The sequence below is a fragment of the Protomyctophum bolini genome (genome assembly GCF_963924005.1).
Source record: "Protomyctophum bolini genome assembly, chromosome: 21".
Lineage (NCBI taxonomy): Eukaryota > Metazoa > Chordata > Actinopteri > Myctophiformes > Myctophidae > Protomyctophum > Protomyctophum bolini.
In genome coordinates, this window is record NC_137882.1 from 4,455,884 (window position 1) to 4,527,972 (window position 72,089).

Sequence of the window (72,089 nt, forward strand, 5' to 3'; positions counted from 1 at the left end):
CCGACCGAGCTAAAGCGAGCGAGTTGCCACGCCGGACGTTGTGAAGTTCGATAGCGCCGTTCGAATTGCAACCCGATAGACAAATCATGTTCTGGTGATGAGAGCGTTTGCCCCGACTGCCACTCAATGTGGCTACTGGCCAATCACAGTGTGTCCTTGTAATGTGTGCAAGGGACTCTACACTGGCCAATCGAATCGCAGTGCATGTTTGCACAAGCCGTGTAGAGTTTTGAATGGCGTCCGCTCTGTCTCCTAAATGCGTAATTCACGGATTGGGGTTAATGCTGGCGGGTAAGGCATTGCAAACGATAGAGCCCGTAGTGTGTTCATTGTTTTCCTTTTCACCACTTCAACAGGACAAAGGATTTTGTGGAATTCTCACTGAAGTTGGCGGACCTTTCTAACCTCTATGGCCTCTTTAGAGACAAGTAATGCCTCTGGACTTTTCTCTGCTTTTAATTAGGGTTGTCCTGATCCGACAGGGTTGTGTCGTCATTTTGATCGTCAAATGATCAGAATCTGATCAGGAGAAAAAACAAAAGTGATCTATAGTATCAATATTACCGGTATATCCATATCATTAGACTGGATATTGTTTGTGATTTTGGATATTGTACTATTGTGGATATGGCAAGTGTTCTATAAAATTACAAATATCGGATCGGGGGGAAATCTGTATCGGCAAATACTCAAAATCAAATGATCGGAATTGGATTGCAAAAATATGTCATTGGGACATCACTACTTTTAATGGAAGCTAAAACATAATGTATACACAAAGTTAATTAGAATGTTTTACCCCCCCAGTGAAAGAAAGCTGAAATTATTTGCTTCCCTACAATTGCTGGGGAAGGACTTGCAGAAAATATCACATTTGCCAAGGTGAGTAAAATAGAATTACTAGGCCTAAAATCAATGTTGTATATAATCCGCTATAATATAATCCAACACTATCTCTCCTGTATTTCAGGGCGATCAAGGAGAGTGACCCCCTGGTGGACACTGTCCTCAATGGCAGGATTGGGTATCTGAAGGCAGGAAAAGGAGGTTCATAATTCATATAGTACTCTAGAGAACACTGTTTGTAGATATGACATTTTCTAGTTTGGGTCGCGGCCGGGCAAACGTCTAACTTCTCTTTTGGGCCTTGACCTGAAAAGTTTGGGAACCACTGGTCTATAACATTACAGAAAACAAAATACCCTGGTCCTCAACTGTCTTGTCTTAATACAAATAAATACTGTATGGTGTATACATTCCTCCAGATGTTCCAGTTACTATCCTGTTCTACGTCAGCCCTTCTGCCATTTTGAAATCTCCCAAATCCAGTAAGTTCACCAATGTTTAATCACATACTTCTACCTCGTAAATCTCACAATCTAAAGGCTCTCATTGAGGGCCTCTCTCACAAACTCAGACAAAGCAAGCATGATGATCCTGCACCGTTCTGTATCGAGTGATTTTTATATTTGAAAGAATGTCCGTAGTCTAGGACCACTCTGCCTGAAGTACAGTATAAAATGGATGGCCTTAATAAATCAGTTTGACAAGATGAAGAGCCTTGGCTCCAAACGTCGTCGTCATAAATAAACCTTTCGGAGCATAGGAGTGTGCAGGTTTCCCTTCACTTTTTGAACCCAGCACCTCCACGAAGTGATGTGCGTATTTTACTATAGTTTCTGGCCTTAATAAGGACATTGGTTCGGTTGTACTTGGAGATAATGATGACCCCTTGCATTTGTAGGCTACTAAAACAATGTTGTTTTTTGAAGGGATGCAGTACTTAGTTTAGACTAGTCATTGGTTAGACCAGTCATTAGTCCTATACAACTACAACCTATCTCAAACCCTCACCCTAAACCTATAACCTCCCACGGGGCAGCACACCTAAACCTAACCTTAACCCATGTCTAACCAATGACTAGTCTAAACTAAGTATGCACCCCTCTTTTTGAAGATGTTCCAGAGATGAGGGCGGTTGGCCATTCAGCCCAGGTTCTGGTCGGGCCCAGTGATGTCAGCCACACTCTACAGATGGCATCGGTGATGCCACAGCCACCTCAACTGGATCCTCAGGGGTAACAGTGGTTCTGTACAGTGGTGGTGGAAGGAGTACTTGAACGTTTTACTGAACTGGATCCTCAGGGGTAAAGGAAGGTGGTTCTCTACACTAGTAGTGGAAGGAGTACTTGAATGTTTTACTTAAGTAAATGTACCAGAATTTAAAATTTACTTGAGTAAAACTACTACTATTGGTATAAAAAATTACTTGGAAGTACCAAAAGTAGAAAAAATACTCATTTCGCAAGTAAAAAAAATATAAACGTTTTTAAAATGTCATATTTACTGTGTCATTGTGAGCTTGTCTATTTTAAAATGGCCGAAATGTAAGTGGTTATTGTACGTTTTGTAATAATCAAAATCTGTGTGGAGTTTGCATGTTCTCCCCGTGTCCCCTAAGGTAGGTACCCTCACAAAAACATGCAGTAATCCTTGTCACTAAACTGCCTCCCCCTGGCCAGCCGAACTGGTTGGAATAACGTGTTCCTTCCACGCGCTACGTCCAACCAGGGAAACTCCCCGCTGTCAGGTGTAAAGGAAACACAGTCCAGCCCTCGACTTGTACCAATTTCTTTATTTTGGCCCACTGTATTTGAGTTTGACATCCCTGCATTAGATTATTGACACATGGGTGAAAAATGGGTTACAAAATCGTAGGATAAAAAATATATTTAGAAATTCTAGGGAATCCATGTATTGCAGTATATACTTGTCTGTGTGTGTGTTTTGCAGTGTTCCAGTGATGTACCCTGTGACTGAGATCCCCCACGAGACACTGCCAGCCTGCTTCCTGCTCAAGCTTCAGCCACCACTTCCACTCTTCCTCTCCTTTGTAAACAATCTCCGCCAAATTACAGGTCTGGTAACCTTGCACTGTAGAAATGTCCACTAAAAACGTCTAAAAGAAAAGTGGATAATATGCAAGGTTTATTTTCTTTACAGATGTCCCCATGGTGTCTGGGAAAAGACTTTGCCCCGAAAATGTACATTCATGCTTTTTTCGGAATTGCACAGCAATGACCACATGTTGTTCTTTTGTATTGTTGGCCAATTGTTGAGCAATTCAGGGACATTTAGGTGCACAGACTCATTGGCGGCACTTTAACACATTTTGGGCTGGAACCCCTTTTGGTGTTTTAAACATGTTATAATTTAGCTATTGAAAAATAGCTATTTTTGAAAAATCATTAAAATGTGGCGCAAATCATTGAATATATATTTCAGAGCGAACATTTTTAACTAACATTTTTGCTTCTGGGGGGTCCCTGGAACTACATATTTTGAGATGGGGGGGTCCGTGGCCCAATAGAGATAATTCTAGGGGTCCTTGACATGAAAAAGGTTGAGCACCACTGACATAGAAACATAGGTTTTTCAGAAAAATGTTTTAGAAGCCTTTTTTTTTTTAATCGACCTCAGTCCAAAATGGGTTACCCTAGTCTGGCGAGCATCTTTGACTGCCTTTTTTCTTTCCTTTTCTTTTTGGGGGACAACATGACTGCCAGTTTTCTTCATGATATTGCACACTAATCTCTTTGCTGTGCTGGTATTCCACATAGAGGTTGACATACCAGAGGTTCACCTGCAGTGGGCGCCATTTCCCAAGATTCTGACCAGAGATTCATCCTGCACCAAGACTCGTGCAGAAACACTGGACAGCTCACAGGATGCGATCTTTAAAGTGGTACGCCATGCTTCGAGAATAATAGAGAGGATTCGGATGTATTGTTGAGCCACACACGGATGTTTAAACCCATTTAGACCTGAGGACGATTCTACAAAATGTCTTCTAAATCCTGACAGTTCTCTGAAAAAAACCTTATGTTTTTATGTCAGTGGTTCTCAAACATTTTCATGTCAAGGACCCTCCAAAAATATAATGTAATTGGCCGCTGACACCCATCTGACAATATGTTGTTCCAGGCCCCCCCCCCCCCCCCCCCAGAAGCAAAGATTTGAGTTAAAAAACATTTGCTCTGAAATAATATATATTCAAAGATTTGCGCCACATTTTCACGATTAAAAGAAAATGTACAGATCTACAAGCTCGTAGTGCGGCACTCGGTGCCGCGCTATGAGCTTGTAGATCTGCCATTTTTCAATAGCTAAAGTATAACATAATGCTTATAACACCAAAAGGGTTAATTGTGCATACTGTCTGATGAAAAAGGTGGTGGGGAAAAAAAGTGCATTATCTTTTTGTGTATATTATCCAGCATCTCCCCGGTGAAGCCGCACACAGCTATGTCCTCCCGGGCGGTGCCTGGGGGTCTGTTGACCTCAGAGGCACGGTGGTGGACAGCGTTCCCTTCACCCACCCCGGCCACGTCCCTGCCCTGCTGGAGGCCCTACGGCACCAGTGTGCCATCAACACCCTCCTGGCCAGCTGCATGACGTCACCGTGGGCGTGTTCTGGTGAGATGTCATTATGTTCTGATTATGGCTGTGTTCTGATCGGCTCACCCCAAAACACGCTCACTTTAAACACGCTCACCGAACCCTCGCATCCAGCAGTTCATGTATTGATTTAACGAGGTTAAAAGTTTAGGAATAAGGTTTGGTTTTGACACTGTTTTTACTGAGGTTACAGTATGTTTATGAATAAGATTTGGTCTTTATACTGTTTTTTTACTGAGGTTATGTTTAGGAATAAGGTTTGGTGTTGACACTGTTTTTACTGAGGTTATGTTTAGGAATAAGGTTAGGTTTAGGGCATACCGGTAGTTTTACTGAGGTTAAGGCTAGGAATAAAGTTAGATTTTGGCACAGTTTTACTGAGGTTTAAGTTTAGGCATAAGGTTAGGTTTTGGCATAGTTTGAATAGGTTATGTTTAGGAATATGTTTAGGTTTAGGCATATAGTTTTACTGAGGTTTAAGTTTAGGAATAAGGTTAGGTTTAGGCATAGTTTTTCTGAGGTTAGATATAAGGTTGGGGCATAATTCTTCTGAGGTTACGCTTAGGAATAAGGTTTGGTTCATGAGCTTGAATCTATTTTCAAAAGATGTTTAATAAAAACTCTTTGAAAACTTGTGAAATGGGACATTCTGCACAATATAGTTACTTTGGGTACTTTTATATATATATAATATATATATATATATATATATATATATATATATATATACAAATACTTTTATTCCGGATTCCGGATCTTTACTTGTAACAGAGTATTTGTACATTGCGGTATTGATACTTTTATTACTTAAGTAATACATTTGAGTACTTTTCCGAACGCTGGTATTCATCCTATGATGTGCTCCAACATGTCCTTAGATGTGGTGACGTGTGACCTGCTCTTTGAAGTCCTTCCAGAGTCTGACAGGAGTTTCTCCGTGACCTTCTACCAACCTGACCTGGACTCCCTCGTAGTGTGTGAGTGATGATCACCCTGTATAAGTGTATACAGGCTATATCTGCACATTTCTAAAGTGACAATTTAATACCAAATTGTCAAATATTATAGAAGAATCGGTCAGAAAAGAGAGTAAATTTATTGAAGTTAATTTACGGACCAGATTCTTGGACTTTACTACTAGTATATCTCTCTGCAGTGTTGGTGAACGTTGAGGACGGTCATCGTCTGACCTGCAGTGTGTTTGCAGCAGGCCTGCAGGACCCCTCTGTGAACGACTACATCTCCAGAGTTATGAGTCGGTATGTACATTGTACAGTATGTACAGTTACAGTATGGGCTTGAAACGTGTTTATTCTCCTGTCTCTTCTCCGTCATTTACCACTTCAGTCTGAGATGTATGACAGTTTGAAAGTGAACAATTTGGACGTTTTTGGAAAGTTGTCACCTATAAATGTATGGATTTATATTTGGGTAGAATATGCTCACGGGTTTAGTGATGGAGTGACAAACGTTGGGTTTAGTGTTGTAGGGTTAAACGGTTTCGTAGTTGTTTATGCGACGGTAGTGAGCAGTGCTTCTCAAACGTGTTCATGTCAAGGACCCCCAGATTGATGTGTATTTTGCTATACGGACCCCCATCTGAAAATGTTGTTGTTCCTGGGACCCCCAGAAGAGGATTTGTACCAAAAAAAAGGGATAATGTAAAAATGTCCAAACCCGTTGAAGATTTTCCAATGTTAAAAGATGGCACAGACGTACTACAAGCTCTTGCAGAACTGCTATTTTCGAACAGCCAACGCAAAAATCTATGTTTTTCCATTTGAATGGGTTATTATTATTATGTTATGATGATTACAGGTGATGTCTGTTTCAGGCGTGTTTCTTCCGTTTCTTAATTCCATTCACATTTATTTTTATTTTTATGATCAGTACTTTATTTTAGATTTTTTACAAACGCAGAAAACAGAAAATACAAACGCAAGCAACAACAGAATGCGTATGCATGGGCATGTGTATGAACACAGAAACATAATTTAAAACAAGGATAGACAAGATAAACAAATAAAAATAAAAATAAATCAAATTAAAAGTTTAAATTAGTTTACAGTATTTACATGACCAAACACGCATGACCAACCGTATCATAATGTGAGTAGTAATACAATAAACAATCAAGAGGGCATTGCCTGACCATGGATCACACCAAAGGACCTGCAACATGACTGAGGAACACGTTCCACTTCGAATCATATTCATCCAACTGATATTCATCTTAAAGGATAACCTCTCCAAAGCAGCCACAGTAATTCCATTCACATGTTGATGTCTTTGCAGCTGCATGTCCATCCCACTGACCATGACAGCGTTGTGTGGTAAGCTGGAGGAGATCGCCACTCGACGACCGCCTCCTCCTCCTCCTCCCGCCGTGTGTCCTCCGGCCGACCCAGAAGTGGAGGACGAGCGCCGTGCAGCAGCGCCCTCGCCCGTATTATACCATAACGTCAGCGGGGTTGTTGCCGAACAGCACCCTGCAGCCACCACCTCCTCCTCGCCTCCCGTATACCATAATGTCAGCGAGCACCCAGCCACCTCCTCCTCCTCGCCTCCCGTGTGCCACAACATCATCAACACATCTGTCGTTATCGCAGAGTTGGACGACGAGTTGGACGACATCGACGGCGAAGCGCAGCGAGCGACAGACGCCGGCCCGGCAGCTCCGCCTTCCGGCTCGCCCTGCTATCTCATGTCTGTGACCACGTCGTCTCAGCCTGTTGTTGTTGTTGTACCGCCGATCATCAATACAAGTCCTCCTGTCAACCCTTACACCTGTGTTCCCCTTCCTGTGGGAGTGTATTCACACTGGGGGCCGCAGTTGGGGCCACAGCTGGGGCCGCAGTTAGGGCCACAGTTAGGGCCGCAGTCACAGTGGGGGCCGCAGTTGGGGCCACAGTTAGGGCCACAGTTGGGGCCGCAGTGGGGGCCACAGTCACAGTGGGGGCCGCAGTTGCTCTGGAGGTAGAGGTAGGCCGATCGATTGGGGTATCGCACGGATAGGAAGCCTGATTTATACTTGGTTGCATGCTGGCGTTGAATGCCGTAAAGAGCAGATTATGCACACAAGCTCACAACGATCGCGCCACAAATATGACGTGCTGCTGTGAGCTTGTAGATCTGCCGTTCCCGAGCGCGTCGTCACCGCCTCCGGCATGCACGCAAGAATAAATCGGCTCTAGTTGTGACGTGTCCTTGAGCAAGACACTTGACTCCCAATAGAGTTCTGTAGTTCCCTTTTCCAGAAGTTGGCATTATCAATTTCCTGCTCCTGGTCAGTTTCTCCCATAGATATTTCTGTTCACGGCACTTTGGACAAAGCTAGTATATGCAGTTTAGAGTTTACCATACATACAGGATAGGAAACCACAGCACATGTTGTCAGAAGAGCCTTTAGTTCAAAGTGCATTATTTTATAAGCCTTTTAAATTGTTGCTAATCTTATTTGGAGTTGAATAAATAAATATATTGATGATTATGTATAGGATATTTCTGTTCATCCACCGGATCTGCACAATTGGCCTTTTGACATGCAATCTTTTCTTTTGCAGTTTGTCACTGGCCCAAAACGTCAGCCTTTTTTTGGCACAAGATTATAAGGCTCATTGTCTGCATTTAGATTCAGTTATGTGGTCTTTGCTGGCCTTTAAGGATTGCTGAGTAAGAGACACATCTTGGCATTTGAGCTGTAACACTAATATATACTGTACATTCTGACCTTTGATAGACCTAACGGTTAAGGAGAACTTTAATCCGGAATCTGTTTAGCAAAACTACTTTTCTTGTATTTGTTGTTGGTCCATTAAAATTGGGAAAGCATCTGTCATTTTAGCGGGTGGGGACCTCATGTCAAACAGTTACTTACAGCATTTAAAATGGCAAAAAGTATAAGATCGAGATCAAACCGCGTCGTTGCATATATACTGCATATATACTATAAAATATTTACTTTTTATGCTTTTCTGCATATAGTATGATCATGTATTGTAGCCATATGGGCATTCATTTAAGGAAGAACAAACATTTACAATATGGAGGATATTATAGGTTTTGATTGAAAACTTTGTCATAAATGTAAACCGCATGAGGTAACGGGTCCATTTGGTTCCAGTTGTACGCTCTCAGAGTTAAATTAACATTGATTTTACAATATAAATTGAGGTCCCAGAGATAGAAATACCATTAAATGGGGGGTCTGTAGACTAATGCATGTCAAACTGGGGGTCCTTGAAATTAAGCGGGTTGATGATCACAGCTAGAGCCGTAAAATTCTTCTCTCATGGGGGTCCCTGGCATATATTTTCAAATGGGGGTCCGTGGGCTAATTAGTGTCAATTTGGGGGTCCTTGACATGAAAAGGTTTGGGAACCACTGCCCTAAATGGGTTGATGCACTTCGTTCTCACACTCTCATCCATCCATACTATAAATTGGGGGATGCAGAACATACTCTTTGGTACATAATAACATTCCAGTGAGGCAGAAATGGTTCCTTGTAAACTAAAGGCCCTTTGAGGCCTTTTGAGGCTTGGCATTTGACCCTGTGGGTGCAGACTGCCAGCAGCCTGCTTGATTGGTACCAGGCGAGCCAATCAAACATTGTTAAAGATTAATGTATGTGCAGGAGGTTGCAAAAATTACATTAAAGTTTAAATGAGACATTTTTCTGGAATTACAGCTTTGACAGATCACCAACCCCCCTCCCCCCAAATATAATTCCTTGATTTTAGACTTTTCTTTTTATGCGTGATGTAATAGACTCTATTATTATAGAGTATAAAAAAGGCAGTTGATTTATTGGCAGTTGACTCTTAATGTTATTCGAAAGTATTATTGTGATCCGTTTGCACTTTGATCACAAAACAGAAGGACAGATTAGTTTGTAAGAAATATTTCCATGATCTGAAAAGCCGTGATACCGTCCCCATCTCTGTGTGACCCGGTCCCCATCCCTGTGTGACCCACTCCTACAGTAACTACAGTAAGTAGGTACATTTACTTAAGCACAATTTTGAGGTATTTGTACTTGAGTATTTCCAATCTTCCATACAAATATTGTACTTTTACTCCACTACATTCATTTGAAAACTTTGTAGATTTTGATTGTTACAATACATTGTACACCACTACTAAAGCCATTTGAAAATAGCCGATCTACAGGCTCATGAGCTTGTAGATCTGATATTTTCAAAAGATTTGTACTCATTTGAAAACTCAAATGGGACATTCTGTATTGAGTACTTTAAGTACATTAATTACATTTTTATGCCAACACATTTGTACTTTTATTTTGACTTTTACTATTTCTACATTGCAATATTGATACTTTTTAAAACGTGAATAATTTCTTTCCCACACATTTTTAACTTTAATTTCTGGGGTTCCTGATCCTGACACAACATTTTCAGATAGGGTTTTCTGGCCAAATATGGGGTGGTCCTTGACATGAAAAAAGTTGGGAGAACCGCTGATCTAGACATAACAGATATTGGAGTTTTCTTGCGTCGGGGGGGGTTCTTCATTATTGCCATTTTTGTGGGTGTTTAGAGTGCTTTTGAGATAGATTTTGGTAGTAGGCCTGTGCACTTAAATAACCAGAAATCCTGTCTGTCTCTTGGTCTGCGGTCTCTTTAAATCCAGACGCACTGACTGACTGGACGTCCGCTCTCTCTCTCTCTCTCTCTCTCTCTCTCTCTCGTCCCCCTGGTCGAGCTGTGATTGCACGCACTCAACCTGATCAACAGCTGCTTGCCATTTAAGGGCGTTTTTAAAGAAAGTTTTCACGAAACCCCTCGAATCCGGATTTTTGTGAAGAATGCTGCTGCCCAGTCTAGTCCATGGTCTAGTCTAGAGGATGCTGGGCAGCAAGCCTGCAGTTCTTCTGGAGGAAGCCGAAGTCTGGATTTTCGTGATGTGGAGAATTTCTCTCGACTTCAGCTCAACATCTGGATTAACTATTTGGAGTCAACGGTCGCGCAACAATACCGCATGAACTGCGGGTCTTTATCTCCCCGCGGTGCTAAAAGGACTGTCGCTTTATGGTCTGAAATCCGACTCCTTTTTGACAACCCGAATTATGTAGCATACAATAGATTATGTATTCTTTAAAATGGGTGCGAACAATGGAAAACAGTATGGAAGCGAGGGTAAGTTAACTTGTCATTTTTTGTTTCACGGAAAAACATCTGTTTTTCGTTTTCCTTAAAAGAAAAAAAAAAGAAAAAACAACGGGGGAAAAAGGAAAACCGATCCATCTTCAAAGAATGTATTTTTTTCCGAGAATAATATATCGACTGATGATATAGTCACGATTTATAATGCAACACCTAATTGTCCTGCATTCGCTGATACCTCACTGTCTACAGCCTATCGTCCAAAAACTGGACTATTAGTGTTCATATTTGGAGTTGCCATATGTAGCTACATTCAAGTCAATACCACGTCAGAATTTTCATTCTGGTTTACATTTAAACCTAAGTTATTGTTAGCTCTGGTCCATGGCTCGTTATTGTTAGGTCTGTAGCCAGTTGGCTAGATACGGTCAGTGATGCAGTATTGAAGTTGCTGTGTTCAATACGTACATTTCTTACTTTAATATTATCTGTGTAGTTTATTCATTTCTACAGTAATCATATATATATTTCTTCGCCAACCACAGTATACACCAAAATAACTATGGGCCACATATTTCTGTATAAATAGCCCTAAACACCAGAGCATATCTTTGAGATGACTTAACCATGCATGTCTACTAGCTGACTTTAGATTAAATGACAACAGCATTGTTTTTGACATGGCGGCCCAACGCTATTCTTATCTTGATGTGAGCTAAAGGCCAGAGGCTTGTTCACAATCCTTTCTCCACTTTTGGAACATTTGGATGCCATTTTGTGCTTTGTTGATCTTCAATGCAAACAGGGCTTTTTTCATGTAGCTTAGGTACTTCAGAAAGCAACAGACACTTTGAATTGAAACTAATTGCATGTGTGGGTCAATGCCATGCTAAGCTTGTATGTGCCATTCACTGGTTGCTCTGTATAGACTTAGTATCTGAGCTGTATATGGCTCTCTGTATCTAAGAACAATCTTCCCAGCCTGGACACAACTTAAGGACCCCTTAGGTGAGAGAGAGATGAAGCAGGGACCCCCACTAAAGGTGTGGCGGTGGCTCAGGGGTAGAGTGGCTGGATGGTAACTGCCAGGTTGCCAGTTCGAACCCTGTGGGCTCCCCGAGAGTCACTGTCGAAGTGTCCTTGAGCAAGACACTGAACCCCTAATTGCTCCTGATGTGCTGGTTGGTGCCTTGCATGGTTGGTTTCAGCTGCCATCGGTGTGTGAATGTGTGTGTGAATGGGTGAATGTAATGCACAATCTATGTGAAGCGCCTTGGATAAAGGGCAGGCGCTATATAAATGCACCATTTACCGCTTATATTAACGCTGCAAATGAAGCTTACTTCATAGAGCTTCATTGACTTGTTTGACAGCACTATCATGTTTTTTTTAACTTGTCTTTACTATTAGTATGTTGGCATGACACTGTAAACCACTTAATCCCTCAATAGGCTACTTCGTGAACTTGACCTTTGGCTCATTTGGACTGATCTCTCTTTCCTCTCTACACCAAACCTCTTTGCTGAAAATGGCTCACTAGGCTTGTAGATCAGTGATTTGTGCAGTAAAGTGAGGACGCCCAAAAAGCAGTCAAGGACCCCCTGTTGAAGACCCCTGCTATAGGGCAGTGGTTCCCACACTTTCATGTCAAGGACCACCAAATTGACACTAATTAGCCCGCGGACCCCCATTTGAAAAGACATGCCAGGGACCCCCATAAGAGAAGATTTTTATGTCTAGATTTTCAACCTGTTTAATTTCAAGGATCCCCCAGTTTCACATGCATTAGTCTACGGTCCCCCATTTAATGGCATTTCTATCACTGGGACCCCCAATTTATATTGTAAAATCAATGCTAATTTAACTCTGAGAGTGTACAAATGGAACGGGTCCATTTGGTTCCATTTGTACACATGAGTTACAGACCCATAAGGGTCCATTTTGTTCCAAATTATCATTTAGCCCCCTGGAACTCCCTCAAGTACCCTTGGGTGTCCCCAGACCCCACTTTGGGAACCCCTGATATATGTGGTGTCAAGCTTCTAATACTAGGAATACTAGGTTCTAGAAAAGTCCACTTATATCTATGAGTGCTTAAAATATCAATTATTATACAGTGTTATGCATTATAGTCATTCTAGAATATCCAGGATGATTTACAGTCTGGACTGTATATTTAATTGGCATTTATAACTCTCGTTTATACAAGCAATCTAAATGTAATGAAAAGCCAGGGATTTGTTCTCTCTCCACCATTGATAAATGAGGTAGGCTAGCTGAGTTGGATAGCTGCAGTCAGTGTGAGGTGAGCAGCTAAGAGATCTTCTCAAAGTGGGTGTCTGTCGTGGCACCCTATAGGGCTGTGGTTCCCAAACGTCATGTCAAGGACCCCCATTTGTACGGCAGGGCCTATAGGGAGATTAGGGACCCGCATAAGATTTCCACACATCTCTAGCAGTGATTCTCAGCCATTTTAATTTCAAGGACCCCCAGTGTGACATGCATTAGGCCTCGGACCCCCATTTAATGGCATTTCTATCTCTGGGACCCCCAATTTATATAGTAAAATCCCTGTAAATGTTACTCTGATTAAAAGAGTGTACAAATGGAACGGTTAGGGTTCATTTGGCTCCATTTGTACACTCTCCGAGTTACAGACCCATAAGGGTCCATTTGGTTAATTTAGCTGGGGACCCCCTGAAACTCCCTCAAGGACCCCTGGGGGTCCCCGGACCCCACTTTGAGAAGCAATGCTATAGGTTGCCTCAGAATACTTGCATTTCATCATGTCACTTCAGTTTATTACCACGTAGAATCTAAGTGGTAATCCACTGCACTTACTGTAGTAAAATGGAACGAGTTAAACTGTTCTTGGTGCGTTCTACAAAGCCAAAGTGAAGTAACTACGGGAAAAAAAGTCCAATATTGGGTTTAAAAGGTCATATAAACATGGTCATATAAGTTAATTACACTAATTGTATATCTGGTCTTGAGATGTTTAATATCCCCCAAAATCACGAAGGCTAACTCGACCTTTTGGAATACACAAATAAGTCAGTGTGCTCCAAAAACGTAGTTAATTCATTTCGCTTTGTAGTACACCAAGTCTGTTCGCCAAAAATAGCAGATCTACAAGCTCACAATGTGATGCGTTGTGAGCATGGTATGGTACTGTAGATTTGTTCCCCCCAGAATAGCGATACTGGGGTTTAAGTGGTTAAACGCCAAGAGGATAAAAGTTATTTTCAGTCTGTCCTCCTCATGGGAAACAGATCTCCTCTCCAGTTCTCCTCTCGACATAATACTGTATCTTTGGGGGGAAAGGGTTTACATAATTATTTACCTACCGTTAATATGACAAAAGGTGCAATAAAGTAACAATGTAAGTCAGCGGTGCTGTATGTATGGACGAAGAGGTTATTTACAGGGGAGAGCCGAGCCAAACATGTTTGAGAAACATCTGCAATAGAGAGATAGCAGATGACATCCTAATGGCCTCCACAGCACTGCTGTTTTTGGCAGCAAATTTAGATTTTAGTTGTTAGTCATAGTCTTTTTGAACCTGGAATGTTTTAGTGTTAGTCTAGTTTTAGTGGACTAAATATCATAAGATTTTAGTCGACTAAATCTACAGTTGATTTAGTCAACTGAAAGGTATTTTGGCGGGCCTTGATGCTGTCGTAATGACTGTTTTTTTACACTTGCTGAAAATAGCCAATTGCTATTTTCAGCATGCAACCAAGTGTAAAATGACTTGACCAACATTTTAGTCTGGTTTGTATTTGCTGACCAGCTCAGTGGCCTTGTGGTTAGAGTGTCCGCCCTGAGTCTGGGAGGTCGGGGTTCAATCCCCGGCCGGGTCATACCAAAGACTGGAAAAATGGGACCCAATGCCTCCCTGCTTGACACTCGGCATCAAGGGTTGGATTGGCAAAGTCCCTGCGACATACTGGCGTCATGTCCAGGGGGTGTACTTGTACATCAAGCTGCCTCACGCTACTAAAACAGGAGATAGACTCCTGCCCTATGGGCCTCATGGCTCGGCAAGGCTACTTGTATTTGCTGACGAAATTGTCAGTATATTTAGTCTTAGTTTTAGTCACCATAGCTTCGTTTTTATTTAGTTTCCATTTAGTTTTTGTCAGTGGAAAAAGGTAGTCGACGACTACCTTTTCCCCAAACTTCCCAAACACTGGGTCAGGACCCATTTGCGGGTCACGAACACATTTTATGGGTCCCTTTATTTTGAATCATATTTTGTCAGTAATTTTGTCATGTAACTCACAACGTGGCACGAAGCTACGCGTTGTGAACTTGTAGATCTGCTATTTTCACTGGTTTGGTTCCTCTGTAGACATACATTTTCTCTTTTGGGTCTGCGGCAAAATAGAGATAATTCTGGGGGTCCTTGACATGAAAAAGGTTGAGTACCACTGACATAGAAACACAGGGTTTTTCAGAAAACCGTCATGATTTAGATTTTAGAAGACATTCTGTAGAATCGTCTTCAGGTCTAAATGGGTTAAATGGGTTTATCACTCATGGTAGTAATGTTGTTCTCTAGATGACTTCCTGCCTATCAACCCGACATGAATCCAGCATCAGTTCTCCAATTTCTTGCTATGGATTTCTCACAGACATGGACTAATTGGACTGTCCTACTCTTAGATCACTGGGATTATTATTTTTTTTTTTCAAACTGAGTGGCCTCCTTTGTGGAATCATGAAATTGTCAGTCATTTGCACCTCAACGGTTAGCGTGCCCTTTTTATATTAAACATTGTGGGCTTTTAAACATCCATTTAAATATACCAATAAGTCTGTGGGCTTGAGGAATGTGATAATACGAGCGTTGGAGAACACCGGAAAAGTCATGGTCCGTTCATCACACACAGTTGAGTATGATGTCAGAGGGGAGGAATTCACACATTCTGCCCCAGAGAAACAGAGGAAAACAAACAGACTGTTTTGGGAGAATACAACTGTCATCACTGTTGGTTTTTGACAGCAAATCTTGATTTAGTTTTAGTCATAGACTTCTGAATTGAATCTCACTTATAGTTTTAGTCATGTTTTAGTCATCTGAAAGGTTTTAGGTTTAGTATAGTTTTAGTAGACTAAACCTACATACGATTTTAGTACAGTTGATTACTACATATACGATTTTAGTACAGTTGATTTGACAAAAATAGTATTTTGGCCGGCCTTGAGGCGTCGTAATGGCTGGTCTTACACTGAAAATGGCTGGTCTTACATGCTGAAAATAGCCGATCTACAAGCTCACAACACGTTTCTGTATCAGTGGTGCTCAATATTTCATGTCAAGAACCCCAAAACGTATATGTAATATCATAATATGCCTCCGCTCGCACCCCCATCTGAAAATATGTTGTTCCAGGGACCTCCAGAAGCAAAGATTTGAGTTAACATGTTCACTCTGTAATAATATATTAAAAGATTTGAGGCACATTTTCACGATTTTTCAAGAATAGCAGATCTACAAGTTCATAGCGCCGTTTCTGTCTCTGAGGTATGGCAATATTTGGTTGCCAGACAGGAGGAGACGGTGGACAGTCGCAACGTTCAGAAACGTACTTTGTGCTCTTATACCTCTATAAAATGACAGTGTACAGTACAGTACACATTGAGAAGCAACACAGCAGGCAATAATGTGTTATAATGTCTTCCTTTAATTATTTTCCAGAAGGGATTATTTTTACACTGGTCTCAATCATTCAGAAATAGTGTTTCCAATGCATTCCAGCAGAGTTTCAACGGGCAGTTTGACACAGAGTGTGACGAATCTGCCGGCTGGAATTGTAGGGTAGAGAAAATGACTCGACCATTCCTTTCATTTGTTACTAGGTAGTATTCAGTCAAGTCACACGTGTTCTGAACGCGGGAATCCGTTTTGGTGTTTTTAATCATTATGTTATACTTTAGCTATTGAAAAATAGCAGATCTACAAGCTCATAACGTGGCACCGAGTGCCGCACTACGAGCTTGTAGATATGCTATTTTAGAAAATTCCTGAAAATGTGCCTGAAATCTTTGAATAATATATTGTTACAGAGTGAACGTTTTTTAACTCAAATCTTTGCTTCTGGGGGAGGTCCATCATGGAGCAACATATTTTCAGATGGGGGTCGGCGGCCGATTACATATAATGTTTGGGGTCGTTTACATGAAATATTGAGCACCACTGATACAGAAACATGAGGTATTTCAGAAAACTGTCAGGATTTAGAAGACTGTCAGGATTTATTACTGCTCTGCATGCCAAATACCGAAATATGTAACGGCACAGTTTGAATCATATTATCAATTAGTGCATAGTAGTGGAGCTAACGCACTGCATCCTGACCAGTGTTGCCATGTCCGCTTATTATAAGCAAATTTGGGTTTAGGCTACTTGTCTGTAAAGTTGCTTGTACATATTGGTAGGGCTTGCAGGTTTTGAAATTATTATTTTAAACCAGTGGCTCTAAAATGTTTTGTGCCAGGGAGCCCTGTATGTTTGAATGTTTCAAAAATCTTCCAAATACTCCACATTTTATTTGATCATAGTTGTTTTTTAATAGCAGATCTACAAGCTCACAGTTGTGAGCTATGTAGATTTATACAATAAATAATGTGCTCATGACATGTGGCCTATAGCGGCTAGCCAATTCTTTTGGGCTTGTTTTCCTTGACCCCAGTTGCTTAATTTCTTATTTCTCTCACGAAATAAATGGCAACTCTGTTCCTACAACAGTGGTTAAGACAAGAGTTTCAACCCGGCTGTGATTGAACTGCAAAGTCCACCAGCAGCACATCTGTTTTCAAGTCCTCCTACTCAACGATTAATTACACATTGTTTCACAAATATGCAGCAAATCTCCTCCAACACTTATATAAGCAACAAGACAGGAAGCGGCATGAGGAACCCTTTTCACAAGGTTGTTTTCCATAGAATTATCACCGACAAACAAGTTGCAGACACTTCAACAACACGGCGTCAACAACACAAGATTCTTTTAATCTGATGAGCGTTTATAATCCTGGCATCAATTCTCTCTGTAATTTGCTTTTGTGAGGAATAACGCAATGCTGCATATCTTTGCCATGTTAGTGTTTACGCAAGCTTAAAGCCTTTATAGGGATCGAAGGCTAAGGTTTATGAAAGGAGGATCGGTCTTTGGAGTGGACGCCATCTGCAGCGGCGTGCTCCTCAAACCGTGACGTTGTGACTCATTTGTGAAGAGCGTGGTGGAAGCTGTAGCAGATGTGTTGGCTCGGTGATGTCACCACAACATGTCATGTCTGTCTTGAACACATCCCACACTACGAGCTGTTTGTTGCATGTGTGCTTGTGAGAGTGCATGCAATGGGCTCGGGTTGGGAAGGGAAAGGAAAGGAAAGGTACTATGTTTACCCTGCGGGGTAACTGGACTAAGCTCAAGAACTTGTTTACAGCCAGGCCCTGCTCATAGAACATTTCATGGTAGAGGTTCAATGCCTTGTCCAAGCTGGGCACTTAAGCGGTGGTGACTTTAACGTGCCGGTCCGGGGATACGAACTATAGCGACCTTTCCGATATCAAGACCGCTCCGCTCCGCAAACCGTTCGGCCACCGCTGCCCCACGAGTGTGCATGGGCTCGGGTTGAGTTGGGGCCGTACGTGGCGGTGTAAATGGGTTACTTATCTTATATATCCTTGAAATATGTGATGGTGGGTCGGTCAATTGGAACCTTTTGGAGCATATTTTGGGCTTTCGTGCGAGCGAGGTCTTAATGCACACCTGACTGATCACCTCAGAGAAGGGTGCGTATACGGTATAGGCACTGGGATATCAGACGTCTAGAATGGTGTTTTTCAAACCCTTTTCATAACGAGGTCCATTATTTATTCAGCCTTTTTGAGACACAGACCTGCACCATTTGATGGGATTTATAGCCTCTCAGACGCAAGACTTAGAATATTGTGTTGTGTTGTTGGATAAGATTTTGTCCACAACAGGCAAACGTTGATCAAAATAGCAATTATTCTACATTCTCTAATTGTGTAGACTTCTCGTACTGTACATAAGTAAGAAACGCAGAGGTTTAACGATAATTGAATTCTTAAATGAAAAATGAAACTTTAATTTTACACTCAAGACTGAAAGATCGAATTAAGGGTCCATTTAGTTACCAACTCTCCATCATTTAGCTGCATGGGACCACCTGGAACCTCCTTAACCCATTCTGAACGGGAACCCATTTTGCTGTTAGCATCATGTTATGCTTTAGCTATTGAAAAATAGCAGATCTACAAGCTCATAGCGCGCCACCGAGTGGCGCGCTACGAGCTTGTAGGTCTGCTATTTTTGAAAAATCGAAGAACGACTGACATTTTTATAATCTGATCTCAGGTCAGAATGGGTTAATCAGACCTGTGTGTGTCCAGTGGAAACCTCGTATGAATCTGATCTCAGGTCAGAATGGGTTAAGGATGACTGGTGGGCCCTGGATGACTGATTTAGGTCATTTTAGCTTTCAGGCGAGTAAAGTTTCTGCATGGGAAAAGCAAGGTGTCCTTAAGCACACTTGATCAGCTTAGAGTTGTTTGTGTAGGGCTGTAGGCACTAGGCAGGGATTAGGGATTAGACGTCTAGATTACAATAAAATGAGCCGCACGCAGACAGTCTACACTTGGTGAAGGACAACTTTTATTTAGTCATCGTTTCGTTAATTCTTCAGGCATCTGCTGACGGGTAACAACAAGAACTCGGGGTTCTACGACAGCTCTCACTCTTTCGTGCAGAGCTTAAGTTCGCTGAGGTGGTCGTGGTTTCGAGGTTATTGTTATGTGCGGTTATAGGGTTGGGCATAGTGGTAAAACGCTCTGCGAAAACAACTCATTGATAGGGATAATAAGGGATATTTGAATACATTATCTTTCTCATTACTGACAGTCTGTATACAATTTAATGGTAAATGATGCATTTTATATAGCACCTCCTTTATCCAAGGCACTTTACATAGATTGTGCATTACATTCACCGATGCCGGAGGAAACCATGATGCAAGGCACCAACCTGCACATCGGGAGCAATTAGGAGGTTCAGTGTCTTGCTCAAGGACACTTCGACACTAACTCTGGGGGGGGCCCACAGGGTTCGAACTGGCAACCTTGTGGTTGCCATACGGCCACTCTATACCCCTGAGCCACCGCCGCCCACTGCCAATTAGAAATAAATGTCAAGTAACTCAGTACGACATTCAATGACAGTTAGGATGCGAGCAATGTTTTAGCATCTCCATTGGCTTTGAGATCTATCGTGTATACAGTATAGCACCAATAAGATGAGATGAGATCTATCGTGTATACAGTATAGCACCAATAAGATGAGGTCTATCGTGTATACAGTATAGCACCAATAAGATGAGGTCTATCGTGTATACAGTATAGCACCAATAAGATGAGGTCTATCGTGTATACAGTATAGCACCAATAAGCGCCAGAGGTACTTTTCCTTTCAGCTGTATTTGCATCGACCATTTTTGTTTTCCTGCGAGCTGTCTGGGTCATTTTAGATGGTTGCCACTTGGTGTGTGTGTGTGTGTGTGTGTGTGTGTGTGTGTGTGTGTGTGTGTGTGTGTGTGTGTGTGTGTGTGTGCGCATGTGGGGGCGTGGATGTGTGGGAATACCTCTCAGTCTGGCTGGCTTCGGGTACGAGGCACATACTTTGTCTCAGGGAAGCCACAAAGCCGCCTTTATGATGTGACAGAGGAATGAAGCACAATAACCCAGTTTGGGCGGGAACCCCTTTTGGTGTTATAGCATTATGCTATGCTTTAGCTATTGAAAAATAGCAGACCTACAAGCTCATAGCGCGCCACCGAGTGGCGCGCTATGAGCTTGTAGGTCTGCTATTTTTTTTTAAATCGAAGGACTGACAGAAACATAGATTTTTCAGAAAACTCTCAGGATGTAGAAGACATTTTTTAGAATCTGATCTCAGGTCAGAATGGAAAACTGTCAGGATGTGTAGAAGACATTTCTAGAATCTGATCTCGGGTCAGAATGGGATAAACAACTCCTCGACAGGCAGCCTGCCGTCGTCACACAGGAGTCACAGGCGAGCCTATAACGGTCTCCCTGGCCGGCGTGGCTTTTTAGTATAAAGCGTCGCGGCGTTTAGCGAGGCAGCTTGTTGTAGCTTCCCCGGGGCGACGTCGTGGTCAGAGAGCACGTATCCCATAAAAACGGAGAGGTCTGCGATTCGGTCTCCATTATATTTATAAGAGCCAATGTTATCCCCGTCAACAGCCATGTCTCTCCCCGCTGAAATATATCCACAAGCGAAGCATCCCCGCTGTGATTCACTCACTGGAAGTCACTTTAGAGACGCCTGGAATGTCAAATTAACCCATTCTGACCTGAGATCAGATTCATACGAGGTTTCCACTGGACACACACACACACTGGTCTGATGAACCCATTCTGACCTGAGATCAGATTTAAAAAAATGTCAGTCGTTTTTTTTCGATTTTTCAAAAATAGCAGACCTACAAGCTCGTAGCGCGCCACTCGGTGGCGCGCTACGAGCTTGTAGATCTGCTATTTTTAAATAGCTAAAGCATAACGTAATGCTTAACACCAAAACGGGTTCCCGTTCAGAATGGGTTAAAACTCGGCTTGGAAAACCGACCGCATCCAGCTGAGATCACCGTCTCTCCTGTTCCTCTTGAGTTACACACAGTGGACTAAAAAATTGCACACATTTATCGTATCATCGGCATGAAGGAAAAGATGGCGCATCAATTTATAGGCAATAACAAGTCTCGACTCTAGCAGGCCCGGATGACCTGAGAGAAGTATGCTTCTGGTCAACAAATGCAGCCTGCAATCATCGATGAAATACAGTGATTACTTAACTCTGAGACGTACTGTATTATATTATCCTCTTACTGTATTCCCTATGAAAGTTCAAGGCCAGAGAGGATTCCGGGGAATGTTATTTTCTCGCGGATATCAAGGAAGGGACACACTTACTCATGCAAGCGAGCCAGATTGAGACTCATGCAGGCAAAAAACTCTTCATCCTGCAGAATCGAGGAACATACAAAGTCATGAAAGGAGAAAGGAATGAGGGCTTATATTGTATAATCTTTTCACGCAGCCATACCGTGCTAAAAATAATATTTTCACAAGCCAGGAGATCTGCTGCTGCTTGGTTTCAGGTACTTCATAGAGAAGTGGGTTCCCCACATTATTTCTAAATGTATGCACTTCATAACCTCTAAGAAAAATAAGAACATTTCTTTGTCAAAATAAATCAACAAGCTATAGAGAGTATGCACATGCATGCATTATTTCCCCATCCGGACACACCCCCCATATCTAGACTGAGTGTCAAAACATTGAGCAGCATGGATGGAGTGTTTGGAAGTTGTAAATCGTTGTAAATCACTCAACCGTCCTGCCGTACCACCTGTTTCTAAATGTCACATAATGCAGGAGGCAGCAAAATGTTGTGTTATATTGAAAACAAGCACTTCCAAACTCTGACACTTTGAAAAATAAAGACAAATGGGATGGGGAGACGGGGTCTCCCCATCCCACTTGTCCCACACAAGCGATACCAGATCCAAATTGTCCCTCAAATGAACAGTTTGGATCTGGTCACCCTATCTACAGACTGTCCCCTGTCCCTGTCAGCCAATCCCACATTCCAGTCCTTCTCTCAGTCCTTGTCTCACACCTGTCTCACACTCCCTCATCAGCCCAGCAGTGCCATGCCCCTTTCACACCTGAGAACATTTCCCCAATCAACCCACCTCCTATAAAGACTGGACTCAATGCACACACAAACTGTGGGAACATAAACCTTTGTCCCTGATGTGTCCTGTGATTCTCCTTTACCTTGGAAGTCCTTGTTCTGTAAGGTTTTGTGCATTTTCTTTGGACTTGTTGTTGTGTTTTGCCTTGTTTTGCCTTTTTGGATTTTTTGCTTTGTACTTTTGTAAAGTTTGGCCTTTTGGCTCCCCTGAGTTTGCTTGTGTTGTTAAGCTAAGCTGCTTTCTGCTAATAAATCCTTTAATTTGAACTTTCGTGCTCTCTGCCTCTGCATTTGGGTTCAGTCCTTATCCGCCACCGTGACACTCTGTGTTTCTGTCTATTTGTGTTGCAGGCCACGTACACTGTGTCGCTTCCCTTGGCCTGGTAGTACTGGCTGCATGCACAACAAGGCAAATTGTCCAGCAGTTTAGCCTCGAACACACACACACACACACGCACATGCATGTACATACGCACGCATACACACAAATGCACGTACGTACTTACGTACGCACGCATACACACACATGCATGTACGCACGCATGCACGCGCACGTACTGTAGGCCTACATGCACGCACACGCAGACATCTGTTTTCAGCTGGTGGCGATAATAACAAAAACCTTTTAGTAACGAAGGGGGAAAAAATACATATTTCAGGTCAACAGAAATGGGTGTGGTTATTGAAAGGTCAGTTCTCAGACTGTGTTGCAACTTGCAGGGTAATTGAACCCGACTCGTGTGGTGGAAATGTTGCTCTCTTATACGTCATGAATCAACCTCAGTCTTCGTCTCAAACTTGCTGTAGCGTACTCACTGCATTCCCTAAATTAGGGGTCTTCTTCAAAAAAAGAAATCAGGCCAATTAAGGACCCCTTGTAGTCAAGAGAGAGAGATTAAGCCGGGTTAAGATTAACCCACTACATGTTGTATAAAATTGTATAAAAATATGTTGGTTAAAGTTCTCCAAAAAAATGTTTTTATGCTCTGTGATGTGACGCACTTTGGTTCGACCTCGGTCGTTGTAAATGTACTATACAAATAAAGTTTGATTTGATTTGATGACACAAGGATTTGGTCAAGATTTTGGTCCAAAAGGCCCAAAAGAGAAATTAGACCCACACAATGGAAAATAGCAGATATACAAGCTCACAACATGTCGCTTTGTGCCACGTTTGCGAGCTTGTAGATCAGCTATTCCCCTTGTTGAAGACCCCCCCTCTGCCCCTATAAACGTGGGTCTGTCTCCATCTCCTCCTCTTCTAGGTAAAGGGAGTTCCAGCATCTCGTCTGACATCAGCTCGTCTACAGATCACACGCCGACCAAAGCTCCAAAGAATGCGACTACCACCACCGAAGGTAAGGAGGCATCTGGTGCTCATTAGGCTCTCTAGCCCTCAGACCACCCCCTCCACAACCCCCTCCTCCCTCCCTCCCATCATGCACTTCTCTCTCTTCTGCTGCTGCCTATTTTAGGACAGACCTGTGTGTTCTCCTGTGGGACGAGAGACCGTAAAGTGAAAACAAACTGGCTCCGACCATCGGAACCATCAGAACCGATGGAAAGGCCAAAAGGGTTTCATTGTTGCTGCTTATTGTCTAACAAAACACTTTTGGGCTTCTTCAGTCACTGCGGAAGAATGCTTGTCCAAACAATGATGATATTGCGGGTCCTCTGCGTGTGTGTGTGTGTGTGTGTGTGAGAGACTGTGTGTTCGTGTTAAAGAGACAGACAGACGGAGGAGTTGGTGATGTGGGAAGCAGTGAAAATGAAAGAGAATGGTTCAACCGCGAGTGCTAATTCATACGTTGTCGTACGACCGTGTTGGCCGGTGAAAAACAATTCTGCGACTGAAACAAACGAATATCTGTTGCTTTCTGTTGCCTGAGTAACAGAGCCACATATACTGCTGCTTCCAAGTCTCAATTTGGGTTTCAAACCATCTAGTCAGATGTTGTTGTTACTCAGTGGTGTGAAGTAACCAAGTACATTTAAACTCAAGTAAAATTTGGAGGTATTTCTTTGACTTGTATTTCCAAGTTCCAATACTTTTATACCACTACATCTCAGAGACAAATATTGTACTTTTACTCCACTATGTGTATTTGAAAACTTTAGTTACTATAGTTACTTTGTAGATTTTTATTATTATCATTGCAAAACATACATAAATAACTTCAACCATATATACAGTAGATTTGAATTACCGTACTTTTACTTGTAACAGAGTACACATCTACATTGCAGTATTGATACTTTTATTTTGAACCCAATTTGACATGAGATCAGATTCTAAAAAATGTCTGTTTGAAAATGACAGTTTTCTGAAAATGCGATGTTTCTGTATGTCAGTCGTTCTTCGATTTTTCAACAATAGCAGACCTACAAGCTCGTAGCGGTGGCGCGCTATGAGCTTGTAGATCTGCTATTTTTCAATGGCTTAAAGCATAACATAATGCATAACACCAAAATGGGTTAAGTAAAAAATGTGAGTACGTTTTTTCCCCACCACTGTCGTTACTTCCTCGCAGCGTTGCCTGTTTCTCCAGAGCTCTGGCAGAATGCGTCGCATGGGAGGCTGCTCCTCGTTGAGAGAGCATCCATGTTATGGATGTAAACTGCATGACTGACATATAATAGTTTTATAAAAGACTTTACAGCTGACAGATGTCCTCCGAGGCCTCGTGTACTGTCGACAGCTGTCTCCAATCAAGGGTCTGACGTCTGTTGTATTCTGCGATAACACTGTCAATCACCGGAGTTGATTAATCCATTCTGGGCGGGAACCCCTTTTGGTTGTTTCAAAGCATTATGTGTTATGCTTTAGCTGTTGAAAAATAGCAGATCTACAAGCTCGTAGTGTGGCACCGAGTGCCGCGCTACGAGCTCGTATAGGTCTGCTATTTTTTGAAAAATCTTAAAAATGTGGTGCAAATCTTTGAATATATATTCTTTCAGAGCGAACGTTTTTTAACTCAAATCTTTGCTTCTGAGGTGTTCCTGGAATAACATATTTTCAGATGGGGGTCCGTAGCCAATTACATATAATGTTTGGGGTCCTTGACATGATAGTAGTTTGAGAACCACTGATACAGAAACATGAGGTATATTTCAGAAAACTGTCAGGATTTATAGAAGACATTTTTGTAGACTCGACGTCAGGTCAAAATGGGTTAATGTCGACGCGCAACCTGTCAAAGCGTCCCCCAAAGTGCTCCATCACAGAGATTGACAGACGGACGGAGTCCTATAAATAAAACACCTTTCATCTGAAGAAGGATAATAAATCGCTTCGGTTAGCGAGGGATAACTGGGTGAATATTTACCACTCCAGGTCAACACGTCAATACGTTTAGGTGTGGACGACGTCAAAGAACACGTCAGTTATCCATGAAGTATGTTCGCGTTTTCCTATAGATTGTACTTTCGTGTGGTTTACTGCAAAAATGTTGGCACTGGGATTTTCATTCTCCTTATATTATATGGCCTGCTGGAATCTTTTCTTCACTCCATATATGGAGCGTGTCTTGAGTGTACAGGGTTTGATGAGGTCAGATCAACATGGAATGTCAGGACAGTGCAGCTCCATATATGGAGATCTAAGGGTGGCAGCGGTGGCAGTGTCTTGAGTGTACAGGGTTTGATGAGGGCCTGTTGAGAACTCTAGTTTTCAAAGAAAAAAAACAGTTTGAAAAGTGTGTTGTGTGAGTGGAGATGCTCTCTGGCCCGGTGGCGTCTCAGGTTGTGTTCTGACTCTTGAGGTCCCGCCACACGAACAGAGGGTGAGCAGGATGGTGTTTTGCTGGGCAAACATCTCATTTCTCTTTTGAGTCGAAGACAGCTGTGTGTCTACCACACACACACACACACACAGCTGTGTGTCGACCTGACCAGTGATCCAAGTGACGAAGATATCATGACACTAATGGCAGCTGAAGCTTCCAGCTGCTGGCGTTCACACACACACACACACACACACACACACACACACGCGCACGAGCGCGTGCGCACACAAGCACACATGCACCTATACAATAGTTCTCAAAGGTTTTTGGCTCACCCCGGTAAAACGCAGTTTTCATCCGAGGCACCCCTGAATTATACATTGTTACTTCATAGAACCTTACATGTATGTCATATCACGGTACATAAATATATACATCTTTCGCTCTGAGATACAGTATGTGTCACGAGGAAAACTTGAGAGAATATCTGTTTCCATTAAGACAGATTGAATGAAAACAACTTTCTATTTGATGTTTAACCCCCAGCATCCCTATTCTGAGGGCAAACATATAGCCAAAAATTCTGTGGGTGCCACAGAATACTTTGATAATATTGTAAAACAAGCGCCCCCTCATATCGACTCCCAGGCTCCGCCAAAGAGAGTCTCCCATTTCAGGTCTGTGTCCACGAGAAAACTAATGGTAGCTCCAGGCTGTACCTCTAACTGTCACTCAGCTCTAGATGTCAAGGTGTTGTTCAGAAAACAGCTCCAGGCTGTAGCTCTAACTGTCACTCAGCTCTAGATGTCAAGGTGTTGTTCAGAAAACAGCTCCAGGCTGTAGCTCTAACTGTCACTCAGCTCTAGATGTCAAGGTGTTGTTCAGAAAACAGCTCCAGGCTGTACCTCTAACTGTCACTCAGCTGTAGATGTCTAGGTGTTGTTCAGAAAACAGCTCCAGGCTGTACCTCTAACTGTCACTCAGCTCTAGATGTCTAGGTGTTGTTCAGAAAACAGCTCCAGGCTGTACCTCTAACTGTCACTCAGCTCTAGACGTCAAGGTGTTGTTCAGAAAACAGCTCCAGGCTGTACCTCTAACTGTCACTCAGCTCTAGACGTCAAGGTGTTGTTCAGAAAACAGCTCCAGGCTGTAGCTCTAACTGTCACTCAGCTCTAGAATCTAAACGTCAAGGTGTTGCTGAGAGTACAGAAGGCAGCAGAGAGGAACGCTGGAGGCAGCGAGGCTCCTCCAATGACAGATTATACAAAACTGCTTTCTTTCTGTGTGAATAAGTGTGCTATTCACTATGAAGAAACTGTGTACTCTCAGCGGACTCACGTTTGGCTATAGTTACACTTCTTCGCCTTTAGGTTGGTGACGATCCACCAGTGATGAACAGAATCAAATGATCTGTTTTGTTTGTTGTTGTTTGTTAATGTATAGTATTGGCTTTACATTTGATATTTATTTAAATGTCAAAAGGGCAGGCACTATAAAAGGTGTAGGCTTTCACTGATTTGTGCCAAATGAAGGCATTGTTTTGAAATGCTTTTTAATGATTACTACTACTAACTGTGTGTAAGTTTCACCATCCACAGTCAGTCAACTGAATGAGGTTTAGAGAGATATCATGTCCCGTGTGTGATTGTAGACGCAGCAGAACATTGTTCTGCTTCCAGAACTCTGCAGCTCGGCAAAACAGGAGGAAATGCTGTGTCACTGACTGGGCCTCGGTTGAAACCCCCAAGAACCTGGGCTCCTGTACATACAGTATTTGGCTGAATGCTGACTCACTGGGCCTCGGTTAAAACCAAGGGATGGGATGAGGGTTAAGGGGTGGGCGCAAGATATATAGCCCATTATGTCTGCATAAAGTGAGTGTCAAATCGAGTGGTAAAGTGAGCTTTAACGTTGTTTTAATGCAATCTGATAGGACTTTTCTGTTTAGAATATGAATGGGCTGTCAAGGCCAGAAAGTAGGTTTTTTGTACTCTCTCTACAGACACGCAGACAGACAGACAGACAGACAGACAGACCTACAGACAGACAGACAGACAGACAGACAGACAGACAGACAGACAGACAGACAGACAGACTCACAGACTCACAGACTCACAGACAGACAGACAGACAGACAGACAGACAGAACGACAGACAGACAGACAGACAGACAGACAGACAGACAGACAGACAGACAGACAGACAGACAGAACGAACACACTGTGGACGGTGGCTCCGCAGCCATCATTTCCATCCTGTGTTTTAACCAAAGTTGTTATTTTTATTTTTTTTCTCCCAGCTAAGTGGGAGTAATTACATGGTCTGGAACCACTACGGCCACAGTAACCCCCCCCCTCGGCTTACACACACACACACACACAGTCACACACACACACACACAGTCACGCACACAGACGCTCATGCACACACACACGCACACAGTCACGCACACACAGTCACACACACGCACGCACACACACAGTCACGCACACAGACGCTCATGCACACACACACGCACACAGTCACACGCGCACACACACACACACAGTGTCGTGTGGTCCACTAAACTAATCAGGAAGCTGTCTGGCCGGCTGTTAGCGTGGATACATTAGAGGCATTAGTATGGATACGTTTAGAAGCCATCAGGCTTCATAGCTTCATGGTTTTATCAACTAATGCCTCTGTTTTTCAACAGCTAAAGTACAACATAATGCTTAAAACACCAAAAGGGGTTTCCACCCAGAATGGGTTAAAATCAGTTTTTGATTGATTGATTGCAGCGGCGAACTGGTCTTTTGACACAGCATGTTTTTTTGGGGGGTTTTTTGCAAATCACCACAGTAATTATCAGAACTTCTCAGTGAAAGTGGTGGTATTATTAATTAGGGCTTGTTTATTCGTATACTGTGCCTCGACCAGAGTGGGAAGGCAGCTAGAGTATCTGCTATCTGCATATACCGGCTGTGGTGGGCCTGAAACTTTGACCCAGTCCAGCCCTGATTGATTGAATACTTTATTATCATTTTATGCAAAAGAGGTACAGTTACACAATGCTGCTAAAAGGGATAACACAAAAAGGTCCATTGTGGTCCTGGGACGGGTCAGTCTGACCTAAATAACTGTCTGTTACAGACAATGTGGACAGAAAGTATTTTATCATTTTCTATTTGTCACTCACCAAGTGGTCTGACATAATATGTGGAAAACTGGAAACTGGACTAATTTCAGGGGTGGAGTGGGACTAGACATGTCTCCCATCTCACCCCTGAAATTAACCCATTCTGACCTGAGATCAGATTCTATAAAAATGTCTTCTACATCCTGACAGTTTTCTGAAAAAGCTATGTTTCTGTGTCAGTCGTTCTTGGATTTTTCAAAAATAGCAGACCTACAAGCTCGTAGCGCGCCACTCGGTGGCGCGCTATGAGCTTGTAGATCTGCTATTTTTCAATAGCTATAAAGCATAACATAATGCTAACACCAAAAGGGGCTCCCGCCCAAAATAGGTTAAAGCTATAGGAAGCTGTTGCTCGTTTGTCTTTTCTTTGTGAAGGAGTTGGAAACAAAGGAGTTTGCAGCTGCATGGCTCCTCCGCTGTCTTGTGATGAAGTCATCTGGTGTGTGGGTTTTTTACGCAATGTGGCTCTTTTCTTTTTTATTTGTTATTCAGAAGAAAGAGACTGTGGGCTATACTAGCCCTAGAGTCGGGCCTCGTATTAGCCTGGGAGACTTGAAAGATGAAACGCTCTGTACAACAAATCCTCCCTTAATGAGATGAAGCGCAGTGTGTCTCGCAGGCGTGTTATGGTCTCTCTGCTGAGTGGAAACCTAATACTGTATGTCCAAAACTGTTACTTTTCAGGATTCAAATTACAAAAATAGCCAAAGTACAGTAGCAGATCAACAAGCTTGAAACGTGTCACGACAGAACTTGTGGATCTGTTACTGTTGATGCTTCTGTGTGACGTTGTAGTCGATACGCTGTGGTATGATCAAGCACTGTAGGGTCGTTCATTTTAATATGAAAAAAAACAATCATTTTTCGTTTCTGCCCGACAGCAACGATGTGATCCCGTTGTGTGTCTCTACTCTGGGCATTGTTTGGGCACACCTCTACCAGAGACCACAGGGTGGCACACCTCTACCAGAGACCACAGGGTGGTATACACCTCTACCAGAGACCACAGGGTGGTACACCTCTATACCAGAGACCACAGGGTGCCTCAGGAATGCGTCTCAAATGTGGCAGAAAATGAGTGTGTGAACAAACCGACAACACCCTTAGAGGCTCGCTCGCTCGTCCATTGTTCTGATGCCTCCTCCGCATTATCACGTTTCAGATTCTAAGGCAGTGGCGTGCACAGATAGACACTAAGGGCTGCTAGAGCACCCCCTGCCCTTTTGGCCATGTGCACTTTGAAAAAAGAAAATAAAAACTTATTTTTTTTGTACAGTGTACAGTATGTGGATCATTATGTGACATTGACCAATTATTGATAAAAAAGCTTCTAATATATTATTTAGGCCCCAAAATCTATAAATCTCACACTATTAAACCATTTTGACCTCAGATTCTAAAAGTGTCTTCTACATCCTGACAGTCTTCTGAAAAAGCTATGTTTCTATGTCAGTGGTTCTTCGATTTTTCTAAAATAGCAGATCTACAAGCTCTGCTATTTTTCAATAGCTAAAGCATAATGCTAACGCCCAGAATGTGAAGGCAACCAGCCAGTTCCATGCGCTGCACACTCTAAATGTCTACTTTACTGGACTATTTCCATTTTTCTGTACTTTTACTTCTATACTTCCACTGCATCTCAGAGGCAAATATTGTGCTTTTAACTCCACTTTTTACAATTATTTCAACACTTTAGTTATAGTTACTACTATAGTTACTTTAGATTTAGATCATTATTACAAAACACACATTAACCACTTAAAACTTTGGCTATTTTCCAAACATTTGATAACTTGTGAAATGGTATACGTTCTGCATATAATGAGTCAGCACGTTTTGATCTCCGGACTTTCACTTGTAACAAAGTGTTTCTACATTGCAGTATTAATACTAAAAGTAAAAACTGACTGAATGACTATAGTGACTGACTGGCTGGCTGACTGACTGACTAGTGACTGACTGGCTGGCTGACTGACTGACTGACTGACTGACTGACTGACTGACTGACTGACTGACTAAATGGCTGACTGACTGACTGGCTGGCTGGCTGGCTGGCTGGCTGACTGACTGACTGACTGACCGACTGACTGACGGGAAATGCAGGATTTGATAGTAAAAGCGACCTGCGGTCACAGTAACCCTCTGGATTTGACGGTGCAGCCACGGCTCAGGGTTGTAGAGCTCCACTAACCATGTGTCTGACCATGTGTCTGTCATGGCACCAGGAAATTAGCCTCATGGTGGGGGAACAATGCACTGGCCTGGCCGGCTTCCTCTCCGACTGCCAAGGACCAAAGGAACGTTGATACAACGGCATGGAGGGAAATGTGTTTTCTGCTTGTATAGTATAATATAAAACACCACTTCAACCCATTTTGACCTGACTAAATCCTGACAGTTTTCTGAAATACCTCATGTTTCTGTATCAGAGGTGCTCAATATTTCATGTCAAGGACCCCAAAAATGATATGTAATAGGCCGCCGCCGACCCCCATCTGAAAATGTGTTGTTCCAGCTGGGACCTCCCGCAGAAGCAAAGATTTGAGTTAAAAACGTTCTGCTCTGAAAGAATATATATTAAAAGATTTGCGCCAAAATTGCAGACCTACAAGCTATGAGCTTGTAGATCTGCTATTTTGGGTTAAAAAGGGGAGGAAAGGGGATGAAGGTAAAGTGTTAATGTTTACATACAGGCAGTTGAAACATAGCTACTATATTTTGGATCTTGGGGACAGACAGACAGACAGACAGACAGACAGACAGACAGACAGACAGACCTCGATCCTCGTGGCTAACTTGCAAACCCACACACAGAAACACATTCCTTGCACTGATTAATTTGATCAACTTGTGCCTCAGAGAGTTCCCACCACTTCACACACACTCAGGGCAGCGAGAGGGAAGGACGGCCAGGCAGTCTAAACACTGTTTGGTAAATAACGCTCCCATGTCTCCAAAAGATGTTAATATCTCCCCAAGAGACCAACAAAGTTCCCTTGGAGTTCGTCCACTATAACTAACCACGTTGCTTTGCAAGTTGTGTCTCTGTCGGGTGGAAAACCTCATATGTCCGTTACTCTTCAGCATTCAAATTCAAAAAGTGGCTCATCGACGCGTTTGAAGCTTGCAGATCTGCTACTTTTGATACTTCTGTGGGATGCTGTAGTGTAGTGTAGTGTAGTGTAGTGTAGTGTAGTGTAGTGTAGTGTAGTGTAGTGTAGTGTAGTGTACTGTACTGTAGTGTGATCAAGTACGGTCGTTCATTTACGGGGAAAAAACACAAAAAGTTAGAATATGAAGATAAGAGGTTTCTGGCCGACAGCAACGATATACAGTACACCTAGTATTCTAGTTATCCCATTTTGGGCGGGAACCCCTTTTGGTGTTTTAAGCATTCTGTTCTACTTTAGCTATTGAAAAATAGCAGATCTACAAGCTCATAGCGCGCCACCAAGTGACGCGCTATGAGCTTGTAGTTCTGCTATTTTTGAAAAGTCGTGAAAATGTGCCCCAAATCTTTGAATATATATTTCAGAGCAGAACGTTTTTAACTCACATATTGGCTTCTGGGGGGGGGGGGGGGGTCCCTGGAACTACATATTTTGAGATGGGGGTCCGTGGCCCAATAGAGTTAATTCTGGGGGTCCTTGACATGAAAAAGGTTGAGCACCACTGACATAGAAACATAGGTTTTTCAGGGGAAAAAAATAGGATTTTGAAGCTTTTTTTTTTTCATCGACCTCAGTCCAAAATGGGTTATTTGGCTGTTGATGTTACCTGTGCCAGACATGAGTCCACACATAAGCACACAAGGTTGACAAAATGTATGTTTCTCGGTGGAGAGAGGCTGGACTTGGACCTGGTGTTGGGGTGGGAGTCATGTTGATGGGTGCCTCAAGTGGGTGTAGACGTTTGTTTGGAAAGGAGGGAACGCTTGCTGGAGATAAATGTTTGGCAGGCGATAAGCTCCTCCGGTTGTAATGGACTCTCCTGCTGACCCCTGTGTGTCTGACTGGGTTGGAGAGGGTTTGGAGGAGCAGTGTCTTGTGTGAGTGTATAGTCAAAGGCAGTACTGTATATGTAAAGAATGTATGTAAGCTTTGTAATGCATGGACAAAAACACAGTTGCAGACGTAAGAGAGGCATGACAATATTGCTAAAAGGATAGTTCACCTCCTAAATGACCTTTTCTATCAATTACTCACCCCATAGAGACTTGATTTTCTTTCCTGCATTCCTAAGCCAATACTTTGACGAGATTCTTTGTCTCTCCGTAGGGAGCAAAGGAAACTCGTGTCTCCATAGGGAACCACTATAGGAAACACATTTTTGGCTTAAGGAATGTGACAAAAACGAAAAAATATATCCATGAATTCAAGTCTCCATGGGGAGAGTAATCCATGTGAACTATGCCTTAAAAACTGGGAAAGAAAATCGTATTCTTTTCATGGAATATCTTTAAAAGTGTGGCTCCTCCTTCACATCAGCTGTGAAGAGAGAGAAGTTCGTGTTGGCAGTATGACTCCTCATTGGAACCCGACACGTGGTTTTTTTGAAGACAAAATGGAGAGAAATAAAAAGAAGAAAGAAGGTCACCACGGCTACTTCCCCCCCCCCCCATATTTTCCCTATCAGCTGTGTTCCCAAACTACCCCATAACACCCCCCACAACCCCCCACCCCACCCCACCCCCCTTCACTCTCCCTCTGATCAATCCTGCAGCCAGGAGGACATTTGAGTGAATATGCACAGAAAATCACACCCGTGTGAACTGAGTGGTGCAACTCCCCTCTCACCTCTCTCCCTGCGCCTCTCTGCCTCTCTCTCTCTCTCTCTCTCTCTCTCTCTCTCTCTCTCTCTCTGTGTGTAATTAGCAGGCAACAGTGCAACACTATCTCTCTCTCTCTCTCTCTGTTTCTGGCACAACAGCGCCACTTTTGCCCCTACTGGTACTCTAAACATAGTCACATTAGGTTGGGACGGACATGTCTGTTCCTTGGAGTGGTTGTTGCACCGCTCAAAAAAAGGGCTGTGAAAAGAAAACAGAAAACAAGCGAGTGACCGTTTACAGAAGGAGGAGAGAGAGTGTGTGTGTGTGTGTGTGTGTGTGAGACTGTGTGTGTGTGTGTCCATCTCATAACTCTTCTGTGATTATTGCCTAGTCTTCCTCCCCTCTGTTTCGGGACAGGAAACACACAGTCCCTCTTGTTTTGAAATGCGCTTGCCATTTTTTCTGTGTGTGTGTGTTTCTCCTCCAGAGTCCCATTTATTTTCCTGTGTTAAAACCGGAGCACGTTGGACTGGGCTAGGGTTTCGGGACGGATGCCACTTGGCCTGAAACAAAACAAAAAAGAAAACACACACACACACACACACACACACACACATACACACACACACACACACACACACACACACACACACACACACACACACACTCTCTCTCTCTCTAACAGTTGTGCTGCTTGTAAGAAGTTTGGCCTACGAGCAATGTTTTGACTCTCATACACCTGGTGGGGTTGTTTGGGACTTGATGTGGACAATATGCCAGCAATTGTGATTATGCTCTGCACTGGTTTAAAATGGCACGTACAGTACTGGACATTATGCAGTACTATGCACTTGTTTTTACTTTTTTAGAATATTTTTTTTTTTTACATTATTCAGAAGCATTTCAAACAACACAACAACAACAACAACACCAAAATAAACCAATTTCACTGACCATTGGCATCTCTGGATTGTATAGTTCTCGGAGCTTCTTCTTCTCTCTAGCGTTTGTTTAACTTTGGACAGGAAACCCTTTTGGTGTTTCAAGCATTATGTTATGCTTTAGCTGTTGAAAAATAGCAGATCTACAAGCTCATAGCGCGGTGTCACTCTGTGACTTGTAGGTCTGCTATTTTTTTTTTATCGTGAAAATGTGCCTCAAATCTTTGAATATATATTCTTTCAGAGTGTTTTTAACTCAAATCTTTGCTTCAGCATGGGGGAGGTCCCTGGAACAACATATTTTCAGATGATGGGCGGAGGCATGTTACATATAATCTTCGGGGGTCCTTGACATGAAATATTGAGCACCACTGATATAGAAACATGAGGTATTTCAGAAAACAAGTCAGGATTTTAGAAGATTTTTTTTTTTTTGTAATTTCTACGTCAGGCCAAAACGGGTTAACCGAATGGCCATTTAAACCCTTTCAGGTGCTCCCTAACGAGCAGCAGCCATGTTTATGCTGGAAGTGTAGGTTTATTTGAGGTGTAACCATATACGGTCTGGCAGATGCTTGGCAATAATGCTCCATTCCTGAGTTTTGACTCAACAACCATTTAACCCATTCTGACCTGAGATCAGATTCATACGAGGTTTCCACTGGACACACACTGGTCTGATTAACCCATTCTGACCTGAGATCAGATTCTAAAAATGTCAGTCGTTCTTCGATTTTTCAAAAATAGCAGACCTATAAGCTCGTAGCGCGCCACTCGGTGGCGCGCTATGAGCTTGTAGATCTGCTATTTTTCAATAGCTAAAGCATAACATGATGCTAATACCAAAATGGGTTCCCGTTCAGAATGGGTTAACACATAGCTACTGTATGACTGAGTGTTCCCTCTAAAGAACTGATAGAAGCTTATCAGACCTGCTGAATAAATACAGATCCATCACTATTGAAATAAATAAATAGAATGATTCATGTTTATAGAATCAACGTATGTAGTACCTGCTTGGGTCAAGTGGGCTAAGGATAGATTTGTTTCCAGTTTGCCATGGATGGCCTATTAGATTCATACTGAATACACTACACATTCTCCACCATGACAGTATCTATTCATTATTAAAAAAAAGTGAGGGGCGCTAATATATTAAAGTCTATCTCATGTTGATTAGGTGATGTAAAACAAATGGTGCCAACACAAGCCATCTAGCTTTCTTATATATATCTATGGTGCCCACATCCTAAACCTCTTGTTCAACATTCCCTAATGACAGGGTAGTCCATATAGGACTAAAGGTCTCCCTTGAACACGGCCAATTGTGTTTGTATGCGTTCGTATATGCGTTTGTACACTCTCAGAGTTAAATTAACTTTGATTTTACAATATTAATTGGGGTCAATGCCATTAAATGGGGGTCTGTATAGTGTAGACTAATATATGCATGTCAAACTGGGGGTCCTTGAAATTTAACAGGTTGAGAATCACTATAGTCTCTGGAATATATTTTCTAATGGGGGGTCCGTAGCCCGTGACCCAAAAGAGAAATTAAATGTTTGCCCAGAACCCAAACTAGTGAAAATTGCATCGGCTATTTTGCCTATACGTCGATTTGTTTTCTAATTTATGGAATTTGTTAGATTTTACTTAATTTCATTTATGGAATTTGTTAGATTTTACTTAATTTCTTAATGTAAAAAAGAACCACCGCTCATCCGCTGAAAAAACGTAAGAGAGGTGCTGGAGCCACAAAGGGAACATGAGAAAAAATAAAGGGAAGCTCCGATCTGTTCACAATCAATGTATTTATTTAGCAAGCTTTGGGTCTACTGCCTGCCTGAAGAAGGTCAGTAGACCGAAAGCTTGCTAAATAAATACATTGATTGTGTGCAGATCTGAGTGTGCGGAACCTCCCTTAATTTGTATAACTTAATTTCTTAATGAAATTACTGAAAAAAATCATTGAATTTGATTGTTTTGAAAAAAATTGAAAACAAAGTAGGGAACTGCGACTAACGGGTCCCGACAGTGGCATAGGGGCAGACGCTTGGCCAAACAATTTACAATTTAGGCATTTAGCAGACGCTCTTAATCCAGAGCGACTTACATTAAGCAAGAACAAAAAGCATGGGGAATACATCACATAAAAACATTTATCATGAAACATGCGTAAGCTAAGAAAGTAACAGTGGAATATCTATAATGAAAACTATACATATAAGCTATACATCTATACTACTATGATATACATTATGTACTATGACGTGCTATGACTACATACAATGCACTTATGCTGTTTACATAACATGCTATAAGTCTGTATCAAATGCTATCTAAGTCTACAGAATTGCTATCTAAGGCGCAAACCAGAGGCAATGTGTGAACCCCTACAGTACTCTGTGGTGGGCAGGGGTTTTACCCATGTGTCCACATGAGTGCAAGCCTTTTTAAAAGTTCATTTCATCGGACAGAAACCTCTTATCTCCTTTCTTTCAATCATTTTATTTTTCATTTTTGCACAAACTGATACATGACTCACATATACATAAACAGACTAACCGACATACCGGCTACATACATTATACATACATACGTCCATACATCATCTTCTTCTTACTACTTATATAATTATTCATGTAGTCTTAGAAATCATAAAGCCTTTGTTCTTAACATTAATGGTTCCTTAATTTGCCAAACCTCTTGATAATATTTCTGCGTATTCTGCTCCCATGTATTCCACAACTGGGCCCCAAACCAAGAAGAATCCATCCATGTCTCCTTGGAGAACATGTGTGAGCCGTTCTAGTGGGAGCAGTTGTGGAATACATATTCTAACATTTTTTTTCTTCGTAAATTAACGGCCTATATACTTAAACCATTCTGAACGGGAACCCGTTTTGGTGTTAGCATCATGTTATGTTTTATCTATTGAAAAATAGCAGATCTACAAGCTCATAGCGCGCCACCGAGTGGCGCGCTACGAGCTTGTAGGTCTGCTATTTTTGAAAAATCGAAGAGCGACTGACATTTTTTTAAATCTGATCTCAGGTCAGAATGGGTTAATCAGACCATGCAGTGTGTCCCCAGTGGAAACCTCGTATGAATCTGATCTCAGGTCAGAATGGGTTAAACCATATACAGTATTTCACAAAAGCATCGCAGTGCACTTCAAGCTCATATAGATCTGATACTTTGGCTATTTTGGAAATGTAATCGTGAGAAGGTTTTGGACATTATAATATCCTAGATGAGGTTTCCACCCAACAGAGACCGATATATTTTCTTACAGCTGGTTGCTCGTACAGCATCGCTGGAATACACAGCCCTGTGAATAACGTTTCTTACACTCAAAGATACAGGAATGTAATACTATTGTAGCCTTTCTGTTCAGCTCATGTCCTCCATCATAGAAACGGGTTCGAGCAGCAGTTGGAGTCCCCCGTGCACCCCATGGGCCCACCACCACTTCCTCTGGTGTTCTGACCACATGAGACGGCCCAGACGGGATACATTTGCTCCTCATCAGAACCGAACCAGCCCTTTGGGACGGATGGATGGTGTGTTACTGTGTAGGCTTTTCCCTGGGACTGTGTGTTCTTCTGCAGTGACTGTGTGTTCTTCTGCAGTGACTGTGTGTTCTTCTGCAGTGACTGTGTGTTCTTCTGCAGTGACTGTGTGTTCTTCTGCAGTGACTGTGTGTTCTTCTGCAGTGACTGTGTGTTCTTCTGCAGTGACTGTGTGTTCTTCTGCAGTGACTGTGTTCTTCTGCAGTGACTGTGTGTTCTTCTGCAGTGACTGTGTGTTCTTCTGCAGTGACTGTGTGTTCTTCTGCAGTGACTGTGTTCTTCTGCAGTGGCTGTGTGTTCTTCTGCAGTGACTGTGTGTTCTTCTGCAGTGACTGTGTGTTCTTCTGCAGTGACTGTGTGTTCTTCTGCAGTGACTGTGTTCTTCTGCAGTGGCTGTGTGTTCTTCTGCAGTGACTGTGTGTTCTTCTGCGGTGACTGTGTGTTCTTCTGCAGTGCACAGCCCAACGTTGTCCCCTTCAGTCGTTCTAACATGCACGCTCAGCAGCACGTGTGACTGAGAGGTGAGACTCTGGAGGGTAACCGGAACTCTCTCCCCCTAAAAACACACTCAACCCCATTTATTTTCCGCTGACCGCTCACCCGTCCCGAAGCGGTTCTTTTAATTCTTGTATTCGTTTTTACTGAGGACACATTAGGAATATTAGGAATATCCTGATTCGACAACCTATGGCATGGCCTAAATGTTGAGTCACCTTCTTAACATTTCAGCGTCAGTGATTTACTAAAGATCGGATGGGTTTCGCCCCCCCCCTCCCAAATTTCTGTTGTCATCCCATATTGTGGAGAACTGTGATAAATAGATGTGCGTAGAGGAGGACTCTGTCCGGGGGAAATGAGTGAGCTCTGAACAGATCGAGGCTTCATGTTCGAGGCTGTCGGATCGTGTCTGAGTTCCTGCAGTCGTACCTCGGCTATAAAGATGCAGAAAGTGGAGGAGAGAGAGACCGCAGAGGGGTTGGTTGTCCTTGGAAACAAACTGACAGAGTTACAGAGGCTATCGCTGGTGTATTTGAAGACGTGCATCAAAGGATCAACGTGTAGTATAATCGTTGCTGTCGGGCAAGAAACCTCTTATCTCCATATTTTGACTTTTAGCTGGAGGTTTTTTTTTGTGTGTAAATGATCATCTTTGATCATATACTGTTACCACAGCGTCACTCAAAAGCAGCAGAGATTCACACCACGTTTAAAGTAATAGTTTTAGACCTATGTAATGTGGTTTCCACCCGCGTCCATGCAGCAACAATGTTGAAACCGAGTGCGGGGGGGAAAAGCTGACCAGGCAGTGAGTACTTCCAGAAGTAGTGTAGTGCTAGTGGGGGTAGCTATAGCGTAGCGTGGAGCTGGGGAGAACTAGCCTCTGTTTCCGGTCCCAGTGAGCGCATTGTGAACAAACCCACCAAGGCCCCCTATTGTCTGGAAGCTTGTGTAGTGACACAAGAGCTTCCTGTAGTGAAGGCCTGGCTGATAGCCGTGTGCCGTACTGTGCCTTTACGTACGGTAACATCAACTTCCACGTATTCAACCAAGAAAACACAACATAATACTCAGTTTATCAACAAATCAAGGACATGAAATTTGACTGAACACTGCAGGCAAATCACAGCCTGTTCACCACCAGTCTTTCATTCATTCATTCACCTCAAACCATTCATTTCTTTATTATTTATCTTTTGAGGACGAGATGCTGTGTCTTCGAGGGGCTTGAAAAAAAACTGGACATGGCCTTTTACCGTCTGGGATCGGGATTTCTCCCAATCATGTGTTGTGTTGTGAGCTTCTGAATCGGCTATTGGGCTCAAGCGTGTATATGTTTTGTAAAAAAATATTAAAATCTACAACGTAACAAAAGTTTTCAAATAATTGGTAGTGGAGTATACAATACTCGCCTCTTGAGATGTGTGTAGTGGAGTAAGAAGTAAAAGTATTGAAAATCAGAAATACTCCAGTAAAGTAAAAAAGCACCTCAAACAACAGCACTTGACTTTAATTTAAAAAAATCTTTCCACCAAATAATGAATAAATGAACAAAAATCAAACATATGAATCCCAGAAAACAAAAACAGAAGAAAAAACTAAAACTAAAAACATAACACAAAAACGCACAGACACAAAGGTAAACAGAAAAACAGCTTGACATAACAGTATACAGCATTTTTCAAGTTGAGTGTATAAGGCTATAGGCAGGAAGAGAGCATGAGGAGACATTGCACTTGACTTAAATGTGCTCAGTTTCTTTACACACCGTACTGCCCTGGAGGACTCCGATCATGGCAGAGAGACAGTTTCTTTACACACCGTACTGCCCTGGAGGACTCCGATCATGGCAGAGAGACAGTTTCTTTACACACCGTACTGCCCTGGAGGACTCCGATCATGGCAGAGAGACAGTTTCTTTACACACCGTACTGCCCTGGAGGACTCCGATCATGGCAGAGAGACACAGAGAGAGAGGAACAGAGAACAGGAGAACGTGTGTCACGGGGGGTTAACCCATTCTGACCTGAGATCAGATTCTAAAAATGTCTTCTGAATCCTGACAGTTTTCTGAAAAAGCTATGTTTCTATGTCAGTCGTTCTTCGATTTAAAAAAAATAGCAGACCTACAAGCTCTTAGCGCGCCACTCGGTGGCGCGCTATGAGCTTGTAGATCTAGCTATTTTTAAATAGCTAAAGCATAACGTAATGCTATAACACCAAAAGGGGTTCCCGCGCAAAATGGGTTAATGGCATTGGAGATAATGGATGGGGGTCTGTTTTAAATTCCAGCCAGATGCGGTGCCAATAATCCCACTCTACTAAAACACTAGACTAACGTCTTAGACGAGGATCCTGAAGAGAGAGAACCAACAGAACAACCCCACCGGCTGTGCTTTATGGCCAGGCGGCGGCGTCAGGGTCTGCTCTCAGCTCTGACCTCGCCTCCTAGTGCACTTGTCTCTCAGTCTCTGCTAAAGTCTGCAGAGTCTCCTCTGCCAATTTATCTTCCCTCGTTTTTTTTAACGCATTCTGAACGGGAACCCATTTTGGTGTTAGCATCATGTTATGCTTTAGCTTCTGAAAAATAGCAGATCTACAAGCTCATAGCGCGCCACCGAGTGGCGCGCTACGAGCTTGTAGGTCTGCTGTTTTTGAAAAATCGAAGAACGACTGACATTTTTAGAATCTGATCTCAGGTCAGAATGGGTTAATCAGACCAGTGTGTGTCCAGTGGAAACCTCGTATGAATCTGATCTCAGGTCAGAATGGGTTAATATCCTTCTCCTTCTTCTTCTTCTTCTTTCTTGCCCTCCACCTTTTTTTCCCTTTTTCTCGAGGCCCTGAAAATGATTCCGTGAACTGAACTCTCTCACTCTTCCTCTGTTTTCCATCCGCTCCGTTAATCTTATACCGGGTTTTTTTTTCCACCTCTTCTTTCGCGTGTTATACTTTTATGAAATGTATCAAGCTTTATGCGTGCGTGTGCGTGTGCGTGTGCGTGTGCGTGCGTGTGCGTGTGTGTGTGTGTGCGTGTGCGTGTGTGCGTGCGTGTCTGTTTTACAATGCACACGCAGAGCAAACCAGCTGCATCTCTTCATCATTGCAGTCGTTGTGTCGCTGCGGTGATTATTCCGATTGATTTACATTAGCCCATTCTGGGCGGGAACACCATTTTGGGTGTTTTACGCATTGTTGTTCTTTAGCTGCTGAAAAATAGCAGATCTACAAGCTCATAGCGCAGCACCGAGTGCCGCGCTATGAACTTGTAGATCTGCTATTTTTTCGGAAAAAGTCTTGAAAATGTGGTGCAAATCTTTGAATATATATATTCTTCCAGAGCGAACGTTTCAAGTCAAATCTGTGCTTCTGAGGCGGTGGTCCCTGGAACTACATATTTTATATTTTCAGATGGGGGTCGGCGGCCAATTACATATAATGTGGAGGATGTTTGGGGGTCCTTGACGTGAAATTGTTTGAGAACCACTGATATACAAGAAAACTCTCAGCATTTAGAAGGCATTCTTTTGTAGAATCTGATCTCAGGCCTGAACGGGTTAGAGTTCTGGGTATCAAAGGATGCTTCACATGCGTCCCAGAAGTTGGAGTCGGGGGCTTCTATGTTAATGGGATCCTGCTGGGGGACTGCGGGGAAAGCGTCATAGTTTTTGGGCATTAGTGGCGAATGATTTCAGCCCAAGTATGCCTTGCTGTGGCTGCGAGCGCATTTCAGAATGCATGGGTTTCTTTTTCTTTCTCCAACCACTGCCCGTTGTTCTGCGTCCAAGGTAAAGACCAGATGTTAGACTCCCCCGCCTCCCCCTCCTCCTCCTCCGATCATCCCCCCTCCCCCCCCCCCCTCCTCCCCCCAAAACCACAATGAATCTTCCACCATCTGCACTCAGCGTACCATAATAATACTACCTCTTTGAGATGAGTTTAATCAGCTGCATGATATATTTGTTGTGGCATGGAATCAGGACACGCATGCAAATGACACAGAGGCAAACAAAGTTGAGCTGTGCAGCCAGGGATCTGTGTCTCCATAGGAAACACCATCAAATACTTGCAACAAAAAAGTTATTAAAAAGTGTTTCCTTTTTTTTTTAGATAGGGCCCATGATAGAATTTCTGTAATAAAGCAATTGAGCGTATATACGCATTATGCACATGCATGAAACGAGTGCATGGCAAATCATAGTGGCAAAGTGAGTTTAATGTTGTTTAACCCATTCTGGGCGGGAACCCTTTTTGGTGTTTTAAGAATTATGTTATACTTTAGCTGTTGAAAAATAGCAGATCTACAAGCTCATAGCGCGCCACCGAGTGCTATTTTTGAAAAAGAAAAAAAAAATTCTTCCAGAGCAAAAGTTTTAACTCAAATCTTTGCTTCTAGGGGGGTCCGGTGGCTAATTACATATAAGTCCTTGACATGAAAATGTTTGAGAACGACTGACATAGAAACAAGGTTTTTATCGAGAAGATTTAGAAGACATTTTGTAGAATCATTCCCAGGTCAAAATGGGTTAACGCAATCAGATATGACTTTTCTGTTTGGATGTCTGGGCTGTCAAGGCCAGAAAGTGTTTTTTTTTTTGCCACTCAGTAGGTGTTCACGCATGACTTCCGGGTATAATGATGATGTCACGCGCATACCCTCTGTTAACAGGGGCGGCTGTGGCTCAGGAGGTAGAGCGGGTCGTCCAAATGATCCATGGGTCGGCGGTTCGAATCCCGGCTCCTCCTCCTCCTCCTGTCTACATGTCGAAGTGTCCTTGGGCAAAGACACTGAACCACAAATTGCTCCCGAATTATGTGCTGGTTGCGTAGTACCTTGTATGGCTTCCGCCGCAATCGGTGTATGAATGTGTCTGTGAATGGGTGAATGTAAAGCACAATCTATGTAAAGCGCCTTGGATAAAGGCGCTATATAAATGCACCATTTATACCATTTATTGTTACCAACTTACCATCGGCTATAGAGTTTGGCTCACGCCGTTTACCTTTCGCCAGAGACGTTTACATGTTCGGGAGCGACGCGAGACAAAGTCACAAACGACATCCGAACACTAGATGGATGGTGAATTTACCTATTGGACAGACAGCGCTCGTATGTCCACAGTTATAAGGCGTTGGATTGAAAATCCTATACTTTGAACAGAAGTCTACGGGGCCGTGTGCAAAGATCCTGGTGCTGGAGGTTATACTGACAGATCTCTGCATGAAGAAACCACACTGAAGAAAGTTCTGACGTGTGCCTGGACCCGGTCCCAGTGGAGCATGAGTCCATTTGGACCATATAATACTGTGGTTCCAGACATGTGGATCTTAACCCATTTTGACCTGGGAACGATTCTATAAATGTTCTTCTAAATCCTGACAAGTTTTCTGAAAAAGCTATGTTTCTAATGTCAGTCGTTTTTCGATTTTTCTAAAAATAGCAGACCTACAAGCTCATAGCGCGCCACTCGGTGGCGCGCTATGAGCTTGTAGATCTGCTATTTTATTCAATAGCTAAAGCATAGCATGACGCTAACACCAAAAAGGGGTTCTCCGTCCAAAATGGGTTATAACCACCACATCGTCGCAGACAAGACAATATACAGTTTCTACCTGAATGGCTTTGATTGTGTCTTTTTGTCAGATCCATTTGTTTTGGCCCGGGTCGTTGTGTTATGGCTGGCACGGGTACACGTCTGTCTGCAACATCTTTATATGTCTCCAGAGTTGGCTCCTGTATTTGACAAAAGGCTAAAAGGGCCAGCTGTCATAGAATAATAATTTGCACTGGCAACAAAAAAAAAGCATGGCGTCTGGCACAGTTCTAAAAGAGACTATAGCACACACAAGGCATTGTCTGTCTGTCTTCCACCCGATTGAATGTCTCTCTGAACACTCTAGCAGAAACAATACATTATTATATGTTATGGAACCACAAAAAGAAGTTCCAACTTTTATAAGTTTTCTTGCGCTTGAGATTTGAGATGACTGAAGTGAACTGTGAGTCTGAGGCGAGACATCTTGTAGAACTCTGTTTTCAATCAGGCGTTGCGAAATGATCGGGAGAACTGCTGAGGTCAGTGTTTTCTTTCGCAAAACAGTAGTGGGTGTTGTTTTGTGAAGGGAGTTGGATCATGACAACATGCTGCTCTCCGCACGGCCGGGCGCCACGCCGGTCCCCATTGTTGTGATCCCGCTAAACCGTTGCACTCCATCAGTGGTTTTTTAGCTGGTTGTTTTTTAGAAAACACAGATGGGCCAATCAAGCCGGCAGCTTGGGCATGCAGCCGATAGCCATAGGCTGGGAAAGCCTCTGGGAAAGCTTAACCCATTCTGACCTGAGATCAGATTCTAGGAATGTCTTCTACATCCTGACAGTTTTCCATTTTGACCTGAGATCAGATTCTTAATGTCTTCTATACATCCTGACAGTTTTCTGAAAATCGATTTTTCAAAAATAGCAGACCTACAAGCTCGTAGCGCGCCACTCGGTGGCGCGCTACGAGCTTGTAGGTCTGCTATTTTTCAATAGCTAAAGTATAACAATGTTTAAAACACCAAAACGGGTTCCCGTTCAGAATGGGTTAAGTTCTCAGTCTTTTTCGTCCCTCTCCAACGTTATTATCCATCTTCTTCAAAGTGGTGGTTCTTCCTAAAAGACGTCCCAGGTGCTCCGAGGCTGCAAAAAAGGCAGCGGAAAAAGAATCGAGTGGGAAGCTGTCTTCATTTAACCCATTTTGGGCTGGAACACCTTTTGGTGGTGTTTTAACTATAGCTATTATGTTGTACTTATGTTGTACTACAAGCTCATAGCGCGGCAGGTCTGCTATTTTTGAAAAATCGTGAAAATGTGGAGCAAATCTTTGAATATATGTATTCTTTCAGAGCCAACTTTTTTTTTACTCAAATCTTTGCTTCTGGGGAGGGGTCACTGGAACAACATATTTTCAGATGGGGGTCGGCGGCCAATTACAGATAATTCTGGGGGTCCTTGACATGAAAATGTTTGAACACCACTGACAGAAAACTGTCAGGATTTAGAAGGCATTCGTGGGTCTAAATGGGTTAACTTTTCCCACCAGCTGTGTGTGAAAGCAGGGCTCAGAGCGAAGGGAAGTTACCCTGATTAGCACTGTGATTCTCCGGGCTTGGATTCTCCTGTGATCAGTGACACATGTAATTACACAATTAGTGTGTGTTGCTCCTTCTTCTTGTCCAGAGGACAGATGGAGTCCATCTCCCTCTCCTCTCTCCTCTCTCCTCCTCCATGATGTGAAACCCTTTGCATTAGAGCTCGGCTTCGGATTATTAAACTGCTGCTGCCTCGTCCATCCATCAGACCTAATGGCTCAGGCAGCGTGTCTGTCAGTGTTTGAAGAGGAAAATGGGAACTTGTTTCTCGTGGACGTCATCGGGTAAAGCAAGCCCATATAGTAGCCTGGGGTCCACCTCTGCTTTCTATGGCATAGGCAGCTCCCGGCAGGATCCGCCGGGAGAATCTAGACACAGCTGCGCGACATGAGACTAATTAATTAGAGCGACAGAGAGAGAGAGAGGAGTGTGTGTGTACGTGTGTGTGTGTGTGTGTGTGTGTGTGTACGGATGTACGTGTGTGCGTCAATTTAACAAAGGTGCAGACGATCAGAAATCAGCAGAGAGTGATCGACGTTTGCGCTACTGTATGCCGAATTGCAGACTCTTTTTTTCCTCCCTGGAAATAAAAACGTCTGGGTTTCCGAGGCTAAGACCTAGTGTCCTAGTAACGTGTCCTTTTTCTGTATTTGGATACCGTATATTTTGTTGATATTTTATAGAATTATTATATTCATCTATATTATTTTAGTGAGGCAGGTGGATAATTGCATTATGGCCTGCAGAGAACCTCTTTGCATCAGATGTGCCATGATGTTCGTTGCAGTGTGTAGTGCAGTGTGTAGTGTGCAGTGTGTAGTGTGTAGTGTGTAGTGTGTAGTGCTCTAGTCTATGATGTTGGATAAAGCCAACAAATAATACTAAAGGTATCTCAGACACATTCATCACGTTCCTGAATAAACAGACTCGGTTGGTGTCTCTCTTCTCTTCGCTCAAGTTCACTTAAGTTGAGACGGCGCCCGTCTAATTTTACACTCTCAAGAGTTGATGTTGTTAAACATCTACATTACTTGATTCACAAGAAGTCTGCACAGTTAGAGTATGTATAGAAGAATTGTAATTCTGATCAACGTTTGCCCTGTTATCTCCGTTATCTCCGTTATCTCTGGAATTGTGGACAAAATCCCATTCAACGACAACAACATATTCAAAGTTTGGGGTCGGAGAGGCTAAATCACATTAACCCATTTTGGGCGGGAGGGAACCCCTTTTGGTGTTGCATTATGTAATGCTTTAGCTATTTAAAAATAGCAGATCTACAAGCTCATAGTGTGGCACCGAGTGCCGCGCTATACGATCTTGTATAGCTCTTCTATTTTTGAAGAATCGTGAAAAGTGACATGAAAGTGTTTGAGAACGACTGACATATAGAAAAACATAGCTTTTTTCAGAAAGAAAACAGTCAGGGTTTAGATAGAAGACATTTGCAGAATAGTTCCCAGGTCAAAATGGGTTAAATGGTGGTCCGTCCGTGGCTCAAATACCGAATAAATAATGAGCCTTGATATGAACATGGTTATGAAAACCACTAGCGTACAGTAACAGTATAGCATTCAAAGCATGCCTCATATTTCATGTGGAATCCAAGCATGGACAGACAGGCCACCCGTGAGACGAGTGACACATGGCTATATGTCAAATCCAGACCACGCTAAATCACATAAACCCCCATGAATGAACGTCCCAAAGTCACAACATCTCCATTTGAATAATTTGAATAAGATGTGTACAGTTAGTGTACCACTAATGTAATTATATGTCTTAATGGGCTAGTATGTGCACCACTATATAGTCATATGATCGTGTGTGTGTGTGTGTGTGTGTGTGTGTGTGTGTGTGTGTGTGTGTGTGTGTGTGTGTGTGTGTGTGTGTGCGTGTGTGTGTGTGTGTGTGTGTGTGGAGTAGGATATGATAAATAGAATAGGAACCATTGGTTGTGGTTCTCACAAGGAAACTGGTCTATGGTTGAAAAATGATTATTTTTATAGGCAGAATTACAATTAGGAAATGATTCCGGTTGCGATTGAGTTCAGGAATAGACATTTACAGTAGAGGTTAGGTTTAGGCATTTTGGATCGAGTTATACGGAATTTATTACACTTAGTAATAGCCAGTACAATAGATGATCTACATTCTACAAGCTCACAATGGTAAATGGTGCATTTATATAGCGCTTTGCGTGCGTGTGTGCGTGCGTGCGTGCGTGTGTGTGTGTGTGTGTGTGTGTGTGTGCGTTGAGGTCTCCAGTGAGAGTGTGTAGCTGAGCTGTGGACAGTATGATATTCTGAGGACCTGTCCCCTGGGAGATGGGATGCAGGCTCTGTGGATGTCATCACCAGTGTTGCCAGGTTGTGCGAGAGAAACAAGCACAAAAAGAAAGCCCAAAAGAAGCGAGCCCTTTGCCATGTATTGTAAACTAGCCTGCATGTACATTGGCTATAGTTGAAGATAACATAATTCAATCTCCTAATAAAAAAAGAAATACTACTAGTAACAATAATCTTGAAGACATCTTTTGAATATTTATTGAAATATTTATTAATACAATATTATTAATTGTAGGCGTCCTTGACGTGAAAATGTTTGAGAAACATTGGCTTAAATAACATTCTGAAACAAGCCCAAATAAGCAAGCCCCCCCACCACAAAAGAAAGGAAAGAAATACAAACAACTTTGCAGGAAAAACAAGTCCAAAGTCACTTATAATAACCAGACATGGCAACCGGCCTGGCCGTCATTCAGCCTATAGGAAGCCTAGACTGACCCGCAGCTCTGGAATACAGATCTGACTGGAGGTCAGTCTGTGTAGGCGGCGCGTCACTGCCCGCCTGGCCGTCCGTCCTAGCCCATTCTGACCTGAGATCAGATTCTAAAAAATGTTTTCTACATCCTGACAGTTTTCTGAAAAAGCTATGTTTCCATGTCAGTCGTTCTTCGATTTTTCAAAAAAATAGCAGACCTACAAGCTCGTAGCGCGCCACCGAGTGGCGCGCTACGAGCTTGTAGATCTGCTATTTTTCAATAGCTAAAGCATAACATAATGCTATAACAGCAAAAGGGGTTCTCCCGCCCAAAATGGGCTATAGTGCAGCACAAATCTTCATGACAGACACGGTCCATTTGTCACGCGGACATGTCATACAGAACCGGCCCGCAGTCAGCCTGAGAGCAGCAGCACCTGCCAAGTCTGGACCGCTGACTGAGGCTGCTTTATTGGTTCTGAGGAAGTCCCTGCAGGGCCCGTCTGGTCCGTCTGGGTCTAATCTCTCCATCTACTGTACAATGTGCAGTTATGGTAGAATCTACATTAACTATACATTTTCTATACCTATTCAAATGAACACTTATTATTAAGGTCATCCTAAAACTTTGTCAAAGAAGATACTGATTAGTACAGTCACAGCAGGTTTTCTGCTGTGCACACACACACACACACACACACACACACACACACACACACATCTTTGCATGCATTCATATTTAACAAGAAATATGAATTAAATATGAAGTAAATGTGAACACAAACAATAGTAGATAGATGCATGCACAAACGTGGAAAACTGAAAGTGCTTCAGGATAAACATCACGGCTACAGGAAGCATCGCCTCCTCCATAATATATCGCAGAAACGGAACAGAATTTCGCCAATGCCTTATAGCTCTCGAACCTGGGCATTCCTGCAATCTGCAGGCCCCTCACCACTGATTTATGGACATTACCGAGGCCTCCAAGTAGGAACACAAGTAGTTTACATTTGTAGCCAAGCTGTATGCATCCTTAAGAAGCTATACTGAAGCACCTTCTGTCCTCCTCAACAACAACAACATCTGGTGTAACAGTATCATAGACTGTAGCACCCGACGAAGCTCGCAGTGAAACGCGTCGTGCTAATAAATAAGTTGATGATGCAGTAAGTTGTCCGTCTCCGTTCCCTGGAGTGGTGTGTGCACTCAGTCCCTTCCTTGGAAGGAAGCTCTGGTCCCCTTTTTTGAGTGGTGCAACCACTCCAAGGAACAGCAATTAATGTCCGTGATGTTCACCTATGTGTTGGTTAATGAGCACCAGTTTGAGTACCAGTAGGGGCGCTGTTTGCCAGAAACAGAGAGAGAGAGAGACAGTGCTGCACTGTTGCCTGCTAATGAGAGAGAGAGAGAGAGGGGGGGGGGGGGGGAGAGGGAGGGGAGTTGCACCACTCTGTTCACACGTCTATGCCTGCTAACTAGACTTGACCTCTGACCTCCCCCAGGGTTTGTTGGATGTGCTAAATCTCTCAAGACAGACTGTGAACATGCTCCCAGAGTGCCTCAAGGTGACTTCATTCATACTATTAGCAACTATACTTCCATAGGCTTAGTGTTGGTGGACGATGATGACTATCTAGCCCCCGTGAACTATGCGTCTGGACCGAGGGACTGACGGCCGGCCGGGGGAGACGTTGTGATAGCATCATCACCGTTAGAGACCACTCACTGTCCCCAAAAACCCCACGGAGACAATCTGATCCAACGCAGACGCTCTGAGGCCCCCGGAGCCGAGCCGGGAAGGGATCTCCTCCGTCTCACGCAACAGCGGATTAGGGGATGATGGGATCCGTGCAGCCAACGACGCTTCTTCTCACGGTTGCATCTCCCAGACGTGGCGGCAATCAGTGCAGAACATCTGTCAAGAAGGCCTCATTGTTTACAACGAGGGAAAACCCTCCGCTGTCTCTCACGCCTCGAACCTCCTCCTCCTCCCAGCTCTGAACCCATCCACCTCCTCCTCTGAGGAGGAGGAAGAGGAGGCCTCCAACCTCCTCCTCCCAGCTCTGAACCCAGCCACCTCCTCTGAAGAGGAGGAGGAGGAGGAAGAGGAGGCCTCCAACCTCCTCCTCCCAGCTTTGAACCCAGCCACCTCCTCTGATGAGGAGGAGGAGGAGGAGGAAGAGGAGGCCTCCAACCTCCTCCTCCCAGCTTTGAACCCAGCCACCTCCTCTGATGAGGAGGAGGAGGAGGAGGAAGAGGAGGCCTCCAACCTCCTCCTCCCAGCTTTGAACCCAGCCACCTCCTCTGATGAGGAGGAGGAGGAGGAGGAGGAGGAGGAAGAGGAGGCCTCGAACCACCTCCTCCTCCCAGCTTTGAACCCATCCACCAAGAGGAGGAGGAAGAGGAGGCCGGATCATACACTTGGTCGCATGCTGAAAACAGCAGATCTACAAGCTCACAACATGACGCGTCGTGTAGCTTGTAGATCTGCTATTTTCAGAGCGCAACCAACCATAAAATGACTTCTACTGGATTGCTCTACTAGTTTTCGGCTGTGAAAAAAAGGTGGTCGACAGACATTTTTCGTGATGGTTTTAGACGACGAAATCAACACTTATCCCAAAGCAGGATGATGATGAGATTTATGGAAAACGTATCACTTCATCCGTTGAAGAAAGATGGGTGGCTGACCCGCTGTGGCACCGATTATGCTTTAGCTGCACTATGAACTTGTAGATCTGCTAAAAAGAAATTGTCGTCAAAATGTGGCGCAAATCTTTGAATATATTCTTTCAGAGCGAATGTTTTTAACTCAAATCTTTGCTTCTGGGGGGTGGGGGGTCCCTGGAACAACATATTTCGAGATGGGAGTCGACGGCCAATTACATATAATTCTAGGGGTCCTTGACATGAAATAGTGTTTGAGAACGACTGAGATTTCTTTCAGAAAACTGTCATGATGTGGTCCCCCGTGCATTTTATCATTATTCTGCTCATGGACTAAATGACTCATGGTACTAGACGTGACGTGAACCATTTTCCAAAGTATACTACATCTGTTTCTTTTGTTTCTTAGTTACAAATTTAAAAAAAAATCATCTGTGTGCAAGGGCCTTTTAACAATGACTCATAACATTGCTAACTGTATTCTTATACAGTTAGATACCCCCCCCCCCTCCTTAAGTACCAGGTCTTATTCCCTAACTTGAGTAAACTAAAGACCTGGAGGCGTGATCAATGCTCTTTGGCCACTCAGAATAGCCGAATGGCATTGATCGTACGAATATTTTGTCCACAATTCCATGCTGTATTGATATGGTACAGTATATAGGAGAGATAACAAGGCAAACACTGATCAAAATAAAACATATTCTACATTCTCTCTAAATGTCTAGACTTCTTGTAAGTTAAGTTGGGGTGCATACTTAGTTAAGACTAGTCATTGGTTACTAGACATGGGTTAAGGTTATGTTTAGGTGTGCTGCCCCCCCGTGGGAGGTTAGGTTTAGGGTGAGGGTTTGAGATAGGTTGTAGTTGTATAGGACTAATGACTGGTCTAACCAATGACTAGTCTAAACCAAATACTGTCTAAACTAACTACTGCACCCCTCCTGTAGGAGCCAAAGAGTGCTTAGCTATAGTGGTTGTCACTTGGTTGGTGATGGGTGTGGGCACCGCATTGACGTTCCGTTATTGGTGAGAGCGTCTCTGTGGGTGGCCCTTGGTAGTCGACAAATATGGGTGTCTGAACCAGCTCACTCCTAAGGCTGTTTGAACTTGGAGGCAGGGTGAGCTGGGAGGATACACTTTGTTGACCGCACAATATACTTTATAGTTTGATTCATTCATGTTTTGTTTGCTCACTGTTTGATTGTTATTTATTGGATTATTTGCACATATTTATTACATATATATATATTTATTTATTGTATTGTAATATTTTGTGCACTGAGCTATATAAACATTTTAAACTTTGAGCTTGTTTGGATATGAATCATTTTATCATTGTTTTGTCGCGCGTCATTACAGTTTGTTTTTAGCTCCCAGGCTTAGCCTGCCGGCATGAGTAATTTATTGGTAAATTATTATCAGCCACAACACCTCCCATTGTATGAATTAACTCTGTTTCTGTCCCTCTCTCTCTTTCTCCACCCACTACCCCACTCCAACAGGTGTGGACTCGGGCACTAGGACCCTGAGCACCCCCAGCCCGGTGGGCCTCATCCTCCCGTCCAACAAGTCGTCGTCCGTGTCCTCGCCGCTGTCCCTGTCCTCCAACGGACACGAGACCCACTCGTCCTCCTCGTCCTCGGCGCCCCCCGGTGGCGACACGGTGGCGGTGGTGGTGCACGCCCAGCCCCCCCTCCCCACCACCACCACCACCTCCAACCGCTCCACCCGACACCCGTCCAAGAGCCACCACCAGCACTCCCCCGTGGACCTCCTCCCCGACCACGCCCTCCTGCAGGTACAGCGTTGATTATCGTCGACTAACAACGGAGAAATGTCAGTCGACTGCCTTTTTTCAATGGCTAAAACTAGGGTGCATACTTAGTTTAGACTAGTCATTGGTTAGAGTCTGGACCAGTCAGTGGCCTTGTGGTTAGAGTGTCCGCTCTGAAACTGGGAGGTCGGGGTTCGATCCCCGGCCGGGTCATACCAAAGACTGTAAAAATGGGACCCAATGCCTCCCTGCTTGACACTCAGCATCAAAGGGTTGGATCGGGGGGGTCAAATCTGCTAATCAAATGATTCCCGAGCGCGGCACGGCTGCAGCTCACCGCTCCAAGAGATGGGTCAAATGCGGAGAACAAGTTTCACTGCGGTAACGTGTGTGACAAATCGTACGACTTTGACTTTGAAATGGGTTAAGGTTAGGTATAGGTGTGCTGCCCCGTGGGAGGTTAGGGTTTAGGGTGAGGGTTTGAGATAGGTTGTAGTTGTAGGACTAATGACTGGTCTAACCAATGACTAGTCTAAACCAAAAACTGTCTAAACCAAGTACTGCACCCCTAAAACTAAAAAATATGAAATTAAATGAAATGACTTTAGTGACGTCAGCTGTGAGTGCTTGAGGGTGAGAGGCTGCAAGGGCTCCACATTGTTGTGAAAGGAATGGGACAGCACTTTGAAGATGAGTCCGCCATTCATGACACTTTGCATCACTTTATAAAAACTGTCCTTATTCACAGCCAGTGCCTGCCTACATACAGTACTTGGCCTACCGGTATTTATACATATGTCTATCATGTCTATTTTAGTATTTAAGCTGATCGTTTTATTATTAGTTTCATGAATACACTTTCCTGTGTGATATAGGGCTTGTAATATTCATATATAATAATATTCATTATAAATTGCATTTCCATGTGGGTAATTTCTTTGCCAAAGTCAGCCAAAGTCAGCATCGATGCTATAGCCTCGGAAACCCAGACGTTTTTATTTCCAGGGAGAAAAAAAAAAGTCTGGGTCCCAGTCAGTCCACTTCAATTCGGCATAGAGTAGTATCGCAAACGTCGATCACACTCTGCTGATTTCTGATCGCCTGCACCTTTGTTAAATTGACGCACACACGTACATCCGTACACACACACACACACACACACACACACACACACACACACACACACACACACACACACACACACTCCTCTCTCTCTCTGTCGCTCTAATTAATTAGTCTCATGTCCAGCAGCTGCGCACAGTTTCTCCTGGCGGATCCTGCCGGGAGCTGCCCTATGCCATAGAAAGCATAGGTGAGTTCCTCCAGGCCACATCGATGCTGACTTTGGCAAAGGGCACATAAAAGGGGCGGGGCTGAGCCCTCACTGACTTATACCGATTTCAAATGGGACATCCCTCTCAAGCCCTCGCAGACTTCACATGAACACGCAGGGAAAGTGTGATTATTGCCTCACCCGGCTCACCGATGTGTATATATCTTTTCTATGTCCCTCCCCCCCACCCCATGCAGGTCTTCTCCCACCTCCCGACCAATCAGCTGTGCCGCTGCGCCCGCGTGTGCCGACGCTGGTACAACGTGGCGTGGGACCCGCGGCTCTGGAGCGCCGTGCGTCTGACGGGCGAGCTCCTCCACGCCGACCGCGCCATCCGCGTGCTGACGCACCGCCTCTGCCAGGACACGCCCAACGTGTGCCTCACGCTGGAGACGGTGGTGGCCAGCGGCTGCAAGCGGCTGACGGACCGCGGCCTCCACGTGGTGGCCCAGTGCTGCCCGGAGCTGCGGCGCCTGGAGGTGGCCGGCTGCTACAACGTCTCCAACGAGGCCGTGTTCGAGGTGGTGTCGCGCTGCCCCAGCCTGGAGCACCTCAACCTGTCGGGTGAGTGTTTGGGCTGTCGCTGAGAGCGCTGGTTTCTCACAGTGGGGCACCCGTGATTCTCTCTCTCTCTCTGTATGTGACATTTAGCCCAGCAGTTCCCAAACTTTTTCATGTCAGGGCCAGTGCCCAACAGGCACCGCTCTAGTTTCAATAATAAGTCTTATTAACAGGCTATACTGTTGACTGTAGCCTATACTACAATATGACTTGGAAACAGATGGCATTGAACATGAACTTGGATTGCAGACCTGCGATGCTTCCGTAATATAAGGGCCCATATAGTGTGAGTCCTAACAACAATCGGAACATTATGAACGAAATGCTGCACAGATGTACATTGTTGGGAAAATGAACCCCCCCCTCCCTTCTCTCTCTCGAAAGCAATTGAATGGACTGGAGTTGTGGGCTGTTGAAAAGCCTGTCGGTCGGTAGGCTACTTTAACCCATTTTGGGCCGGGAACCTCCTTTTGGTGTTAGCATTATGTCATGCTTTAGCTATTGAAAAATAGCAAATCTACAAGCTCATAGCGCGCCACCGAGTGGCGCGCTACGAGCTTGATCTCCGGTCAAAATGGGTAAGCCTGTCGGTAGGTAGGCTACTCGCTACTTTCAGTTTTTGCGATGGCGGGCAGGTTATGAAAAAACCTGCCCTGCGCATCAGTATACAGTACTTCCATCTGCAATCTTAACCTCAAAGAGTTCTTCTCTTCTTCCTCCTCCATCCTTCGAATTCTCCTCCGTTTTCTCCTGAAGCTGGTAAGAACATTAGAGGAGCTAAGGGGGGGAGGGGGGGGGGGACGCTCTGCCAGCGTTACGCTCCCATGTGGGAGAAGAAAGGCTTTCTTTAGCTGAAAGCAAGACTTTGACTCGACACAACTTAGTAAGAAGACTGCAGTCTGGTGCTTTCATTAAGGAAGTGACGCACGCATGCACGCACGCACACACGTCTCACACGCACGCACGCACACACACACACACACGTCTCACACGCACGCACGCACACACACACACACACATACACGCACGCACAAAAGAAAAAAGAATGACTGACTTTTTGGGACTGAACTCTGGTTGGCCGAGCTAAGCCCTCCAACCATTAGCGAGAGGAAGTGAGCCTTTTGTTGTAAAAATAGCCTCAAACACTTTGTGGCTTTTTTTTTTTTTTTTTACTTTAAAAGGCACAAAATAATGAAATAAAGTATATTTCTTTAACTGGAGAGAAGGAAGGAGGATATCCACTGCCAAGGATTTTAGTTTTTTTTTCCTTTTTTGTCTTCCCCTGAAAACTGAGCCGCTCTTGGTTTTCTACCAGCTGTTTGCTCACAGCCTCCATCCAGTTAGTTCACTTCAGCACAAGGCAGGCATGTGGCCAAGAAGTAGCAGGTTTTTACCCTCTGGCGCCCCCAGGAGGCCCTTTCTGACTCAGCATTCAACTGTTACCATGTCTGCTTATTATGAGCGACTTTGGGCTGGCTTTTCTGTATAGGCCTAAAGTCGCTGACTCGCTGGTGAATATTGGTAGCTATAGTTACGAGTTGCGTTAATTTTGGATTAGAGATTGTAGCTAAAGATTTATTGTTGTTATTATTTATACCAGTGGTTCTCAAATATTTTCATGCTATGGACCTCCAAAATAATGATGTATTTGCCCATAACCCCCATCTGAAAATTATTGTATGCTAGGGACTCGGGAGCCCTTGTATATAAGTGCGTATGTGGCCTCGTGGCTTCTTTTGGGCTTGCTTTCATAGACATGGTTGCTTATTTCTCTCGCAAAAGACCAAACACACTATGCTGGGGACAGCATGTTGTTTGTCTTTGTACCGTACGGTACACCATGTACAAAAGAGATGGGAAAATCACATTTACTTGCTCTTGTGGTCTCCTGATAGATGTTTGTTCAGGCCAATTTAGAAAGAAACCAGTGTTACACATCCTCTAGTTTAATGGATGGCGTCACATTTTGGTGGCAGAGACATTTTGTCAGGCACAACAGAATGTCATAAGCCTTTGTTTCTGGGTTGATTTATTGTACAAATAAACTGAGCTATAACTTAAACCACTTCCAAACTAATGTGGAGTTCCCAGACATTTTCACCAGCTCTCACATTATAAACGTGGAGCCTGCGTGGGAAAAACTGACATCTCTATTTTGAGAAATGTCATTATTGGCAAACAGTTACATTTCCCCAAATCTTCAAAGAAGCTCTGAAAAGAGGATGCCAACGCGTCACGGTGTGAGGAATTATGAGCTTTCAGATCGGCTATACTGTATTCCCTCCTAGCACAACAACATAGAATATAGGGTTACAGTACAGGGGACAGTGGTTATAAAAGTCGTGTCCTTGGGGAGGTTCCAGGGGGTCCCCAGGAAAATGTGTTAAAGGACCTATAACATAAAATTCAACTTTTTCCATTTCTTTTCTGTTTTTGGGGCTCCCATATGTGTTTTCTATCCCCACAAATAACCATGTTTGAACAATCAGGCTTTCATATCATATCGGGTGCTTTAATGGAAATTGCTCTCAGGAACAGCTCAACTGATTTTGGCCTCATCGTGATGTCATCAATGTCACCCTACTTTGTATAATTCCTCCTCTTCTTCAGTCTTCAGTTCCAAATTTGCATTTCCACTTTGTTTACAATGTCCACCATTGTTGATTTTCCAAGCTGGCATGGAATGGAAACAAGCCTGGTTTTATCTAGCATCAGTATTATAATGACTCAAATATTAAATAATCTGCATATCAGCACCCCCACCAACTCAGGACATTGTGGTACTGCATCTAAAACTGCTTTCAAAGTCCAGAAAGAAATGACAAGGGCTGGTTATATCAGAGTGGTGATTGAGGATCAAACCATTAGGAATAAACTTTGAGGGACATAGACAATATGATATTAAATATTAAAAGCAGTTTTAAAATGCATGTTATTTGCGCTTTAATACAACATCACAATAATGTTACTCTTCTGGGAGGTCCCTGAAATAGGTCTATAGGCTTTTGAGCCCCTCTAATGCATGGCTTTTGTTGTGAATATGGCAGCCGAGTCTATGGGATTTTTAAATGTTTGTTTAGAGCACTTATGACGTAAATCGTTGGCCAGTCAAGTCTATGGACTTTAATGTTTGTTTAGGGCACTACATGATGACGCAAGACGTCACGTGTCTGGGGGAAAAAATACCGTAGTAGCACCCCTCACTTCACACAAGTGTGATTTCCTTTAACCCATTTTGTACGGGAACCCCTTTTGGTGTTAACATTACGTTATGCTTTAGCTATTTAAAAATAGAATAGCAGAATAGGTCTGCTATTTTTGAAAAAATCGAAGAACGGTTGACATAGAAACATGGCTTTCAATTTCAATTTCAAACAGACATTTTTAGAATCTGATCTCAGGTCAGAATGGGTTGAAAGAACTCCACCAATAAGCTGCTCTCCTCCGCTCCCAGGCTGCTCCAAGGTGACGTGCATCAGCCTGACGGCGGAGGCGTCCCTCCAGCTGTCCCCGCTGCACGGCCAGCAGATCTCCATCCACTACCTGGACATGAGCGACTGCTTCTCGCTGGAGGACGAGGGCCTGCGCACCATCGCCTCGCACTGCCCGCGCCTCACCCACCTCTACCTGCGGCGCTGCCCGCGCCTCACGGACGAGGCGCTGCGCCACCTGGCGCACCACTGCCCCGCCGTGCGCGAGCTCAGCCTCAGCGACTGCCGCCTGGTGGGCGACTTCGGCCTGCGCGAGGTGGCCCGCCTGGAGGGCTGCCTGCGCTACCTGAGCGTGGCGCACTGCGCGCGCATCACCGACGTGGGCGTGCGCTACGTGGCGCGCTACTGCCCGCGCCTGCGCTACCTGAACGCCCGCGGCTGCGAGGGCCTGACGGACCACGGCCTGGGCCACCTGGCGCGCAGCTGCCCGCGGCTGCGCTCGCTGGACGTGGGCAAGTGCCCGCTGGTGTCGGACTCGGGCCTGGAGCAGCTGGCGCTGTACTGCCAGGGCCTGCGGCGGCTCAGCCTGCGGGCGTGCGAGAGCGTGTCGGGCCGCGGGCTGCGCGCGCTGGCCGCCAACTGCTGCGAGCTGCAGCTGCTCAACGTGCAGGACTGCGAGGTGTCGCCCGAGGCGCTGCGCTTCGTGCGGCGCCACTGCCGGCGCTGCGTCATCGAGCACACGAACCCCGCCTTCTACTGAGGAGGGGAGGGGGGGTGGGGGGGGGGGGGGGGGAGGAGGAGGGGAGGGGGGGGTTTCTTACGACAAACGGTTTTCTTTTACGTTCCTGCTATCACGGTGGTTGACTGAGTTACCTACGGACGGGCACTGTTTATACCAAACCCTGGGGTCGGGACCCATTTGTGGGTCTCGGGACCTTTTACGGAAGTCTCCCATTTTCTTTTTCTACATAATTGTTTTTTATATATATTTCAACAGATTGAACAAACCAACAAGTCTTAAGAAATTTCATAAATTAAAATTAAGAAGTTAGTGGAAATAGCTGATCTACAAGCTCACAGCACCGTGCTGTGCACTTAGTATAGATTTACTATTTTCACTCGTTTGGGGTCCCGGGCAAACGTCTAAAGGCTCATACATAGTCTGGATTTTCGGTGGTGAGGTGACCACCGAACTACAACATGACATCACGAGCCGCGGTGAAGAGCAAACCACCGCCCCAGCCCTTCTCTCTGTTTTTACTCACCACCGCTCAACGTTATTTCAGCTCCGGTGGTCAGCTCACCACCGGAGCGGTGGTCACCTCACCACCGGAGCGGTGGTCACCTCACCACCGGAGCGCTGGTCAGCTCACCACCGGAGCGGTGGTCACCTCACCACCGGAGCGGTGGTCACCTCACCACCGGAGTGGTGGTCACCTCACCACCGGAACGGTGGTCACCTCACCACCGGAGCGGTGGTCACCTCACCACCGGAGCGGTGGTCACCTCACCACCGGAGCGGTGGTCACCTCACCACCGGAGCGGTGGTCACCTCACCACCGAAAATCCAGACTATGAATCGGCCTTAATGTCTCTTCTGAGTCTCGACCCGAGAGGTTTGGGAGCCACAGACCTACAGGGTTAAGATAAGACGCCTGCAGGACTTACTTGGTGGAAACTGGTGTGCAATATTGGCAAAAAATTGCACAGTAAAGTCCTTTGTGTTAATTAAACTATAAACAATCAGTGAAAAAAAATCACCCACGAAGAGCATCTATATTTTTTTACGCTCTCAGTTCAATTAACACTGAAGATTTTGCTGCGTTCTTATTTTTTTTGTTTTGTTTCTTGTTTTTTTTTTAACCCGCATGGTTGTTGATAATGCTGTCCTCCGCAAATACTTCCATAGAATGTATTTAACAATGTATTGTATTTATCTGTAAGAAGAAAAAAAAAAGAAGAAAAAAAAAAAAGTAGAGAAATTACAGGCATTTCAAATGTATAGCATTTTGTTCCACGTGTCACAGTAGGCCATGTAAACATCATGCTATGATGTCGAGCAATGGGGGTACAGTACAGAAGTGTCATCATTTAAATATTCATTTGTATAATAGCTTTGTCTTTTAGAAGTCATCACCAACCGGCTTGAGGCCCTTCTCAAGGCCTATTCATAGTCTGGATTTTCGGTGGTGAGGTGACCACCGCTCCGGTGGTGAGGTGACCACCGCTCCGGCGGTGAGCTGACCACCGGAGCTGAAATAACGTTGAGCGTTGGTGAGTAAAAACAGAGAGAAGGGCTGGAGCGGTGGCGGTGGTTTGCTCTTCGCCGCGGCTCGTGACGTCATTTTGTAGTTCGGTGGTCACCCCACCACCGAAAATCCAGACTATGTATGAGCCTTTACCATTACAATACTACACCTATTTAGAAATAACTTCCCAAGAAAACACTAAAGAATGTAGCTGATCCAGCAACAAAGCATTAGATCGGATGCACAAGGGAAGAGTGGGCACTATGGAAGAGTGGCATCTCGTGTAAAATTGGTTATTTTGTCCAGAATGTAAAACACGCAAATACTCACGCACGCGCGTGCACACACACACACACACACACACACACACACACACACACACACACACACACACACACACACACGATGTGAACATGTATACGGCACAACATTATCAGACTTACATTTACCCGTGGCCTTGAACATGTCCAAAAATGACTGCAGGATATACAGGTTTTATAGCAATTTGTAGCAATTGTAGAACTATTAGGCCTTAATTATCGAATGTCCAATGTACATGTTTACTTTCCTTTCTTTTTTTGGGGGGAAAAAGTCAATTTTACATAGAGGTGCCCAGTCTTCTTGTCATTACCATTAGACCAGGTGAACAGAGCCTATATGGTCAGCTAAGTATGTTCATTTATCTATGTTTCGTGCATAATGCACTTTAAGCAAACTAACTGACAATCACTTCCGTCGAAGCTCCAAGTGTCTCGCTTCAAGGTTCAGACGATATGGCCTTTTATGGTCATAACAGTAATATGTGGGTTGTTTTCAGTTGTGTGACATCATTCTTTGAAGTGCAGTTTTACCACCACTGAGGGGAGGAGTCTCACTGACAATTAGAAATAAAATGTGGGATCGATGGATGGACCAATTGTTAAAACATGAACAGGAACACATTGCTGCTATAATTACACCAAATAAATGCCTTAACAAATGAACCACGTGCACTAAACGCACCACCTGCGAGTTGTTTTTGAGGGGCCCTCCTATATGCACAGCTTTGTGTGTGTGTGTGTGTGTGTGTGTGTGTGTGTGTGTGTGTGTGTGTGTGTGTGTGTGTGTGTGTGTGGGTGTGGGTGTGTGTGGGTGTGGGGCGTATAGCACAGTTTTGTGTGTTTATGTGTATGCGCACAGAATGTGCTCAGCTGATTGGTTGAGCACGGAATGTGACGTATGATGATAAGAGCACCCCTCACTTCACACGAGTGTGATTTTTTCAAATACTAGAAGCGATCTACAAGCTCACATCATGACGTGGCAGGGATCACAGTCCATCAGAAGATTAAATCACTAAATTGCATGTTAATTAATGACCATATGACCAATGTTGCCCTGCCATTTAAATGATGAAATTATGGTTTTCTGAGATAATTAATTATCCAACATGCATCATCAGCCTGATGAAATGACAGGTGCGAGGCAAACACAAAACAATAGGGTATGTTTTGTAGGTATATGTAATATGGGTCACACTCACATTGTAGTGGTAAAATAATTATGGGTTTTGCCAATAAGGAAAAGTAAAATGAAAAATGGTGCATTTCATACAGTATTGTGCTGTTGTTGCTTTCATTCGTGTAAACGGTACTGGAGATAGCGCTGACGGTGCTTCAACGGGAGAAAAGCAGGGAAATGTTCCTCTTGCTATCATTATCGTCTCTGTCGAAAAGTAGCAGATCTACAAGCTCAACACCCCCTGGCTTTATGCTGAGTTTCGAGCTTGCAGATCTGCTACTTTTCATGCTTTTATGTGGGCACTGCAGAGTAACAAAGCAAAAACGTTAAACATATCATTGGCGATAAGAGGTTTCTGTCCAACAACGGCAACAATATACCATATAAAAGGATTCTAAAATATGACACAAATAAACGCAGAACAATATTCTTCCACTGTAAGCTCTTGTCGAAGTACAGTTTTCACTGGCATACAATATCGCCAGATGGAAAGTACAGAGTGTATAACTGTACGCCTTGTATGAGTACTGTAACCCTAAACCCGGGCCTGAATGATTGTCCCGGGCCAGCCCTAACCCTGAATGATAGTATTGAATAGCCGTATTGAATGTGTGTTCTTGTAGTTGGAAGCTGGTTCGAAGCACAGCACTATGGCTGCCAAGGTTAAGCATCTACAACCCCCACTGTGGTCACCTCTGCTAAAAATGAACTGTGTGCACTGATGACACTGCAGGGTTCTCTCTGGATAAAACCGTCCACCAAATGGCATATATTACGCTGAGTGGGGCCATAATTACAAAACCATAAATACAAGCTTATAGATTCCAGACCATGTGGTTGTACCTGCATGGACTTGAGGGCTTGTTCAACTCTTGAGTTGAACTTTCCTGAACCTCCTCTCCAGTTCCAGATGCTTCTCCTTCAGCTTCTAAACCCTGTCTCTCTCTCTCTGCTCCTTCAGAAAGTCTTCTTTGTAGACCTCGGCCTGATGATGGTGCACAAGGACGTTACGACAGTGTAGAAGATTAGGCTACTAATGGTAGGCTATAGACTATGTTGTTTGGGGACAAATGCAGGTTAAACAACAATTTAGGCATTTAGCAGATGCTCTTAATCCTGAGAGCGATTTACAGTAAGCAATGTAAACACTGTAAACACAGCAGGGTAATTCCATCCATCCATCTTCAACCGCTTATCCGTAGTCGGGTCGCGGCGGCAACAGCTCCACCAGAGTGCTCCAGACTTCCCTCTCCAGAGCAACATTAGTGACTTCCTCCTGGGGGATTCCGAGACTTTCCAAGGCCAGTGAGTCGATGTGTTTCCTCCAACTGCGCCTTGGTCTGCCCCGGGTCTCCTCCCAGTGGGACGTGCGTCGAGGACCTCCCTAGGGAGACGCCAGAGAGGCATCCTAACCAGATGCCCCGAACCACCTATGCTGGCTCCTTTCCAGCGGTTCTACTCTGAGTTCTACTCAGAGTAGAACCACAGGGTAATACATCAAATGCATACGTATAATCAGTCTAACGTTTAGACTTTAGACTGATATAGCCTATATATATATTGTTTAGACTCTAAACAATATAATATCAAAAAATTAATAACATTGAAACTATACAAACCATAGGATGCCACTGTCTGTTTTGGTGTCTTCAAGACAACATCCAAGCCTGTTTCCAGAGCTTCTCCTGTGTTTCACTGCCACCTTGTGGAGGTCCAGGGAACTGACTGAATATTTAACAGTTTGCAGAATGGGTACATTTCACATGAAAGCACGACTCAATACAAAGACTGTTACTGTGGACGACGACACACTGATAAAGCATTACACTTGTTTACAACAGGGTCCACCATGTTCAATTCATCAGAAAGAACATTTAGAACATTCACAACAGTGAAAATAAAGCAAACAAGCATGTTAGGCCTATTCTGAGCACCAGCTGTGGCTACTTTCACAACTCAGGACCAAGCAGCCAGGCGTTCAGAACTTAAAGGAAAGCACTAGTTAGGTGACGGCCTAGGCCCTAGGCCTTAGATCAGTGGTTCTCAACCATTTTCACATCAAGGATCATTATTTATTTACTTGGCGTTTGAGCCACGGACCACCATTTGATGAGATTTTAGCCTCTCAGACCCAAAACCTTGAATATTTTGTTATTGTTTGATGAGATTGTGTCCACAATGTTGTATTGATGTGAACAAAAATAACAATTCTTGGCTGACACTAGCCAGGCTAAAGAAAAAAACAAATGATTTCACACCAGTTGCTCATTTCATGATTTTAATCAACAAGTATTTAAAATTCCATTGTGAGGAAAGTAGTGAGATATGAAAATATATTATTACAGCAGCATTTGACAGTTTAGTAGGCCTTTACAGTACATTACACATCCTAGGTCCCTTTCAAGAATATATAAAACAGTATCAAAAAAGACTCAGCAAACTAAAGTATGTATAAAAAAAGATTATGATGATGTACTTTTTCCTGTCTGCAGCATATTGATCGGTCGGTCCATGATATCAATATATTAAGGCTCCTAGTGTAAATTAATCTATATAGCTTATGCGTACACATTCATGAATTTATCACACCCTTGTCCAAACTACAGTATCTTCATAGTTGATCCTCACTGATGCTCATGAGAAAATGCTACCTTTTTTTTGTACTTGCTCTGTGTCTCATAGGAGGGCTGTGGACACCTCAGAAACCCCCCCTACCAGTGACATCATCATTAGGCAGGTTTTAACGCAAGAACAATGGCCTCAATGATAGCCAGCATAGCGTTCCTTGAATGGAAAGCCTGCAGTTTCTACTAGCTTGTATTTCCCATCGATGATGTCACTGGTGGGTGGGTTTCTGAACTGTCCACACAGCCCTTGCCTCGAGACACAGACAGAGTAGACAACAATGGTGGCATATTATAATGAGCATTAGTGAGGACCAATTATATGAAGATAGGTTACTTGAAAATGGTCGCCCTTTAACACAAATTTCTTTCCATTACATCTGTGTGTCTGACAGTACAGTACCATATCCTGTCTACCAGCAGGATACAAAAAAACACATCCTATCTACCAACAGGATACAAACAAAACAAAAACTGAACTGTGTGTGTGTGTGTGTGTGTGTGTGTGTGTGTGTGTGTGTGTGTGTGTGTGTGTGTGTGTGTGTGTGTGTGTGTGTGTGTGTGTGTGTGTGTGTGTGTGTGTGTGCTTGCGTGTCAATCAGGAGATTGATGACCTGCAGCTCATGGTACAAACAAGACAATTCCGTGCTCAAACGGACAGACCTAGACAGACAGGCAGAGCTGTGCCTTGGAGTGGCTAGCACCACTCAGGAACCTGTCTGTCTACCAACAGGCCCCACAGGGTGTTTCTGGGTTTGAGGCACAGGCGCTGATGTTGGCCCTTAAGAGAGACAGAATGAGAAGAGAGTCAACATACAGTACTGTGTGTCAAACTGTCAACATACTGTGTGTACACACACACACACACACACACACACACACACACACACACACACACACACACACACACACACACACACACACACACTTACTCTGCCACCTCCCTACACTTGTATTTAAGTCCAGGACGCAGCTGTTTCTGCAGGTCTCGTAAGGATGGGTTGTTACAATCTGTCCTGAAGAAAGAAATCAATACAGAGGGAAAACAATATGAAGCAAAAACAATGTTTTATGTGTTATTATGACTCGCAGACTTAAAATGGATCGATTGGAAGATCATGCACTTTGTGTTTTATTCACACCCGTCTACCAAAGTCCCATCATATCGTGTTACGGTCTAAGTCTGCCCAGTTTGGTCTTCACACTCACAGGGAGGTCTTCAACGTTTTCCAGGCCAAGGACCCACTAGCTCTTTGGCCGGGACCCCCACTAACTACTGTTGTATACAACTGTGTTGCAGATTAAACCGTTTCATAGATTGCATAGCCTCACAGACTTGTTTGACAGTACTGTCATTGGTGTTGGATTCATGTGTATTATTTTCAGTGCTGTGAATTTTCTCCATGCTGTCTCAATGGCGGCCTCTGGTGGACACTTCTCACTCTCTGCATCATCAATGATGAGACACATGTTGATTGCCATCACCACTTAACTCATTGGCCAATGACTGTTTGGGTGTGCCCTATATATAAGCAGCAACTCGGTCCACAGGCGTCACTTGGTGGACAGCTGTCGCTCAGTCCGATCCACAGCAGTTAAAATTGACCTTTCAGACTGCTATTTCTCTCTCTACACCAAACCTCTTTGCCGGGAACAGCGATGCGAGGCGTTGTGACCTTGTAGATTAGCTATTTTTAGGCTAAGTTCTCCTCAGAATAGGAATGCTAGGGTTCAATTGGTTCATGTAAAAGGGGGGAAAAAACGATCCCTCTGTACTAACTCCAGGACCCCATAGGCCGGGGTCCCAGGCCCCCTGTTGATTAAGACCCCTGCTGTACGCACGTACACCATGTTTTACTGCTGTCACATAACCGAGGGAAGCGTAGAAGTGTTAAGCCTCATAATGATATAGATAATTCATAGGGAACATGCAGTACGAGGAACACATCTTACAGAAGAGACTCCTGGGTGATCAGAACTATATTATATAGGAACACATCTTACAGAAGAGACTCCTGGGTGATCAGAACTATATTCAGACTCTTGACTCTGGTGGCGTCGAACCTCTGGACCTCAATGCTGCCAAAGATACTGGGAAGAAAACAAAGACATAACGTGGTTAGATTCAGCAATAAATATCTGATGAAAACAATGCCATGACATGGTTATATCTGCCATAATCATGTACTCAACTATAATTCTCTATCCCAATAATTATGTCAAGTCAAGTATTTTAAGTGCATCATCACAGAGCACTTAAAAGGTGAAAAGAAAAGTCACGCACGCACGCACGCACGCACATACCATAGACAAGCCATGGTATGTTACGCTTAAGGACTCAGTAGCAGTTTAAAATGGAGTTGGCAAACAATGTCCGTCATAAATAATGCCATAAAGCTATAGGGTTGAAGTTGAAAGGTCAACATTCAATCCTATAGTTCATGAGGTCTTTTAAGCAGATTTGTGTAAAACACATTTTAAATAGCCTATACACATTTTTCAATATTCATATTTTATCATGCATAGTGTAGGCTATGTATCATTTGACATCCAAAGTTTACGTGAACGCCACAGTTAAACATGTAAGGTAATGATTTAGTTTGTAACTTCAGTAGTTAGCCAATGCCAGTGTGATTTCTGGTATAGAGGGGCCGGTGGATCCTATTGGTTCACACATCTACGCACCCCTGATGCTCTCCTCCCCGTTGGAAAACAGCGGAGAACACTGACGTCACCACATTTGGAACGCCGCCCCTCTGCACTTATATAGTTCCCTCCCATTCCTAGACCAGGAAATGTGACTTGTTTGCCCAGGCGTTTCTTTTTCTTGTGGAAAAACTAAACGCCTGCGTTCTCCGAGGCTAGTCAATTATACTGGACTTTTAGAATGACTCACCTATTAGCGTCGAACGGTGCAGCTATGGACCCGTTGAGCATCGATGTGACATCACCACAGGCAGCTTCTGCAAACTAGAAGACACATACAAACATATTTTCGTGAATGGAAATGGCAACTTTCTTACTCGGATATATGACTCTACCTGTCATTTAGCATTCAGAAATTGTGGAATAGTTGTCTTGCTACACGAGACTAAGGACGGACGGACTGACTGACTGACTAGGCCTTCTTTGTGCTATGGGAATGGGTGTGACTTTGTACATTTTTGAGAAAAGGTCATTTAGATTGGGGCTGCTGTGCAATTGTCTCAAGGTAATGTGTGGTTGACGCTCCTTGTAAATGCATTCTTCTTCTGCTTGCTTGCTTGCTTGCTGCACGACGACATTCCTAAACAGCCGAATGCGAGGCATCCTGAGTGAGTGGGACTCTGCTCACTCAGGAGAGAAGCTAAGCAGTGTGTCTTCTACTCTCCATGGAGGAGAGGAGGACAAAACCTCATTGATAAACAGCCTAGGCTCACAGACCCTTTCCTTCCCACTCTGCCTATCAGAAGAAATGATAAACAGCCTAGGCTCACAGACCCTTTCCTTCCTATCAGAATAAATGATTTACGTTTAGGAAATGTAAACCGTGTACGTATCTAAGACTGTCTGATATGTTTGATATTTTCTTTTGAACATATCACAGTTGAACAATAATAAAAAAAAAGGATATTTCACTTTCAAATGAAATAAACATAAAAAATATATATAAGAAATGAGTGAAAAATGTTATGGAAAATTCACGCCCCCCTCACAAATTAGAAGGATATTCTAAATGCGTTTGTATGTTTATTTTTATTTGAAAGTGAAATATACCTTTAAATTAAAACCTTTATGTTAACCACAGTATCCTGGCCAAACCTAATTTTGGGCTAATTTTTAAAAAGCATCCCCCCAAAGCCAAATGTTTCCAAGATGCAGATTAGCCATTTTAGCTAGGCCTAGTATAGGCCAGGGCATAAGTGGTTAAGAAAATGTCGCCTCAGTACACATTACTTGATTGTTTTTATTCAAAGACTTATTATCATTGGTCTGGATGGCTCAGTAGGGAGAATACTGATTTCTAGGTCTGGTTGGTTCTCAAAGACTGGTCCAGGGACCCCTAGGGGCCCTTGGAGGGTTCCAGGGGGTCCCCAGCAAAATGTCACAATCATTTTAATCAATTTATCCATCTACGTTGACTATTCAAAACGAGTAGATATACAAGCTCACAGCGTGTCACTTTGTGCCGCACTGTGAGCATGTACATAATACATATGCTATTTTTGAACATTTATGAAAAGAAAAAAAAAGAATCTCTGTATATTTATGTCTCTAAGTATCTATATTGCTTTCTTTTTTCAATAAAGCACAAAGCCACTGCCTTTGCAAACTAGATTTAGTCAGAACAACATTTACACAAATCCTTTATTCTCACCATTTGGTTGCCCCACCCATGATATGTTTGTGCGTATGCCTTGTGGCGGCATTGTTTATTTACACAAAACATTTTCAGGTGGGGGTCTGCAGCCAAATATACGAGTATATACAGTATATAAATTTGGGGGGTTCCTGACATGAGAACATTTGAGAAGCACCGTTGTTGTTATTGTTGGTATACTTACTCCAGCTGAGGCCCGGTTCCAGAAGGAACGGACTGTATTGTTGTAACATTCAGTCCATCCTGGGCAGCCACTGGTTAATGTTTCTAGGAAAACAAACACAATGTTTTGCATACATGTTTAGTAGTGGTAGTAAACTGTAACGGTGAAGAATACAGAATCATGCACAGTCACTAACATGAAATATGCTCCTCAGATCACAGGTCTCCGCCAGACCGGGTTGCCTACCAACGGCTTGCAAAATTATATATATTTGGTCGTGGACTCCTAACTCAAAATATGTTGTTCCAGGCACCCCCAGAAGCAAAGATTAGAGTTAAAAATGTTCGCTTTAAAAAATATATATATACATTATATTCACAACTTTTCAAAAATAGGAGATCTACAAGCTCATATCGCGGCAAGAAGCGCTGACAAGCTTGTAGATCTGCTATTTTTCAGTAGAAAAATAATTGCTAAAGTGGTTGAAATCTAAAATGACATGACAGATGCTTTCCCAGTTTTAATGGGTTAAGAGTAGGTACGCTTTATGTACGTTTATTTTTGGTTAAAGCTAAGGATGGGATTTTGTTTGATTAGTATTTTATGTTCAGGTAACTTACCCATTTGTCACTTGTAAAATAAATCTCTGTATAATCTCTGTCAAAATCTGTATTTTGGATTTTAAACTGGTGTTGACTGGATGTGTTTGGGGACTGGGGAGGAGGAGGGAGTCCATTACATTATGTTAACACCTAGTGACCTATAGGCTGAGTCATAACAAAAAGGAACCAGTTAAGGTGGTTCAGGAGTCTAGTAAGAATGACCTGGTCACCGGGGAGATGCAGGCGGGGATATCTCTCCTCCAGATACCAGCTCAGTGGCCTTGTGGTTAGAGTGTCCGCCCTGAGACTAGGAGGTCAGGGTTCAATCCTCAGCTGGGTCATACCAAAGACTCTAAAAATGGGACCCAGTGCCTCCCTGCTTGGCACTCAGCATCATTAAGGGTTGGATTGGGGGGTAAGTCCCTGCGACATACTAGCGTCATGTCCAGGGGGTGTACTTGTACATCAAGCTGCCTCACGCTACAGAAACAGGAGCCCTATGGGCCTCATGGCTCGGCAAGGCTACTTACTTAACTCTCCTCCAGATATATATAACTCTATGGGGAATACCGAGTAGCCAGGTGGGAAGTGGGAACAACCATTTACTCAAGGACATTTTTTAAAATATAATGAAAATTTAAATGTATTGCTGTATTACAGTATGTCACCATTTTATCTCATGATTCTGTCATAGCTCCCGGCCACATCTCTTCCATGTCATCTATACAGTCCTTTAAAAGGTGTAATACTTACCATTGCTGCCCTCCTTCCCACACCAGGTCAGTCCATCCAGGACGAAGCCCAGTAGAGAGTCTTCCAGAGTCACATAACAGTCTCTCTTCTCTGTAAATTCATGGACGATGTGCTTGGTTTTGCTCCAGAACATCATCTATTAAGACAAAATAATAGTTATCAAACACTTTCTTTCGCGTAGTTTGCTCTATGCCAGTGGTTAGTCAAGGACCCTGAAATGCATATGGATTCATGTTTATGAGGTAACAGTACTTTACACTGGTTGTTATGTGCAATGATGTCATTGACCGTGACAGTCAAATGTGCCAATTAAAAATAGTGATATCACAATATTATCCCCTCCCCTAACCCCTCCCCCTTTATCATACAACAACAGGTGTGGGTGCGGTTTCAGTTCAGGTGGATCACCACCCACCACACCAGGCATTCCAGGTATACTTAATTAACTTGTTGGCATGTCCATATAAAAACGACATTTTAACAAATACTGTACACCTTTTTGGGTGAAAAAATCCTCCTTATAATAATAATACCTGATGATCATGTTTTAGGGTGGAAAAAAAATTAAGAAATTGCAATCGACTAAATTAAACAAATTGGACAGTAAAAACTCTAAAAAATAAAGGACATTTGCAGCCCTAGTTGTTACTCACTCGGTTACAGTCAGGTTCAAAGGGTGCCACAGAGATAAGGCGGTCATAGGCCTCCATGGGAACGTTGCATGGATCCTTGCCCACATAGGCACTCTCAAACGCACTCCAGACCCGCTCACACTCAACCCTGGGAGAGGACAGGAAGAATGAATGATCAGGGGTTAATTTAACTGAGAGTGTAAAAACAAAGAGTGTGTGTGTGTGTGTGTGTGTGTGTGTGTGTGTGTGTGTGTGTGTGTGTGTGTGTGTGTGAGTGATAGAGATTTACAAAAATATTTATATCAATTATTTTAACGCTATCCTGGTGAATCATTCATGATTCTTCACAGAATCAAAGGTGTTCTGGTCCAGAACACCTGGTCCAGATTCTGTGAAGAAAGAAAAATGAAACCGGCTATAAAAAGGTATTTATTCAATGTAAATACCCCTACATAATCAAAGGTTT

The 72,089-nt window shown here is 43.5% G+C and overlaps 2 protein-coding genes across 2 annotated transcripts in view; one reads left to right on the plus strand and one right to left on the minus strand.

The window, feature by feature from the left end:
- Positions 1–10,184: 10,184 nt before the first annotated feature.
- On the plus strand, positions 10,185–59,500 carry LOC308336580 (F-box/LRR-repeat protein 7-like; the record flags this gene model as incomplete). The annotated part of the gene is made up of 5 exons (XM_080793992.1): positions 10,185–10,615; positions 23,655–23,747; positions 53,144–53,439; positions 54,946–55,312; positions 58,764–59,500. Exons 1-5 carry the CDS (start codon positions 10,579–10,581, stop codon positions 59,498–59,500), a joined length of 1,530 nt encoding a protein of 509 aa, XP_080650118.1. The 5' UTR covers positions 10,185–10,578.
- A 6,336-nt stretch (positions 59,501–65,836) lies between these two features.
- Positions 65,837–72,089, minus strand: part of LOC308336033 (ADP-ribosyl cyclase/cyclic ADP-ribose hydrolase 1-like) — a gene marked incomplete at both ends in the record, with an annotated part of 6,750 nt that continues 497 nt past the window's right edge. The window contains 7 exons of the mRNA XM_080793277.1: positions 65,837–65,894; positions 66,046–66,129; positions 67,118–67,204; positions 68,010–68,083; positions 69,658–69,740; positions 70,992–71,127; positions 71,645–71,771. Coding sequence (XP_080649403.1) covers positions 65,837–65,894; positions 66,046–66,129; positions 67,118–67,204; positions 68,010–68,083; positions 69,658–69,740; positions 70,992–71,127; positions 71,645–71,771 — 649 coding nt within the window. The remainder of the gene's footprint in view (positions 65,895–66,045; positions 66,130–67,117; positions 67,205–68,009; positions 68,084–69,657; positions 69,741–70,991; positions 71,128–71,644; positions 71,772–72,089) is intronic.